Raw genomic sequence first — 72,089 nt, forward strand, 5'->3', positions numbered from 1 at the left:
ATAGGGTGTCACATTTGCAAAAGGGACTGAAGTTTGGGGCCAATATTCAATATCTAAAGGGAAAAAAAAAAAATTCAAAATTTTACAATTTTTAAAATTTCATGATTTTCTTTAGACAAAACCGCAGAAAAATCCGCAGGTTAGGACATACAGAAATCCGCAGGAAAAACCTCAGCAAATGTAAGCATTACCTGCAGAGGTTCATGCGGTGGGAAGATCCGCAGGAAACTGGTCCTTTGTAACGACGACCACAACAAGAATTCTTGCGGATCGAGAAGTTTTAGTAGTAGTATAAATTTCCAAAACACATGCAAAATAAGAAATTTTACCTCGAGTACTTAATACACCACTGCAACCAGAGGGTCTAATTAGGGTCAGTCCAATCAAATGGGAGGCCAAATTTAAGTATATGGGTCACAATTCAGGCATGACTTTTACCTATAGAAACATTAGACATTTATTTACATACTAATTAAAATGACAATAACATTTTGAATTTCAGTATTTTACCTACGGACAATAGCCATTTAGTGATGGATTTTATCCATAGATAAACATTTTTTTTTTTCAAATTTGAGTCCCCCTAACTTTGAGGTCCCCTAAGCAAACATGTGATTCCTTAGCGTTTCAAGTAAGAAAGTTATCATCTCAACACTTTCTTGAATTACCATCGCTATATCCTACTGTGACGGCGACTTGCCATTGGTATAGCCAAATATTGATGTTGGTATACCAAAGTAGAAAGGACGGAAGAATACGCCTGTTGGAATAGGTTTTTCGGGCTACACCTACGATTTTTCATCCACCTACAGAATTTCGCTATCATTATATGTCAAATTTCTTGTAGTGGGAGAATAAACTATATTTTCCTATATCTACTAGTACTACTATAGGAAAATCAATCTCCAACAAAGTTTCATAATTAACCTCGGTTAAGCTCGTAATCTTCTTAATTTTATAGGACAAATGATCATGTTGCAAATCAAAAACCCAATTTGCATAGAGAAATATACATGCATGTCTTTTACCTATAGGTACATTAGACATTTACCTTCGGACTATGTATAATTGACAACAGAATTTTGTATTTTAGTCTTTTAACTACGGAAAATAGTCATTTAATGACAAATTTTGTCCATAGATAAACTTTACTTTTTTCAAATTTGAGGGTCCCCTAAGAAAATAGGCAACTCGTTGGTGTTTCACGTAAGAGAGTTATCATCTCCACACTTTCATGAATACCATCGCTATATGCTTTTGTGACGAGGACTTGCCATTGGTATAGCCAAATATTGTTGTTGGTATAGCAAAATTAAAAGGACGGAGAAATACGCCTGTTGGAATAGGTTTTCCAAGCTACACCCAGGGTTTTCACCCTTATCTATGGAGATTTGCTGTCATTATATGTCAAATTTAAATTATTTTCCTATATCTACTAGTACTACGGAATTTCACCCTTGTAGTGGGAGAATAAACTTTTTTCCTATATCTACTAGTACTACTATAGGAAAATCAATCTGCAACAAAATTGCATAATTAAACTTGGTTAAGCTCGTAATCTTCTTAGTTTAATGGGGTAAATGATCATTTTGCAAATAAAAAAACGAATTTGCATAGAAAAACAATGTATTCTGACATAAATGATTTATGATCTCCTCTTATAATATAAATATAGCAAAATGATTTATTCTCATCTCTGATTCTCCTCTTAATTTTTTTAAATAGAAATATTACATTAATGTTCATATTTTGAAAAGTTATTAGTTTTCAAAACTTTATCATATTGACTTTCTCATATCAGTACATAAAAATTTTCTTCCGCCCTTTAAAAAATTGTTTTCACATATATAAGCAAATAATGTCTGCAACGGGCGTGATGCAAATATTAACGGATTTGTGCATATAAAAGAAAAAAAACTATTTAATACAAACATTACATTAATGTTGATGATTTTTATGTAGTATCTTTAAACATTTTACAATATTATCAATATAATATTTTTACATAATTACCACAATGTTACGCAACATATGCAAATGAAACGGGTCTTTTAATAGTTTATGCCCTAACAAATTGATTTTTTATTTGCAAAATAATTATTTGGCCTATACAATTAAGAAGATTATGAGTTTGACCGAGATTAATTTTGAAATTTTATTGAACCTTGATTTTTTGTATACTAGTAGTATATAAATATTATTATTTTGATATCTCTTATAATCATTATAAGAGATGATATACCGTTTTCTCATCAACTGTTTTAAGAGACTACAATTGAGGATAATAAACTGTTTTTTCTATATTTATGTGAAACAAATTGGCTGTTTATTTGCATAATGACTATTAGGCCCATATAAATAGTAAATATTTGGAAAATTTTGGAGTTTTCCTATGACATAATATCACTTAATTTTCTTGTACTTTCTGAAGACGAACAATGTTATTTTTTTATTTTTAATATAATTTAGTTCATAGTTTCTTTTATAATTCAGCACACCAAACTATTATCTTTTGATCCGCTCCTATCCATACTTAAGCCGAATTTTTGTCATAATTTTAGTCACTTTATTTTGTTCACCGTTTTATTTTAATCTTCACAATATCGCCTGCTCATACATTTTTATTTTTATTTTTTATCAAGTAACTTAGTGACCAGAATTTACCTTTTAAGGTGAATAAGAAAGGTATCTAAATTCGAATCTCAACCCCTGTGTACAGTTCAGTTTTTGTATTTTATTATTTTGTTTTATGGCATGCATATGTCTTGTTTTGTTTGTGGTTCAATTTTATATCCTTTGCCTCATCTTGGCAACTTGACACAAAATGCAAGAACTTGTGTATTGTGCGATTGATATTTTTTTAATAAAAAATCTAAAATCTTTCAATCAGTTCAATGTCACAAAAATCATCAGAAACTTTTGAATAGAACGATTATTTTCTCGAGAAATAATATTTGAACACTTATTTTATCGACAATTTTTTGAACAACTTTCTCTCTTATTTTTATAGTGTGTTCTTAATTTCTCTCTATTATTTTGCATTTCATGAAAATAGCTACATTTATTTGTATATTTTGCCTATCCCAGAAATCATATTATGGTTATCCTACATTTCTTTGTATGTTTTGGTTATCCCACAAGATGAAGCTACCAATACCTCCATTTCATTGTATATTTTGATTATCCCACAAGTTATCCAAAAACATAGTTGTATAAATAACATTTCTCAATTTACTCAGTTCTTTTTTTTTTTTGTCGAAATTTACTCCATCCTTGCAATGGGGCGTCTTTAGTTCTTGTGTTTTTTCTTGCTTTGTTGTTTAGTTGGTGTTGTGGTTTGTTTTTCTTGCTTTGTTCAGTTGGTGACCTTTTTTGTAATTGTTGTGCAAATTTGTACTCCATCCGGAATGATATATAACAAAAAATAATAGTTCAAAAGTTTAACGAGTACTAAATTTTTAACCACTTACATTGACCTTTCAACCATCATTTTTGCTTATATTTCATTTTGGAAGGAGTATCTCATTTTCTTCATCTTGGCAGCTTGGCACAAAATGCAAGAACTCATGTCTTCACTCGTATGATTTTTTTTTAATATAAAATGTAAAATCTTTCAATCAGTTCAATGTCACAAAATTCATTAAAAACGTTAGTAAAGTATTACTAGTGTCTTGCGAGTATCATTATTTTGTGGCTACATTTGAAATAACTTTATCTCTCTTAGTCACAGTGTGTTTTTACTTTCTCTATCTATTGCTTTGATTTTTATGTCAATACCTAAATTTCTTTGTATATTTCATTTATCGCACAAGTTCTCCCAAAAAATTGTTGTTCAAATAACATTTCTCTAATTACTTCGTCCTTGCAGTGGGGGTGTCTTGTTAATCTGTTTTTTTTACTTTGTTGTTTAGTTGGTGTTGTGGTCTGTTTTTTTTTTTTTCTTCTGCTAGATCTTTAAGTTGGTGACCTTTTTCTAACTGTTGTGAAAAATTGTACTCCTTCTGAAATGCAATATAAACAAAAATGATAGTTAAAAAGTTGATCTATGTGGACTAAATTTTAGCCACATACATTGACCTTTCAACCATCACTTTTGATTATATTTCATTCCGGGGGGGAGTATCTCCATTGCCTCATCTTGGCAGCTTCACACAAAATGCAAGAAGTCATATCTTGCACATATGATTTTTTAATACGAAATATAAATCTTTCAATCAGTTCAATCAGTTTTGAGAAAGGAAGAAAAAATAATATTTAAGTTATATGTATTTTTTTAAATAATTATATATCTTCATTTTTAGCGAGAAGGAAGACTGAATTCATCAGCTTTTGGAGAACATTAAGTTACTCTCTTATTAATGATCGAAGGCAAAAAAATGTTAATTTATCTTTTGGTTACCATAGCTGATTGCTTAGTCATTTCTCTTGTTTGAGCATTGGCTAATATTTTTCTTTTCCCTTTTAATAGAGACTAAAATTGTACGCTGAACTTTTTATAGGGAACAAAACTTGTAACTTTTTTTTTATGAGTACTAAAAACAAAATTCGATATATTTATATGGATCAAAAATTTATTTAACCTTTTTTTTATTTTTGAATCTTCACAATATCGTTTGCACTCTCATACTTATGTCCACTTGAAAGTTTTTGTTGGTCTAATCCCTCGAGCCTTGTTCGGACCAAAATGGGCGGCAAATTTGCGAGGGAAATTAGTGACGGAGAAAATGAAATTCCTCACAAATTCTTTGGTCGCAAAATTTAGTGACGGAATTAGAGAGGGATTTTACGTTTTCCCTCACTAAATTTCCCTCACTAATTTTTGTTTTTTTAGTAGTGAAACTCTTCCTAAAAGTTTTAATGTTCTTACATGCCCAAAGTCTAAATTCGAACCCAGAACGTTGGTTAAGTTAAAAGAGACTCCTATCATCTCATCTAAACGTTCTTCGGCTTCGAAGTTGAAACTAACTATGGAACGGAACACTTTGTTGAAAACGTTTATGTACGCTTTGTAGTGGGGCTCTTTTTTTCTTTTTTTTGTACGGTTCAGTTATTTTTTTATCTCCTTTGCCGGCAACTTGGCTCAAAATGCAAGAAGTCTTGCGCTTATGATTTTTTTAATAAAACATGTATAAAATATTTCCATCGGTTCAATGTCACAAAAATATTAATATTTTTTTAATAAATGTCATAAAACTCATTAAAAAGTTTGAATAGAGTATTGCTCATATCTTGCGCGTATGATTTTTTTTAGAAATAATATTTAAACATGTATCTTGTAACAATTTTTGGAATAGTTCTTTATTTGATAAAATTAATATTTATGTCATTCTCACATTCGTAAGAATATCTGCGAGACAAATATTATTGGTTATTAAGGTATTTACAAATATTTGTCAATATCAATGAGTAAAATGACTTTTTATATAAAAAATGCATTATTTTAAAATAAATAAAATTATGTAGAATTTATTCCTTAAATTTTATTATTAATAATTGTTACGTTAATGATCATTTTATAATTGTTTCATGTGAGACTTAGACAATGTTTCTTGAAGTTACAAAGTCAAGCTCTTACCTTTGAGATGACATCTCTTAAAGTTATTCATTCTATTTTGATAAGACAAAAATATTATATCACATACTTTTACTTTGACAACAAATTACTAATGAAACAAAAATCATTAATTAAGAAATCCAATTATATATTTTATTTCATGATGAGAAGATTTTTATCTACGTAATATGAGATAAATGTATAATTTTACTAATTTAATAATGAGTAGAGATTTTTACGAGTTCGAATACTTAAAATATGTTTATTTTATTCTATATGTGTTAATAATTTTACTAAATTCAGTTAATTTTATTTGTCATTTTACTAAATCCAATTAATTTGATTTATCTGTGCATCTATTAATTCACAGGTATTTAAATATTTTTTATTTTATTCTATTTGTGTGTGTCCATTAATATATTCGTTGCGTACCGGTAAGTAGTGAATTTTATTTGCGGATAACATGCATACAAAATTATGGTCAGTCGTCATTATATGTTTAACCCAGACAACGCCGGGTAACTACACTAGTGTGTTGGTGTGTGTATATATATATAGGCAAATTCTATGGTACACCCAACCATTTGAGTGTATTGGTACACAAAATCCTTAAATTAATAGTTAAATGAATTATTTTTTGTAGGAAAAAATTATTTCTATCACCTATAATTATAATAACTAAATCTTATTTACCAAAAACGTCAACGTAATAAAATTTGATTTTTCTGAATACTTATTACTCATAATAGATAATTTTTATTATTTTTTACAGTAAAATGTAAAAAAAAAAAATTAGTATGATTTTTATAAAAAATGAAATGATGTTTTTTCTTATAAAATGATTTTTTAAATATTTTCAAATTTTCTCCCACACAATTGTTGCTTTATAAATACATGTTCCACCAACCCACAATTGTCACTCACAAGTCACAACTAATATCAAAAGTATAACTTCAATACAATGGCTTTCTTTCCAACAAATCAAAACCTATTTTCTGTTGTGTTAGCCATCTTCATAACTTCATTTCTCTTGCTAGCAACAGAACTAGTGAATTCACAAAAAACAGTTTCCTTCAACATCTCCAACTTCTATAATAGTCAATCCATTATTTCCCTGCAAGGAAGTGCCGGGTTTTCTTACACAGTGGAATCTTGCTAATATCCAATCCAGCCTATGATAAATATGGTTCTGGTCGAGCCCTATATTCAACACCAGTGCCCATCTGGGATAAAACCACCGGCAACGTGGCGAGCTTTGTCACTTCCTTTACATTCCAAGTGTCGAACTTCAAAAACTTTTATCCAGGCAGTGGATTTATCTTCTTTCTGACACCAACAGATAAAGCCAATATTCCTCCGACATCATATGGTGCAAACCTTGGAGTTGTTGACGATAACAATGCTTACAATCAATTTGTTGGTGTAGAGTTTGATGCCTTTTCCGGTTAGTTTGATCCAGAGTATAAACATATTGGAATCAATGTCGGCTCTTTGATTTCTTTAAGGACAGTGAAATGGAATAGAGTGAGTGGCGCCTTGGTCGATGTAAATATCTCCTATGACAGTCTCTCTAAGACATTGAATGTGATTGTATCTTACCCAGATGGTACCTTTTCAACTATTGCTCAAGTCATTGATTTGAAAGCAGTGCTTCCGGACACAGTGAGGATTGGTTTTTCTGGTACCTCATCATCAGTCGGTACCAACTTAACACAAGTCCGTCAACTACAATACATCCATTCATGGTCTTTCAAGTCAAACTTGGCCACAACAAAAACAACTATCTCAGACAATATTGCAAGCTTTTAAGTCATTTGATTTGGTTTGATCGATTTGTGCATTCATATGCATAGAACTTATCATAACTAGTATTTCTAATTCAATAAAAACCATACTATTGCTAGCTAGCTAGCTTGGGCGAGTGAATTCCATGTCTGTATGTGTGAGTGTCTGTGTTTGTGTTTGTGTTTGTTTTTTTTCTTAAATAAAGACCATGATTGAACCGTATTTGATATTTGAAAATTGAGTTAAGATTCTAACTCACATCTAGTTTAGCATTTTTCTGTAGTCATTAAAGACTTCTTTAGTTCTATGTCATCTGATAGGTTGCAGGTAGGTGTGTTTAAATCCAAACCGTTCCAAAATAAAACCGCAAACCGATCCGAAAAACCGAAAACTGTAAAAAAATCGAATATTTTTGGATGTGTTTGGATGTTGTTTTGAAAAAACCGCTATGGTCAGATTGAATTTCGGATCACCTCTTCAAAACCAAACCGAACCGAATAGCAGAAGTAAATTTTAAGTTCTTTTTTTGAAGGAAAGATGCTTATAGCTTCTCATTAAAAATAAGATTGTCAATACAGGCGGAACTTGATATAAATGTGAACTTTGTGGAGAAAGTGCCGCGACATGCTGTAATTACATTACCGAATTTAGAAACATCATCTTTATGCGCGTAAAAAGCCAACTCTTGAATCCACTTCAAAGTCAATATTATCCAATTGCATGTCACTTAACCACTCTAATGCATGAAGGCGCTTCTCCAACGTCAACCGCATGAACAGCTGCAAAATTCATGGTTTTAGCTAGCACGAAATTTCCTTCATCGTCTCTAATGCAGAAACCGATTCCAGTTCTGTTTTGGGAGATGGAAAAACTTGCATCAATATTACATTTGAGTCAGCCACGAGAAGGCCTCTGCCACTTCATCGGAACAGGAGCAGTTGCGTGCGCACATGAGCATGAGCAGCTGAATGTTGAATTATACTCAACATGGGCTGTTCATCATGAGAAAAAGCTTGCTGGTGCATTCCTGTTATGTTGGCAGAAAGCCAATCTTCTAGCAGAACACGTGCTCTGTCTACTAAAATTGCACATGACTCAGTCCTGTTCTCCCAAATCCTAAAATTCCCGTGTTTCCACATACTCCAAAACACCGTCACAAGTCGTTGCTTAAGTTCAACCCATAACGTACGCAACAACTGAAAAACACTGTTATATGTTCTTAACTTTCTGTCTCCTCTCCTTTCCTAGAACATATTGAATACCTTCACTATCTGCTCTTTAACTTATCTGATGAATTTGGTTCTAAATTGGTTGACCTTGAAAAGGCAGCTTATACAAATGAGCCCTTCATTCCGGCATCCCAATCAAAACAAGTGTTGTATGTTCGTGATCCCTCTATCAAAAAGTGGTCAGTGGTTCTCCAAGGTAAAAACATGCATGAGAGTCAAGATTCCCTAGATATTTTCGAGACTCCTTCTTTCTCTCAAGGGATAACTACTTTTGGAGAGGAAACTATAGAGGACGACGTGTATGCCACTCGTGATGATCAATAATTTTTACTTTGATTCTTAACATGTTTTATTCATTATTTCAAATTAGTACTGACCATTATTATATTTTTATATTACAGACTCATGGGTGATCCATCAGCTCCTCCACAAAGCGATAAGATTGCTCAACTTGCCAAAAAGAGGGTCAATAGACAAATTGGTGATTCATCAGCTCCTCAACACAAAGAGAAGAATATGCAGCCTACCAAAAAGAGGGTGAATAGAGTCATTGGTGACTCATCTGCTCCTCCACAAAGTGAGATCAACACTCAGCGCAAAGTCAGTATTTTTGTGGATCATTGGGATCTTGTAAGCGAGACTGTTAAAGACCAGATTTAGGAAGATATCATGGTAATACTATTTATGATTGTCAGTTGTAACACTTAATTATATTATTTCCATGCACTAACTCTTTTATCTGCTATATAACACAGGAACAATGGGATATTCCAAATACTCATGATATTTCAAAATTGAAAGACAAATGGATATCCTATGCGTGTGAACGTTGGAGGGCATTTAAAACAAACTTGAAAAGGAGATATTTAAATGATGGGGAATGGAGTGACAAATCTCCTCTTGAAACATATAAATTTATTGATGAGGAAACATGGCAGGAGTTTATTAAGACGTGGGAGGATCCTTCCTTTCTGGTTTGTTGGAATTTAAGAATAATTAGTTTATCAATTAAATTTATTTATAGTATTTCCGTTAATTGTTGTGTGTTATTTATAACAGGAGAAAATACATAGGGGGAAATTGATTCAGGCTCGTAATAGATACCCCCACAACTTGTCTCGTGGAGGATGAGTTTCTTGAAAAAAAGATGATGCAAGAGAAAATAAAACAAAGACAAGAATCAATTGAAGACTCGGTAGTTGCACCTCCATCCCCACCAACACGCCATGAGAAGTGGATAAGAGCACGGCAAAAGTCATCAGGAGAGTGCATGTAAGAAGAAACATGTTGTATGGCAGATAAAATTGTAAGTAAAATGCAACTCTTTAGATAAATGCTAAGATGTATAACTGTTAAAGTTATTGGTATTATGTTTTTCCCCAATTTTGTTAGGTGCATGTGTTTTGTTATGGTGCATTCTGCTTCATCAATCCCTGTATGATCTGATGATCATGAAATTACATATGTAGTTAGGTACATACATCATTTTGGAATTTAGCATGAAATTATGAGTGTGACTACTTTATAATGATACATATGTTGAACATTGTATTAGCTGGTATTACCGACTCATGGGATATGGTGTGTAACTAAATATTACAATCATTTGTGTTTCTTATGTTTTTTTAAAGTTAATTTGATATTCTGTTATCCTAATTTTTTTTCTTCAGATTTTTGGAGACAAAAATCTGTTTACCGATGATGAAATGACAAATGTTCAAGAACGTTGTGCAAATTTGATTTTGAAAAGACTTTGATGTAATTTAATTATGTCAATAACTATGCTTTGAAACAATGTTTAGCTTTTGTTTAGTTTTATGATATTGTAACTTTGGATTTGTTTGATATTGTAACAATGACAGGTTTGATATGAAATCATATGATATTTAATATTAGTGGCTATGCTTATGAGATTTTTTATAATTATATTAAATTAAGTACCATAATCGTGTTTAAAAAAAATAAAAAATAGAGAGATTTTAAATGGGGTGAACCGATTTAAATTATCAGTTTTTTGACTCTTGTTAACCTTTTTTAAATGGGTTCTACCGATTTAAATTAAAGGATTTTAAATGGGGTGAACCGATTTAAATTAGCAAATTTTAAATCGGGTAAAGTGTGGAGACTTAAAATCAAAGACAAGTTTTTAAATCGGCCACCTATAAGTCGGATCATGAATGGATTTACAAAGTCATTTTCACCCCCATTTAAAAAGTGTTTTCTGTACTAGTGATGAACTTTCTTGTTTCACACATCTTTAGGGAAGGAAATGCTTGTGGAGATGCTCTTGCCAATATTAGTTTATCTATGAATGTTGATTATGTAGTTGCCAGAATACTTTGTTATTGGCATGGAAATCCACCCGAACCAGATAACTTGGTGATTGTGCTATACTTTTTACATGTTTATCACTAATGATGCTTGGGGAATAATTATTACGGACATTCTAGTGAGAAGAAATGGATCAAGAAGTGAAGAAACATAAGAGTCAGCTACTGCCTATCTTGCATTGCAAGCTATGAGCCCCACATCGCAAGATAGAACTATCAAGCAAGATGTTCACTAATGTCTACCTCGTGTCAAGGGCTTTGAGCCCTACATCGCGAATACTGAGTGACATGTCAATGGTTTCAGTTTTGTTAAACGTGCATCGTAAGTAGCAAACTCGTGTCGCGGGCAAACTTTCGTTAAATTTTAGGGAAACACACGCCTATATATACTAGACTCCTAGGTCACTGAAAAAGCACCTTTTGAGGAGAAAATGAAAGTAGAAACGCGATTTAATAGGAACTGGAGCGATCGGGGCCATTCGAAAGCCAATGAATCATCAATTAGTGATCCTTTTCTCATGCTTTCTTACTCATTCATTTGTATTTGTTTCTAAACTATGAGCAGCTAATCCTCTCTAGGTTAGGTCATGAAAGAGGAACTTCCCTGTAATATTTTGATTATGCAACTTTAAACTATTTTATGAATTTGAGTTGATTACTTTGTAACTTTATTTGATTAATATTCTTTTTAATGCTTTTTATGCATTTAATGATGTCCATACACGAGTACTAACCTTAACTTTGATGGCTTGACCTATTTTAATTATTCAAATTATTGATTAGATTTAGACATAAACTAATGATAATTGTGTACTTACTTTGACATTCTTAAACCTTTAAGGGTTTAGGACTCACCCAAGACATTGGGGAGCGGTAATCACTAAAGAGAGTTAGTGACCAAGAATTTCGTCTAAATATTTCGCTCAAATGTTTCAAAATAAAGTAATAATTCATAACTGAATTCATATTTTATAGTTACCTAAACAGTTATGAGAAGGAAATCTGATATGACCTAGTCTCTCCCTCTCCCTCTCCCTCTCTCTCTCTCACAAACCCCCCTTTTTGTTACATATAACCTAATCATAATAGTAGAATTCGAGTTTAAACTGGAAAATCCATGTGGAGACGAAGGTTTGAAAAATATTATTAGTTGTCGACACACTACTATATAACCCCACCTTTGATTCTGTATTAGAAACAAAGATACTCTTTGCAAAAGCAATGTTGAACCACAATTTACATTTTAAACTCTCCCAAGAATAAGAAAGATATTGTCTTTGAAGTTACTAAGTGAGTTATGTTTATCAGATGGACTAATCCATTCTTGTGAAGGATAAATTCTTTTATATAAAGATTAAATGTAATATATGTATTTACTTGACGAAAAAAAATATATCTTAGGATTTGATAAGATTTGACTTTCCTGCGGATTTAATAAGATAAGACTTTTGAACCATATTCGTTTTTCAGTCTTTTTTTGAGAGATCGTTTTTCATTCTTGTCTTTTCTTATATTGACACAACCAATTTATTATTTATTTATTACGAATACTATATAATATATATATATATATATATATAGATTTTCTGAAAACAGTTCTCGTAAACATAGCTCAATTGATAGGACAGAAGCATAATATACGCAAGGTCCATAAAACAACATCTATCATTATAAACTTATTTATAGAAAATAGATCACGTAGACCATATTTATGTACTTACTATCTGCCTTTTTTTGGTTGGAAAGGCGTCCTTTAATTTCCCATATCAATGATTACCTCTTTCAACAATGAATTATATATACACACCCCACCAATCTTTTAACAATGATTATATATACACACACCACCAATCTTTTAACAATGATAATATATACTAATATACTTTCTTTCTTTTTTTAAGAAATGATCTATAATATACTAACATCCCATTTTGTCTACATCAACTTAATATATTATTTTATTTTTATTTCTATATCTATCATATCATCAATTTTTACATCTATCATATTATTTTCCTTTTCTCTTTATCTTTCTCTTAAAGTATATACACCTTAATCAAGTGTACATTAAACAATTTCCTATTCTCTTTTTAGATAAGTTATTTTGCAATTAATTTTTTTTTTTTTTAAGGAAGATGTTCAGCTAACATTGTTCTTGTTTTTAATGAGAAATCGATTAACGGAAAACAATCTTTGAACACTAATACACCTCTTTGACAATTTGAGAAAGAAAGATGATGAAGTCAATAATGTGATAGGTATTATATATTGATGATATAATATAAAGGAAGAGATAAAGAGATAATTAAGTAGTATATAGGTTTGAGATTTGAGGGTATCAAAAAATAAAAATACTCATCATAGTAGTCAAACATCACATACCAACTATAAAAAGACAAAGGATAATATGGGAGAGTGATTTTCGTTTATATAATAAGTACTCCATGTGTCTTAAAATTATTATTTATTTAGCATTTTTCTCTTGTCAAAATAATTATAACTTTAGATTATTATTGCATATTTTATTTTCACTATCATACCTTTATTTATTGAATTCATCCAACTTACCTCTCCACTAATTACAATTAATAAAGATATTTCAATAAATGATATAAATTTTACTATTAAAATCAACACAATTAATCATTTTTTTAAAATTCATGCATAAACCTTAATCGACTATTATTTTGAGACATATGGAGTATAACTTAAAATAGACCCAAAATAAGCTATAACAATCTATTATAAAACTTATAATCGAGTGTTATTTTGTTTTACCTTCTCAGAGTGAAAATATTTTAGGCTTCCAACTTGATCAATATTTTGCCATTTATTATAGAGTTAGGTGTCGTTCTTATATTTTCCTATAGGTAATTTCGCTAGATGACACTTTAAAATATTGCATGGGGAAAGAACTTCAAATCATTATTTCTTTCATGGTGAATCACTTGCACAATGAAATCTTAATATTTTTGTCATAAAGTAACACGTCAAGTTAATTAGTCGATTTATCCTTTAAAAAAAAAGTTAATTAGTAGATTTTGGCATGTATTCTTGAAGTTACACGTAGGGCATTGTGTCAAAGTAAAGAAAGTAAATGGGTGATTGGGAAGGCCGATAGCCCAAGTGGTTCGAGTTAAGAGATTAAAGTAGTTAAGAAGTTAAAAGTCTAGAGTTCAAGTTCCATTAAGGAGAAAACTAACATAACAATTAAAATACTAACATTTGTCACTAAAAAAGTTTGATAGAGAATTGTTTTATTGTTTGTTGGACGTTTTTATGATTTTATGAGATGATTTTGTTTATTTTGATACAAGATTGAGCATGAAGCTTTATTTTGGTGATTATGGTATATTTTGACTTTATAATTAAGTTAAGATTTTGAATTATTGACATATTAACCTATTTCCAGCATTTTTTTGACAAAAACAAAATGATATTCATTCATTCAAATCGATAGAGTACATCATTCAACAGTGCTAAAAACGTAAAACATGAATCTGTGAACAAACTCACAACATCCGAGTTAATAACATATAACTGCATAATGCCTACAAAAATATATGATAAAATTAAAATGACCAGAATACACATGCCTCCGGATCTGCAACATTGATGCTCAGATTTTTGATTGAATAATCGATCTTTTCAATATGAATCATATGAACACTGCAACAAGGCATGAAATTAAACAACGCCGCACAAGCCGATGAACAACACACCACCACACTCGGATGACGAAGTCACGATGAAAAAACCTAGATCTATGCGCAAATCACTTATATAGATTGAAATGGACTAGAAAAAGATGAAGATGAGTGATTTCAGGTCAAAAATTGACCCCAAAACCACCCCATAACGAAGAAACTAGATGAAAAAACTTAGAGAGAAAAAACTAAGGCCGACTTATTGTTGGAGAGGGAGAGAGGCTCCATGTTATAACTTTGATTTCTATTACTAGCATTATATTATATGTATATAATAATTTTAATTTTTGGTAGACTCATACGATTTTACCAGTCGAAATTACAAGTCGACTTTACTAAAGTAAAACGGATTGATGTAAAAATTCGAGTTTGACAAACTTACACGCATGTCTGACGCCAATTATAAGTTCTTTTATTATGAGCCGGAGGCAGTTCAATATGTTTTCTTGAAAATAACAGCTTTTTTTTTTTTTTTTTTTGGGTGCATCTTGAAAATAATATCTATCAATAAACTTATATTCTCTCTTCGGTAATATATGTAATTCTAGCAAAAAATTATTCTATTTTTTGTTTGAAAATTTATTCTATTTTATATTTCATTATACAGAAAATGGTGTTTGTAATATGTACCTCTTAGAACTAAGGGTGAACCCTTACCATTTGTTAGTAAAAAATAAATTTATATTTGTTAGTAAAAAATGAATTATTATATAAAAATCGACCACTTAATTTTTTTTGAGAACAAGTATAATAGTTTATACAGTGATATATAATATGGACCCGGTCGTTTAAAGGTAGACATTAAAAATTGTATATTTCATCTTATACTAGGACCTAGGTCGATGTCTATTTTCACAAATGTAAAAAATCAAGTTGGGGTCAGGCATGTGCAGCTGCATAGCTAACAATAAATTCACGAGGAGGTCAAATATACAGAAAATAATTATTGTTTAAAATTAATATATTAAATTAACTTTCAAGAAAAATTAATATATTAGTTTTGTTTATATAAATGTAAATTAAAACAACATCAAAAAACAAAAAAAAATACAATAATTATTTAAAAGTGTCATTTGTAAGAAACTCATCGCTAACAAAACTATCTTTATAGTTTATTTAGAATAGCTAAATATATAAGCCTATATGGCTTAATTGTACTTTTTCCCCCTATCTTTTGCCAATTGTGCGATTTTGCATCCCCTCTTTTTTTTTAGCGATTTTGCACCCCATCTTTTTGCCCCCTTTCTGATTTTGCACCCCATCTTTGTGTTCAATTGTACTTTTGCCCCTTATCTTTTTACTAATTGTGCGATTTTGCACCCTCACTTATATTTTTTGAGCAATTTTGCACCCTATCTTTTGCCCCTTTTCCTCTCTTTTAATGATGATTTTGAACAAAACACAGTTGGCAAAATATTGGGTGCAAAATCGCTAAAAAAAAAAAGAGGGGGTGCAAAATCGCACAACTAACAAAAGATAGGGGGAAAAGTGCAATTAAGCCTATATATATATATATATATATATATATATATATATATATATATATATATATATATATTAGCATATACTAGCATCCGTCTCTGGACATGCGTGTATAAATACATGTGACAAACCTACAATTTTCATTCACAACTAATCAACTACATATAAAAAGTATAATCTCCAAAGTACCATGGCTTTCTTTACAACAAATCAAAACCTTTTTTCACCAAAGTACCATGGCATTCAAAGTTGTAGACTTCAAAGATTTTTCACCAGGTAGTGGACTTGTCTTCCATCTTTTACCACTAGATCAAAACTATCTTCCTAACAACTCAGATGGTGGATACCTTGGAGTTATTGACTCCAAAAATGCGTTCAATCAATTTGTTGGTATAGAGTTTGATGGTGTTAGTCCATGGGATCCCAAATACACTCATGTTGGTATAGACTGTAAAAATTTGTAATGTAGAACACCGCCGTTACCGGAGAGACAAAAAGGCTATTTGTGATAAAAAGAAAAACAATAAAAAAATGTAGTGTTTTTAGTGTGCCTATTATGTTGTGATTAGACATGCTTATTGTTCAAATCTCCTACGTAAGATAAGCTTATAGTGACATCATGTGTTTTTGTATGATATATGGTACCCTCAATTGCATATATATGATCCTGCATAAGCCACACATAAAATATTTAATAATGATTCTTAAAAATTGATGCCCCTGATGGCTTACAAAACGTTCACAGTCATTATTTAGCACTTTAAATTCTCGTTCAATGAAATGCAAACTGTGAAGTAACTTAGGACATACACTAAATTTTGATGTTGCAGCTACTGCCTGAATGTTATATATTATCCTATAAGAAGTCTATATATAGGATCTGCAACTGACAAGAGCAGCCTGCTATAATATGAAGATGATAATGCATTTTGTCATACTAATCCAACCAGCTTGATTTAATATGACATGAACAGATCCTATAATGCATTTTATCTTGTATTTCATTGTTGAATTTCTCTATTTGTCATTCTTTTGCTTGTCGAGTGGTCCTGGATTTTCCTTTCATTTCTACAGCTTTTGTAAAATTGTGTTGGTTGCCATAATTAGTGAGTTGTTGGTTTGGAACTACAAAATTCTTTGTAAAAAAGTAAGTATTTTTATACATGTCTGCTATATTCTTTCTCGTTTTCACATTTTATCTTTGTTGTATTTTATATGTCAACGAACCTGCCGATGAAAAGTTGTCTAATTTTCAAGTAACACATCACATTTTGATCACCACAATCAAGAATGTGAAATTAGAGATGTTGAGGATGATCCTTTCTTTAACACATCACATTTGCCTGAGGTTGAACTTACATATAAAATTTCCGATACGAGAAACGATCACAATGGTGGGATTTGGATCAATCAATCATTTTGGGTAAATAAAAAACTGAAAACTTTGAATCTAATTACAATGAAGGGGAAAAAGCCAATTTGCAAGTATGAAATATTAATTTTTTTTAATTCTTTTATTGTTTGAGTCTCGTTGTTATTGATTCTTAATGCCTGCATGCATGTACAGGATGATATAGATGAGGAATTTCAAGAGGAAGACGTAGATGATGAATTTCTTGAGGACGAATTTCTTGAGGACAACTTAAGTGATGAATTTCAGAAGGATGATATAGATGATGAATTTCAAGAGGATGACCTAGATGATGAATTTGAAGTGGACGATTTGGCTGATGAATTACAAGATAAACTTGAATGATCGAGTTGGATGGTGTTTTATTTTGGATTGTAGTTAAACCACTAAACTTGTCCGAACTATAGTTTTGTTATTTTGCCAGGCTTATACTTCGAAGCATTAAACTTATCAAGTAATGTTTGACATTTTGATTACTATTATGTCTTGAATTAATGTTTGAACTATTTTATTATATTACATCTTTTGTGGTTGTATTGTTATCTTGTTTGAATTATAATTGACAATTTTAATATTGCCTTTAAGCTATAGTTACATTTCTAAAATAATTGGAAAATTCTAAAATTTTACAAGGACACTCTAAAAATGTTGCCTGTAAGCTATGGGGACGTTTTTATGATTTCTTAAACATTCAAATTTAAGGCAACGATTATTAATTGAAGCAACCTATGGGAACATTTAAAAACGTCCCCTCATAATCCCCCAAAAATCGTCCCCTATTCCTAAGGTTTAGGCGACGTTTTCAAAAACTGTGCACAAAGAACATGAAAAAACGTCCCCATAGACTATAGGCGACGCTCGTATAGGAGACGCCCGGAAAACGTCCCCTATACCTTTAGGGGACGTTTTTCATAGTTCTGGCAACATTTTTCAATTGTTGTTAAAAAGGATAAATGGTGTAGTGATCTATGCATGAAGCTTATCATAACTACTATTTCTAAATAAAACACCATGCTATTGCTAGCTACGTTGTGTTTGTTAACCATGTTTGTGTGTGTGTGTCTCTGTGTTTTTTTTTTCCATCTAAATAAAGACCATGATTGAACCTGTGTTTGAGTTAAGGGTACTTCAATATTTTTATTAATCAATTTTTCAATTAGTTGGATCGATGGTTGAAAATTGAATTATGATTGTTGTTACACCCTATGTTCAAGCGTTTTCTTTCTTCCCATAAGTAGCTAGAAATTCAAATTTGGAAGGTGAATAAGTAGAGTGATTAGACTCCCACATGCATATATTATACAATATTTCTATCAATTAGTAAGCTAAACTCATAGGACTCAAGCATTTTTCTACTTTAAAATAAGATTTAAATATGTTTTTAGTCCCTATAAATATATCAACTATTCGTTTTAGTCCCTCTAAAAAATTTCTTCAAGAAGACGGATTGATTTCCTTCTATTGGAAGAATTAGATAGATATAAAATAAACAAATATAATATAATGTATTTGATGTGCATATTATAACAAGAATTAAAGAATATATGTTTCCAGAAAACAACATCTAATATTATAAACCAATTTATTTTGTCAAAAAATTATAAGGCAATTTCTTTGTACTTACTTTACACGTCACGTGGACCACATTTATGTACTTAATTACTTTCTGTCTTTTTTTATTTGGTTGGAAGGCATTTCTTTTACTTTTTTATTAATTATATAATTATATCCTATACCAATGATTATCTCTTTCAATAATGGTATATACACAAACCAATCTTTCCTCGTTTTGAGATTTATAACATATGTCGGTGTTTCTTCTCATTTGATGAATGACGCTCTTAAATTGTTCATGAAAATGACAATAAAATCGACAGATCAACAAACTATTGTGTGTTGAGAATTGTTTTATGTATGTAAACATGAATTACAATAGATGAGATATTCAGTTGAGCTGTCTACGAGGATTTCAAAGAATACTCTAAAATGATTAAGATGAAAATATAATATGTAGGCTAGAATGAATGAATCCCCCTTGCTTTCTAAGTGCAATATTTTATAAATATTACTTTTCCTATCCTGCTGCCTTCTCGCGCGCCCTGCAAAATTTCCAAAAATACCCCTGATCCGGACCAGATTGTTAGTGATATCTGGAAAACGAAATCCGGACCAGATTGTTCATATATTAATAAAATGAGTTATTTTTATGTTTGTGTCTTTTTATTTCTGTTTTTTATTTTATTTGCATTTTATTTTATGAATTGTAAAGCTTAAAATTACAAAAGTTCTGGTAAAACATTATTCCGGATTTTCAAATCTGGAAACATCTGCAAAATTCTAACAATACAATCCGGAAAACGAAATCCGGACCATGGGTAAAATTGGACAAAAAATAGGGCGCGCGAGAAAAGGCATTGGGTGGGAAAAGTAAAACTCATCTTTTATAGTCCTCACTCCCATTAGCAGAATTGGCTACTCCTTCTTTGTGCATCTCCCTCGTACAGGACACATGGAGCTGAACACTTGTAGTTCACTTCACTTGTCCGTGCAGAATGTGTGGCATACCATGAAACACTTCTTACGAGGACCACAACTTTCACTTGGATAATAGCGTGAGGAATAAGTGGAGCTCTAGTTGACCTGAAGAGTAGAGTTGAGTTGGGCATGCTGAAGGGTTGAGATGAACTGGACATACTGAAGGGTCCAGCTGAGGTGGGCATGCTGAAGGGTCGAGCTAAGCTGGGCATGCTGAAGGGTCAAGTTGAGCTGAGCATGCTGAAAGGTCGGGCTGAGCTGGGCATGCTGAAGGGTAGAGTTGAGTTGGACATGTTGAATAGTCAATGTATAGTAAAGTCCATGTGGTATGGTCCTCTATACCAGTCCACAGTCCACCAAACGTCAAGTCCGTCAAGGCGTAGACGTTTGTTCTTCACAGGGTCAACCTATACCTGTCCATAGTCCACCAAGCGTCAAACATGTCAAGACGTAGACGTTTGTTCTTCACAGGGACGACCTATACTAGTCCACAGTCAACCAACAGTCAATGTTGTCAAGGCTTAGACGTTTGTTCTTCACAAGGTGGACCTGTTCCAGTCTATAATCCACCAAGTGTCAATGATGTCAAGGCTTAGACATTTGTTCTTTACATGGTCGACCTGTTCCAGTCCAAGAATCTTGTGGCCAAATTGTTTTTTTGGTTATTTTTCTATAATAAATTGGTATCTGATCAAAGATTTAAGATGAACTATTGTGAGACCGTTAAAAATTGAACTTTGTCCACAATTAATACTATTTGCCGTAACTGAATAAGTTTTAAGATTGTGGCATCTTATCTCTTCGGTGTCTAAGATCGATGGATGAAGTGATTGATTTGTTAGATGCTTGACTTGATGCACCTAAACTTTGTACTCATTATATGGTTTCCAGTGTAGTTGATTTACTTGGTTTATCTTCTAATTGTATGTCCCTCGCAGGAATGTCTAATGCTATTGTAGTGCACAATTAATTTGGTGTATCACACATGTATTTGTTTCAATAATATAATTACAATTTACATTTCACAAACCAAACCAAGCCCTAGCATGCGTGTATAAATACATGTGACAAACCTACAATTTTCATTCACAACTAATCAACTACATATAAAAAGTATAATCTCCAAAGTACCATGGCTTTCTTTACAACAAATCAAAACCTTTTTTCTGTTGTGTTGCTCATTTTCACAACTTCCTTTCTCTTGCTAGAAACAGAACTAGTGAACTCACAAAAAACAGTTTCCTTCAACATCTCCAACTTCACTACTAGTCAATCCGATGTTTCCCTGCAAGGAAGTTCCGTGATTTTACCCGATGGAATCGTGACGATAACCAATCCAAATGACCCTACATATCTTGCTGGTCGAATCCTTCATTATACACCGGTGCCCATTTGGGATAATATCACTGCCAACGTTGCTAGTTTCATCACCACCTTCACATTCAAAGTTGTAGACTTCAAAGATTTTTCACCAGGTAGTGGACTTATCTTCCATCTTTTACCACTAGATCAAAACTATCTTCCTAACAACTCAGATGGTGGATACCTTGGAGTTATTGACTCCAAAAATGCATTCAATCAATTTATTGGTGTAGAGTTTGATGGTGTTAGTTCATGGGATCCCAAATACACTCATGTTGGAATTGATGTCAACTCATTGATTTCTTTAAAGACAGTGAAATGGAATAGAGTTAGTGGTGCCTTGGTCGATGTAAATATCTCCTATGACAATCTCTCTAAGACATTGAATGTTGTTGTATCTTACCCAGATGGTACCTTTTCAACTATTGCTCAAGTCATTGATTTGAAAGAAGTGCTTCCACACACGGTAAGGATTGGTTTTTCTGCTGCTACAACAACAGGTGCCCGTCAACTACACCACCTCCATGCATGGTCTTTCAAATCAAACTTGGACACAACAACAACGACCACCTCAGACAATATTGCTAGCTTTTAAGTCATCTGATTTGGTTTGATGGATCTATGCATGGAGCTTATCATAACTACTATTTCTAAATAAAACACCATGCTATTGCTAGCTACGTTGTGTTTGTTAACCATGTTTGTGTGTGTGTGTCTCTGTGTTTTTTTTTTTTTTCCTTCTAAATAAAGACCGTGATTGAACCTGTGTTTGAGTCAAGGGTACTTCAATATTTTTATTAATCAATTTTTCAATTAGTTGGATCGATGGTTGAAAATTGAATTATGATTGTTGTTACACCCTATGTTCAAGCGTTTTCTTTCTTCCCATAAGTAGCTAGAAATTCAAATTTGAAAGGTGAATAAGTAGAGTGATTAGACTCCCCACGTGCATATATTATACAATATTCCTATCAATTAGTAAGCTAAACTCATAGGACTCAAGCATTTTTCTACTTTAAAACAAGATTTAAATATGTTTTTAGTCCCTATAAATATATCAACTATTCATTTTAGTCCCTCTAAATAATTTCTTCAAGAAGACGGATTGATTTCCTTCTATTGGAAGAATTAGATAGATATAAAATAAACAAATATAATATAATGTATTTGATGTGCATATTATAACAAGAATTAAAGAATATATGTTTCCAGAAAACAACATCTAATATTATAAACCAATTTATTTTGTCAAAAAATTATAAGGCAATTTCTATGGTACACTCAATAAAATTGAGTGTACCGGTACATCCATATGTTAAATGAATAGTTTAATGAATTATTTTTTTTAGAAAAAATATATTTTCTATTGGTTATAATTATAATAATTATATTTTATTTCTCAAAAGTGTCGGCAAATCAAAATTCAAATTTTAAGAACATCTCATTTTACACGTCACGTGGACCACATTTATGTACTTACTTTCTGTCTTTTTTTATTTGGTTGGAAGGCATTTCTTTTACTTTTTTATTAATTATATAATTATATCATATACCAATGATTATCTCTTTCAATAATGGTATATACACAAACCAATCTTTCCTCGTTTTGAGATTTATAACATATGTCGGTGTTTCTTCTCATTTGATGAATGACGCTCTTAAATTGTTCGTGAAAATGACAATAAAATCGACATATCAACAAACTATTGTGTGTTGAGAATTGTTTCATGTATGTAAACATGAATTACAATAGATGAGGTATTCAGTTGAGCTGTCTATGAGGATTTCAAAGAATACTCTAAAATGATTAAGATGAAAATATAATATGTAGGCTAGAATGAATGAATCCCCCTTGCTTTCTAAGTGCAATATTTTATAACTATTACTTTTCCTATCCTGCTGCCTTCTCGCGCGCTCTGCAAAATTTCCAAAAATACCCCTGATCTGGACCAGATTGTTAGTGATATCCGGAAAACGAAATTCGGACCAGATGTTATGCGCTTTTTGTGTTTTTCATTGATGTGAAGGGTCTCTGTTGACCGTTATATGAACCACACACAAGCTGCAATGCTATTGCAGGGTTCATATGAACGGTCAACAATGACCATGACACCACCGACACCCCTAAAAAACTAAAAACATTTAAAGAAAATGGAAGAAAAGAAGTGAAGTGAAGAATGAAGGTATTTGTTGAAGATGGAAGCCTATTTATAGCCTAAAACAAGTCCTAGGTCATTAATACAGTCAATGAAAACGTGTTAGTGGTTGTAACCGTCCAAACCCACATTAATGGCTCTCTTTCAAAAGAATCCAATGCTGAAGCTTTTCGGATTTTACATTCCGGAATGTCCTTAGCCATACAGGAAGTGTCAACTTTTCCCTCGTTCACCATTATCGCATTAATCCAGGAAATATATTCCGGAAAACAGATGTGCATTCCGGATTTTATATTCCGAAATGCATCAGTTATGGCTGGTGGTCTGCACCACACGTTTTTGTCGTTGGTCAGGTAAAAAAAACGCTTTTTACCACGTTTTTTGACTGCATTTATGGCCTCCTAAACATTTTTCACCCACCCATCCCTATAATAGTCTTCCCAACCCCACCATTTCTCACACCATCCTCTCCCACCCTCTCCTCCTCTTCTTCCTTCTACAACCATGGTTTTTCATCGTTGGCCTTTCATAGATAATGACCTCTTTGAAAACTTTCAGGGTTTGTATGAACGGTCAATGAGGATGGAACCGCGCTCATCGAAGTGAGGTTCATCTGAGGGTCATGTGGGTCAGAGTGGTTCTTAGCTTCACCTGTCTGGACGTAAGTTTGAGCACCCCCCACCACTCTCATGGGTATTATTTTCTTCTTCCCGCCCTCCTCTTCCCTCCTCCTCCAGTTTTCCTCCAATAGGGAACCTACTGCTATGTCCTATCACATAGCAGTGGTTAGGATCTTAGGAGATTAGAATTAGGCTCTTAGGAGATTAGAAATAGATTTAGAATCTTATGTAATAAGCTTAAAAAGCTTGAAAATTATTGTAATGTATTGTTCATATATTAATAAAATGAGTTATTTTTATGTTTGTGTCTTTTTATTTCTGTTTTTCATTTTATTCGCATTTTATTTTATGAATTGTAAAGCTTAAAATTGCAAAAGTTCTAGTAAAACATTATTCCAGATTTTCAAATCCGGAAACATCTGCAAAATTCTAACAATACAATCCGGAAAACGAAATTCGGACCATGGGTAAAATTGGAGAAAAAAAATAGGGCGCGCGAGAAAAGGCATTGGGTGGGAAAAGTAAAACTCATCTTTTATAGTCATCACTCCCATTAGCATAATTGGCTACTTCTTCTTTGTGCATCTCCCTCGTACAGGACACATGGAGCTGGAGCACTTGTAGTTCACTTCACTTGTCCGTGCAGGATGCGTGGCATACCATGAAACACTTCTTACGAGGACCACAACTTTCACTTGGATAATAGCGTGAGGAATAAGTGGAGCTCTAGTTGACCTGAAGAGTAGAGCTGAGTTGGGCATGCTGAAGGGTTGAGCTAAGCTGGGCATGCTGAAGGGTCGAGCTAAGCTGGGCATGCTTAAGGATCAAGTTGAGCTGAGCATGCTGAAAGGTCGGGCTGAGCTGGGCATGCTGAAGGGTAGAGTTGAGCTGGACATGTTGAATAGTCAATGTATAGTAAAGTCCATGTGGTATGGTCCTCTATACCAGTCCACAATCCACCAAACATCAAGTCCGTCAAGGCGTAGACGTTTGTTCTTCACAGGGTCAACCTATACCTGTCCATAGTCCACCAAGTGTCAAACATGTCAAGGCGTAGACGTTTGTTCTTCACAGGGACGACCTATACTAGTCCACAGTCAACCAACAATCAATGTTGTCAAGGCTTAGACGTTTGTTCTTCACAAGGTGGACCTGTTCCAATCTATAATCCACCAAGTGTCAATGATGTCAAGGCTTAGACGTTTGTTCTTTACATGGTCGACCTGTTCCAGTCCAAGAATCTTGTGGCCAAATTGTTTTTTTGGTTATTTTTCTATAATAAATTGGTATCTGATCAAAGATTTAAGATGAATTATTGTGAGACCATTAAAAATTGAACTTTGTCCACAACTAATACTATTTGCCGTAACTGAATAAGTTTTAAGACTGTGGCATCTTATCTCTTCGGTGTCTAAGACCGATGGATAAAGTGATTGATTTGTTAGATGCTTTACTTGATGCACCTAAACTTTGTACTCATTATATGGTTTTCAGTGTAGTTGATTTACTTGGTTTATCTTCTAATTGTATGTCCCTCGCAGGAATGTCTAATGCTATTGTAGTGCACAATTAATTTGGTCTAATAGTCCTTTCGATATATGGATACAGTTTTATTTTTTCCCGTAAATAACAAAAAACCATGTTTTCTACATCAATTTAATATACCATTTTATCTTTATGTCTATTTGTATCACATAATCAATCTATACGATCATTCATATCATTTTTCTTTCAAGGTTCAGACACCCTAATGAGGTGTATATAAAACAATGAGTTTAATATATGTTCATCCTCGGTAATATTAACGGTTTTTTATCTACCCTTTATAAAAAAAATTGTTTAGATTCAACCATATAAATTGTAGCAAACCCATATATAAATACATCTTATCACAAATCTAAAATCCTCACAACTCAACATCAAAACATTACGGTACCATGGCTTTCTCCCACTCAAATCTTCCAACTCAAAAATTATTTTTATCCAAATATGTTTTAGCCATCTTCACAACTTCGATCCTTCTCTTGCTAGCAACAAAAATCAAGTAGCTTTTGGGGTGTGGAGTCCTCCCTTATTTGGGTAGGTAGCCCGTACTTTTAGTTTTCGCTTTTTTGGTGTTGGATTCTCATTACTAGAATCTCTCGAATTTCCTGCGGAATCTGGAGATATATCCGCAGAAAACCTGTTCCCTACGGATTTTGCCAAGGATTAACACTCCCATGTAATACCTTCGTGGGTAATTGTTTCCTATGGATTTTAGAAACCACAGGAATCTTTCATGTGGAAATTTCCTAAGGAAAAGTGCACAAATTGGAAAATATTATTATTAAGAGCTAAATAAATAATAAAACAAAAACATAAACAAGGTGTTAGAGAAATATTAGCCTCACAAATTTGAGTATACCGTGTCATATTCATTGTTATTAGTGGAGTTAATTATATTCATACAGAATAACCTACTACTACAAACTATAAAAAGTCACCACTAGACCCAATGAGCCCTGACAATAAATGGCCCCCAAACCATTGTAAATCAAATCTTATGTCATGTTTGTTTCTACTAAAAAAAACTACAAAAAGCATCGTTGATTGAGAAAACAAAAAACATATGAACTTGTAGTTAAAGCATCATGTTTGTAAACAAGATGTTGTGGTTATTCTGCAATTGAAAAAAAAAAAAGTTTATTCAACAAGAGACCACCATGTTTTATACCAAAATTACATGGATACAGTGGTAAAAGATTCTGCAATTTGGTCCTCTAAATTTACATAATAAAAGATAAGTCTCTACAATTTACTATAACTAATTAATCAAAAACAAAACAATACATTAATCAAAATCAATTTCAAAATCAAAACACTAAATCAATATGAACACATCAACAACACATTAATATCCCATAAATATACAATATTATTAATTTAGTTTTCAAAAAAGATTATTAATTTACTTATAGGAAACAAATATGTCTAGTAAACTATGAGTGAAGCCTCATTTTTGTGGTATTGTGGTTACTTTATGGTTCATTTTAGATCTTGTTTTCCTTTTTCTTCAGAAAAAGATCTTGTCTTTTTTTTAAAAAAATTCTATAAAGATGCAAGAATTATTTTTCATCGCATGGACTATATTTTCCATTTTTAAATATTGTCAGAAACTTAATTGTCCTTTAATTTTTAAAAGAGAGAAAACCAGTATATTGATCTTATACACACAATAAATGTGGATTTCCGACCTATTCCACACACAACATCCATGTATTTTGTCAATATTTGTGTGCCAATATTATTTCAACCAAAATATTATTTTTCAAAAATAGTTTGATGTTAAATTTGGACTAAAATCATGTTAACGATATAAGAAGAGAAAATAAAATAAGATACCCAAAATATTTCAATTTTTAAAGTTTCATGAAAAAATTAAAAAAAATTAAAAATTTATTAAATCCTCAGGAAAATCGGAAGGAAGAGTGGTCCAGAATATTTCGCAGGAAAAGCCTGACCAAAAGGTACAGTTACCTGCGGATATTATTGCGTTGACATATTCCGCTGGAAAAGTTCTCGGTGTAAACAGGTAAATCCCCAAGTATTCCTGTGGATTTATTTGCGCATGAAAATCCGCAGGACATTCGATTGTTTACTCTAATGAATCTCTTTATTTAGCCTGTCTTTGGATTTTCTATCTTGTTGTTTTAATTTAATTATTATAATGGGTAGGAGTGCCCTTATACTCATTTTTCATTTATATAACTTATTTGTCGTTAAAAAAAACCAAAAAAAACATATCAATAACATCTTTTTTTTAGGGATATCAATCAATAGAGGAATGCTAGCAACACTCTCTTTTGAGCACTCTCTCTAGCACTCACTTATTTATTGGGTGAAATCAATGTAGGACCTACACTTTGAAAATGGAACCCACACAGAGTGATGGGACATACATTGATTTCACCCAATAAATGAGTGAGTGCTAGAGAGAGTGCTCAAAAGAGAGTGTTGCTAGCATTTCTCCAATCAATAATATCTAATCTTGTTAAAGTATGGCGCATACATATATAAAACACTTCAAGGAGGCAAAGGGTCAGGGGCGGACCTAGACTAGGCCCGATGTGGCAAGTGCCACACCAGTTCAGACTCAATTTTTGTTTTTTTTTATTTTTTATTTTTAGTTAAATCAATCTATGTAAATTAATCACATATGTGTATGATGTTGACCTGGAGTACCTGACGTAAAATCCAATAGCATGTACCACTATACCTACAATTTTTTTATGAATAATTATTGTGAGAAATAATATATATATATATATACACACACACACTAAAGAAATTGTCCCCTCAAAAAATTACTCATGGCATTGATGCAAACCTGCAAAAAATTGTGCGTCATTGATTTTGTGAGGCCAGATCCACCCCTGCAAAAGGCAGAGGCAAGAAGTAATATTGTAAACTAAATCGCAACAATAGTATCATATATTACGGTAGAAAGTAAATGTATTGATTGATTCAGATGTTTAGCGATAATCTGGGTTTTGCACTAGACTATTGGTCTTTTTCCTCCAATCTACGGTAGAAAAAAAAAAATAACAAAAAGCTTTTTTTTTTTGCCAAACAGCATGCGCCGAGCACATGGGGGTGTGCGCTTGGAGCATGTGGCAGGCAATCCAGCCTTTTATGGAGGTGCAATCTGCATCGGTCATGCATCTGGGGCACATAACATCCTGGGCGAATTTTCCCGTTTTTATTCGTTTTTTGAGTGCTTTTCTTCCTTGATAGCATATTAGGTCATACAACAATAATTCAATATGAGGTATACATGAGATTCTTCATACAAGAACAAGAGTTGAACCTATATAAGAGATATTTTTTCTTCTTGATGAGTTGTGTCTCTTCATCTACATTGTCATCATAAGTGTAGTATTTATAACTCTCTTCAAAATCGGAAGTACGTAGTGGATTTCTGTTTATTCTTTAATGCATCAGCCATCCCTTGCTTTTGCCTTCTATTTATGTCATTCTTGACACCTATGTGTGGAGGATAATGGATTAAAACTGTTGGAACATATGTAGAAATTGAGTAATTGACTAAACACAAATTTCCACAATGGGTAGAACTAGTGTAGTGTGAATTAAAAAAATGGAAGTCCCACATCCATGGATCACACATTATTAGTGTTTATATAGTGGGGGTGTACCTCTAATTAATGGGGGTACATAATTATAATTATGTGAACGAAGTAAGCACTAGAGAAAAAATGTATATTGATATATATTTTATTATTTGGAAATGATAAATTAAATAATTAATTTAATCATTATTAGAAAGTGTTTTCTTAGTCCCCAAGTTTTGCTAAAAATATTTTGGAACGCAATCTAGAATATTTTCGAATACAATCTGAAATATTTTGGTAGGCAATCTAATATATTTTAGTGCATGATCTGAAATATATTTTGATAGTCAATAATATATTTCTGTAGTCAATAATATATTCATGTATTGAATAATATATTTTGAGACTCAATTTGAGATATTTTTGTACTAGATCTAATATGAGAATTACTTGCTCCCAAAGTTTCTCACTTATTAGTTGTGAACTTTCTCTATAAATAGAGAGCTCACACAGTGCTTTCCACACACCGAAATTCACAGTTGATGCTTCCTGTGATTTTCCTCTTTTCTTCCTCCTTCGACTTGTGTTGACAAGTCCTTCTCCTTTTTCTACTCCTTTCTGTCCCTTCGGAATTAAGAGTGTTCTTAAGACCATAATCCATCGTCGGTTTATTATCCTTTTGGAAATAAGAATGGTCTTAAGAGCATAGTCCCTTCAATTATTTATGTCTCTTTAGAATAAATAATATTTTAAGATCATGGTCCCTTTTTCGGTATAATAAAGATGATCTTAAATATATATTCTTCTTCAATTCTTGGAGAAGTTGGATGTTAGAATGGTAGCAATATCATATATGAGTGGTCATAGTACCATAGTTGGAGAAGTTAAAATTAGAATGGTGGTAATACCATATTTGCGTGGTCTCAACACCATAATAGAATGGTAACAATACCATATTGGTTTCAGTATTAAAGAGTGGTCTTAGTACCATATTAGAGGATGTTATTTCTCGAACGATCATATACGGTGCAGTATTTAATCGAACAGGTGAACTGGGCTGTTTTATCCTGGAGGCACACGGTTGTTAGTCTACCTTGCACAATTTCGGGTAGTGCCGTGATTTGTCTTAAAGAAAGCGACCTGGTCGTGACTCAACCCGGTAGAACTTCAAGAAGACTTAACATGGTAATATCTTCGGTGTTGATTTCGACTTTATTAAAAAGGTACGCTTCTGAACCCGAAAAACAACAATTTACAACAAAAACTAAATTAAATTTGTAGTAGCTAGTGTGGCCAAATTGTCTCGAAAAATTGTTGTACGGACTAAATATCTCTTTATTAATGTTTAAAATACACGTGGACCGTTCTTTATATGACACATGGACTGTCCCATAATCGTATTAGGAAAAAAAATTACAAAACGACTAGATTGTCCAAGTTTATTTTTGTAAGGAATTAAAGAGGTTTTTTTTTTGTCAAGGACTAATCTATCTTCCATACTTTTTGTCGGGCCCCAAAATTTATCTTCATTCTAAAAAAAATATAGTTAAGCATTTAAAATCCATTCTTTATAGTGTATTTGACAATGACACTTTATCTTACCTCCGTAAAACAAAAGAAAAAAAAATGGATGATTAAACATTTATTTTTGGGTGATACTAACTTGGATATTTAAGGCACATGTTAAAAATTTTATAAATGGTAAATATTTATTATAAAACATTAACTTTTAATCTCTAAAAGAATAAATTGACACAATTTTTTAGATAAAATTTTCACTTTAGGTTCCTTAACATGTGTCTTAAGACACAAGTTAGCATTTCTTATTATTTTTATGTAGGCTTAAATATGTATTTCATTCTTGCAATTAGGGGTCGTTTAAAAATTGGTCTCTGTAATCGCTAATCCTGACAATTTACCCTTGCATTGTTTAATCATTTAAAATTTTGTCCCCCTCCCCACTTAATCACTACCACATCACTAATTTGATGACGTGGCAATCACTGTCACATATGAAATTCCAATTTTACCCATGGGCTTCCAATTCTTTCTTCAATATTTTGTCCTCTTCTTAAGGGCAAAATTGGAATTTCACGTGTGACAGTGATTGCCACGTCATCAAATTAGTGACATGACAGTGATTAAGTTGGTCAAATGACGAAATTTTAAATGATTAATGATTGTAAGGTTAGTTTGCAAGGATTAGCGAATACAGAGACCAATTTTTAAACGACCACTAATTGTAAGGATGAAATACATATTTATGCATTTAGGCATTAACATGTTAAGGAACCTAAAGACAAAATTTTATGTATTTAGGCATTTCATATCCATTTATGTTGATGCTTGTGTACTCATTTCCAAAACTCGAAGTGTAGTAAACACCTTCGAGGAGGCTAGCATAGATGTGGAAACTCGAAGTCTTCTGCACGTTTAGAAAAGCTTCATGTTCCACTGATTTTCTTTATGTGTTCCACTTTTGGATCCTATTTTTTACAATGGTGAATATACTATGAATAGCTTTTTCTATTTGTTTTTTGGTTGAGTTTAAAACATCAAAATAGAGAGATTTATTGAATACACTTTGCAAGTATTTGCTAGAATGACTCCATATGATGAGGAAAAAGCCTCTTGTGTGTGTCAAAATGGTGGTATAAAATTCATAAGCCTGTATTTTCGTGGAATGCATGCTTGAAGGGTTGGCAAGTGAGGTCAATATGGACGTTTTGAAAATAGAACTTTTACTGCTTATAAGTCTATAATATCTTATTATGGAGCCTTTTCATGAAGCACTCTAGAGTGGTTGAAAACTATAAGATACTTCAATCAAAATATGATGGCTAGTGGCAGAAAATGGGTTTTTACAACCTAAGTTGTAATGAGCTAATAAAATAGGAGCAAATATTCTGTGTTATTGAAATATCAGCGGTAATTAATTCTCTGTGTTATTCAATAACACAGAGCAAATAATTAAATTCTGTACATCACGCCTTCATTTAGGTCCATGTTATCAGTCAAGTCCCTCACGTCTGCATCAGTCTTATTTTTCATAATACTTCCAGCTGAGGCATGTAAGAGCGTGCACGTTTGCGCCTCCAAACCTGTAGCCTGTAGGACACCTCTTGAGAAGTAGTTTGAACCTATTTCAAGCTTCCTAGAGAGATTCACCATCTTGTTGCCCAAAACTTGCAATCTCTTTCTTTCTATTAAAGTATTTAGTTAATGGAAAAAAGCGTTCGAGAAATTGTCTCTTCAGTTTGTCCCAAGTAGCAATAGCTCCATTTGGAAGTGAGTTGAGCCAATCCTTTGCGCGTGTTGTGAGCGAGTAACCAAAAAATCTTAGCCTCTTGTTTATCCAGATGCTCTAGAAGGATTTGTAGTGCCGCAAACTTCCATGAAATGTGTCAAATGTGTATTGTAGTCTTCAAAGTCTTCCCTAGAAAATTTATCGTCCCTCCAAAAAGTGAGCACATATTTTTTGATATTGAGCGTGACTGGATTCGCCAGTTGGAATCCAAAAGATACCTCCTCCAAGTTGTCGAGTCTTTCATAATTTGCCTAAGGTGGTGCGATGAATGTCTCTTATCTGTGCTTCGTTGAATGAGAAACCACTATCGTCGGGAAGTGGAACCGCCTCTACTCTTGTTGCTTCTTTCTACTCTTTGGATAACCGAGTAGCTTTTTGGATGACCTAACAGTTATTTCGATCTCTAAGTCACCTCAATTTTCACCTCGCATAAAAATAAAAAATAAAACTCAATAACCTTTCAGTAGATTAAATTTTTTGGGTATTTTTAAAAAAAAAAATTACAAAAAATAAATATATGAAAAAATAAAATAAGTTGCAATTAAAGTAAAGTGAAAATTTCTTGTTGAAGAAGATCAACAATCCGTGACAACAGAGCAAAAAACTTAATGATATTTTTGACAAGTGTACCATTTTTGACAAGTGTACCAAACGTGTCATTAAATAATATCTATAAAGATTCATTTCCATGGAGACACTACAAGAAATGAAGGTAATTCCGACCAAAAAATTTCGAGGAAACTTGATTTCTCACTAAAATAAAGATTTTCCGAGGAACAATTTCCTCGGTATGCACGTGTCAGGAATCTCTGCTCCGGCAGCTGCATAATCAGTTTAACACGGTTTTCAAGATGGCATATCAAGGAACTACCGAGGACAATGTTTCTCGGAAAACATGTTGTCACTGTATTCTCTATTACATAGTAGTGTACAATATTGAAACTTAGAAAGAAAAAGAAGAAAAAAAAAAAACTGAACGTGCTCCATCTTCTCTCTCAACTGGGACACCATGCTGTCTCTCACCTACATACACCTCACAAAACCTTCCTTTTTGAGCAATTGAAGTTTTACATTTATCTTTTTCTTCTCAAATCCTTCAATAGAAGCTAAAAAGAATCAAGATGAGTTAACATTTTCCATTTTCGTTTTTTTATTTTTTGCTGAACCCACAAAACCCTTTTTTCCCCAAAATTCCATTTTTGCCTTTTAATTGAATTCCTTTTTTCCCTATTTGATTTCGTGGTGACAAGAATCACATGTTTTGTTTGCGTTTTTGTTCTTTAGGAGAGGTTTGATCTGTGTTGTTTTGCTGGGCGAATTTTGTCCTGTTGAGATTGTATTTTTAAGCGTTTACTGTAACAGGAGGGGTTTGTGTAGTTTTGGTAGGTGTTGTTATGTTGGGGGCGTGAGGATGCTTTATTGTCCTCTGTAATTTTGAGCTCATCCCACTATCTTTGTGGAAGCTCTTTTCATATATATAATATGCTGTTAAAAAAAATAGCATGATCTCCATTGTTCATTATGTATTGCTCTTACACACCTCTTCCATTTTGTTCATTATTTGTGTTGTTGTTACAAACTTCTTTGATTTTGTTCCGATTATGTTCAATTTTGTGCATTATCTATGTTGTATTGTATTCAATCTAGAATAACCTCAATTTTTTTTATGTTTAATCATGTTTTTATTTTATTCTGGTACAAATCATGTTTTTATTTTTATGTATTGTGTAATTAATACAAAATTTGTGAAAAACTGAATAATAAGTTTCTGCAAGTGTGAAAGTAGTGAAAAATTAGTTTTTTTTAGTGTGAAAAATTAGTAAAATTATGTTGTTTGAGTGTTGAGTTATTTGAAATTTGAAAATAAAATTGGCGCTTTTTTGAAATTTGAAAATAATATCGGTGGTCTTTTATAAATTTGAAATTCAAAAGTTTTGGCACCCATGAAAATAATTATTTTTATTTTAAATTAAATACATTCCGAGGACAAAGTTCCTCGGAAATGCTAGTCACTTTGGTGACATCCTTTTCAAATGTGTCAGTTTGCGACTGTCAAATCATTATTCCGAGGACATTTTTCCTCAGAAACAAAAGTTCCTCGGTAATTGGATTGCAACCAACTATTTTTCCAGGACATGAGTTCCTCGGAAAAAATTGGCATTACGAGGAGATATGGACGATTTTCAAGGAGTTTTGTGCCTCCGAATTTCAGAGTTTTCTTGTAGTGAGATTAATATTTTTTTACTTGCCAATTGTAACAATACTTAATTAAACAAAAATAGTAAATTGAAAACGTTGCATAAGATTTGTTCTTTGTAAGAAAATAAAATAGGATTCAAACATAATAATGACAAACGATTAAGATTCTTTGAATCTCCTTTTTTTTTTTTTTGTAGTGTTACAATGTAACAAGACAAAAAGAAAAAGAAAAAAGAGGGATAGATGAAATTTAGTTTCAAGTTTATCTCTCAAGATGAGAGAATCAATGTCAGGCGGAGGGCAGTTCCTAGTTTAATTACAGCTTGAGGTTTATGTTCACAATGTTTAACAAAGTAGACATATCCCATTTACAATGTTTTTTTTGTGAAAGAACTTTTTATTAGGTTCTAAAGATGCGTCTAATAAAAGTCATTCAAAAATTTAAAAGTTTAAGGAAAATTAAACAAGTTTAAATTTAAAAGGGACTAAAACTTCATGCTAATTTTTTTTTTATAGGAACATAAACATAAAAAAAAAAATTATAAGGACTAAAAGTAAAATTTGATATACTTATAAGGATAAAAACTTATTTAATCTTTAATTTAATGATCAAATATTCAAACTTTCATATAAAAAGTTACTAAGTTTTGGTGTAGTATTATTTTTCTAATTTTATCCCCTTTTTTTACCACTTTATCCTTCCTTACCAATAAAATGAATTAATGTTTAAATAATTGAACAAAATTTTACAATTTCTAATGTTTATATTGACAAAAGCTGAAAAACAAACATGCTAGTGTTAATATTGACGTTAATCTATAAAGTATATAAAGGGAATACATCGTTTTGGGGTTGTTTTTTTACTTATAATTATACCCTTAAATAAATATACCTATAAGATTACTATATTATTGGTGTCATTCAAAAAGATAAGAAGTATATCCAACGATAGAAGTTGTCCGAAAGAATAGCGAAAGATAAATTTGCAAATGACAAAAGATATATCTGCGGAATTCACAATATGTTGTTGAATAAAAGGCTGAAGTCCATAATACAAACTTGGGTGGAATACAGTCATGACAATTTCGTGTGACCAAGCCTCCTTGTAAACAACATTTCGTTTCTTCATATTGTTGGTATCATTGAAAAAAATAGATATAATTTGTTACAATATAAAATGATAAAATATTTATACCTATAATTTTAATCAAAATCAAAATTATTTTAATCAAAATTTTATAAACATAATTATATTATTCATAATTTATACGCATTAGCGTAATAGAAAGAGCGAACACACGGACGTAGAGTGTTGGTATGAATGTTAGTATTATATAAAAGAAACAATTACACAATATCTAACTACCATTTGCATGTCTTATTCTCACAGAAGTCATATTATGGTATTTAAAAACAAGTTATCCAACTACCATTTGCTTGTCTTATACTCATGTGAAACCACCACTTGCATCTCTTATTCTCGTAGAGTCATATGCATGGGGTATTTAAAATGTTACGTAAGTACCATGAAAATGGACGTGTCTACAATTTTGTACTTCATTACATATAATGTATGAGATTCTTGTCATTAAATAATTAGATAAAAAAAAAAAAAAAAATCGCTTGGACTTTCAAATCATATTGTACTTACCATGCCTTTTTTTTCAACAACGGTTAGAAATTCACATTTTAACGAAGAATAAGTGGAGAGTCTTTTGTTCAAATCAAAACCACTGCATATATAATTTAACGTCCCTATTAATTAATCTAAGTTCACTTAAATTGTACCTATCATACCTTATTGAAAGAAAATAAGAATATACCTACCATGCTCTTCTTCTTTTCTTGGATAATTTGAGATAAAAATATATAGGTGGATTTTATATATAGTTTGAATGAAAATAAAATGGAGAGGAAAAAGTAAATTAGGTAGGTTTTATATATATAGCTTGAATGATAAATAATAACAATTATTGCATAAGGAAAACAGTACATAAATTGAGCATGTGAATGTGAACTTGCTATAATGAATCATGGATTGGATGAATACTTGAATCCTTACTAAAGGAAAAACAATAGATTGCGACAACTGTAAGTAGAAATACAGGGTTGAGGCGACCATCCTAGGCCTAAAAGTATGTAGTATAAAATTGGACCCCAAAAATAATAAAAATAATGATACACACGCCCATTTTCGCACACTTGTTTTGTTTTTCTTCACTGTTCCCCCCTTTTATTCTATTATTGAAAATTCATATGTTTCTCCTCCAATTCATAATTAAGTGTTTGTTACTTTGAACTTATCAACTAAGAATCCTCTTAATGATCGATCAAACACAACTCCAAGATTGATTTGCCGAGTTTGAAATATTTTTGAATCTAACAGTACCTATATTTGAAAATGTATAATATATGTACATGATGTTTTTTTTCCATAAAAAACTTTATTTTTGTTATTAAATCTTAACCCCTGCAGATCACCAAAAAGTTTGAGTCCACCCATAGTTATAAGAATAAACTCTAATCACTGAACTAGCACATCATAAAATTTAATATAGTGTAAAACCAATTTACATATTCTCATTAAATTTACAGTAAAAAAATGTATATGCTCATTAAATTCACGGTTACTGCATGCATATCACCTCATTGTGTGGAAAGCTCAAATAAATTAAAAGTGGGAAATAACATGTCGGTTACCCATACATGTAGTATTTCAATGAACTTATTTAACTTCTTAAAAAATAAAAATCGTGTGCTCAAAATTTTGTGACCACTCAAATATTTTCCTCTTTCATTTTTTTTACATTGATATTTTTTTATGAAGACAAATTCAATTTTTTTTTTTTTGTGGTGTTGTAAATTCATTTGTTTGTTTACACGACCATAAGTTTGACTGGATATAAATATGATTTATGCCAGAACACAGCAACGCGTATGTTTCTGCTTACGTGACAGCACATAGTGCACCAACTTTATACTCTACTCTTAATACTACTCCTTTTAATAATTTAATAAAAAAAACTTGTTCAGACTAGTGCAGCATAGCATAGTTTGGAAGGGAAGAAGCAAATAATGTTTCTTCTCACTACACTTTGTCGTGGGAAATGATTCGAAAAAAAACTCAATAATTATAATAAGACAAGTTCTAGGTAGCTGTCAAAGAAAAAAGACAAGTTCTAGGTAGCTGTCAAAGAAAAAAGACAAGTTCTAGGGTTTAGTTTTATAATAAAACTGAACTGTTTAATTTTTTTTCTTCATAAAATGGTAGAAACTTTATTTTTTTTAAAGAAAATTAAGGATAGATTTGGCAAGTAACCTAGTGGCTGGACCTCACACATTTAAATGTGAAAAAATGGGAAGTCTGTGGTTCGAACGTCTACCCCAGTATAATATTGTCCATTTGAAATTTGAAGTTCTTCTTAACATTTTGGTCAAATGCATCTAAAGGTCCTTTAAGTTTTTCGTTTTTCCCAAAGTCGTCCTTTAAGTTTCAAAAGTCCCAAACAAGTCCTTTAAATTTCAAAAGTTCCAAAAAAGTCCTTTTAATTTTTGAACCGTTTCAAACAGATCATTTTATAGGATGATGGTGATGATTTAAATAATAGCAACAAAGAGCATTATCCACCATTTGTCATGCCTAAAAAGATGACTAATTTTAAGTGGGTGTTAGGAGTCAGATTTGGTACCAAAGATGAGTTCAAGGAAGCAATTACCAACTATGCTATCTACAATAGGACTTGTTTGAAACGATTCAAAAACTAAAAGGACTTGTTTGAGACTTTTGAAACTTAAAGGATGACTTTGGGAAAAACGAAAAACTTAAAGGACCTTTAGATGTATTTAACCTAACATTTTATGCACAAATTTTTCACTTTCAAAGTAGTATATTTTTTTAATCAAGTAATTGCACATGAGTGGTTAACAAGCTTCTCCAAATACAATCGTTCGAAGTGACTGGTATTAACAATTTTTAGTTACACTTTGCTTACCTATTGACCCAACTTCATATCACCGGACTCCTTTCCTTTGTGAACCGAAACTTTAAAACAAATATATTTTTTTTGTTTCAAATTGACGTAATTAACCTTCATATCCTCCTATAAATTGGGGTAACCAAGAAAGTAAGTGGCAAGAAGCCAAGAAGTCCTTCGAAGAAGTCTTAATTTCTTTGGTTCACTTTCATTACTTAAGTAAGTCATTTTTATAATTAGTTATTCTTTCTGATTATTTCAAGCTTTAATCAATATTTCCCCTGCCTTAATATATGTTAATTAGTAATGCTGGCTATATATGGAATTAATATAGACCTTGTTCCTCAATTGATTACAGATATGGATTATATGACTAGTGCTATGCTCTTTTCGGTGACATGCATTGTCACCATCTTCATTGGTTCATTGCATGCAAGAAGCAGAAAATCAAACTACAAGCTTCCACCTGGACCTTCCTTTTTCACTATCATGTCAAATGTTGTTGAATTGTACAACAAGCCACAACAAACACTTGCAGAATTTGCTAAGTTATATGGTCCTATTATGCGCATTAAGCTATGCACAGAAACTACCATAATCATCTCATCATCACATATGGCCAAAGAGATTCTTTTTACAAATGATTCATTGTTCACTGATAGATCTGTTCCTGATAACACAACAACTCACAATCACAACAATTTTAGCTTAGTTTTCCTCCCATTTTCACCTCTTTGGCAACATCTTAGGAAAATATGTCATAATAATTTATTTTCTACCAAGACTCTTGATGGAAGTCAAGAACTTAGACGCATGAAATTAAAAGATCTTCTAAATGATATGCATAAAAGCAGCATAACTGGTGAAGCTGTTGATGTTGGAAGAGCTGCTTTCAAGGCTTGCATTAATTTTTTGTCATATACTTTTGTGTCTCAAGATTTTGTTGAGAATTTAGATGATGAATATAAAAATATAGTGTCTACTCTATTAAGTGCTGTTGGAACACCAAATATTGCTGATCATTTCCCAGTGTTGAAGATTTTTGATCCACAAGGCATTAGAAGACACACTACTCTTTATGTTTCAAAAGTGTTCTATGCTTTGGATATCATAATTGACCAACGAATGAAAATGAGACAAAGTGAACAGTATATCTCCAAAAATGACATGCTAGACGCCTTGTTGGACATTTCCAAGGAAGATAGCCAAAAGATGGATAAAAGGCAGATTAAGCATCTACTACTTGTATGTTCTTTCATCTTTCTCTAACTATTTCTTTTTTATAAAGAAAAATACATTTCACTAATGAAACATAACACAATTTCATACACAAGACGAATAATTTTATATAAAAAAAAAAAGATTCGAACACATCTTTTGGACCAAATATATAATAATTTAATATGTATTTTTATGACGTGTGTGACCAAATATATAATGTGTCCACACAAGAATTACTCGCTTGAGATCTTTACTTAACATGTTATTGTTGTATTTTTAATAGGATCTGCTTGTGGCGGGAACGGAAACATCGGCATATGGATTAGAAAGGGCAATGAGTGAAGTAGTACGGCATCCAGAGGTTATGTCAAAAGCAAAGAAGGAATTAGAGGAAACCATTGGATTAGGCAAACCAATTGAGGAATCAGATATTGATAGGCTTCCATACTTGAATGCAGTGATAAAAGAGAGTTTACGTTTACACCCTCCAGCTCCAATGTTACTTCCTAGGAAAGCAAGGGTAGATGTGGAAATAGCAGGTTACACAATTCCAAAAGGTGCACAAGTTCTGATCAATGAATGGGCTATTGGTAGAACAGACATATGGGATGATGCTCATTTGTTTTCACCAGAAAGATTTTTGGGTTCTGAAATTGATGTCAAAGGTCGACATTTTAAGCTTACACCGTTCGGTAGTGGAAGACGTATATGTCCTGGCTCACCACTTGCTGTTAGGATGTTGCATTTGATGTTGGGATCATTGATCAACTCCTTTGATTGGAAACTTGAAAATAATATGGAACCAAAGGACATGAACTTGGACAAACAACTAAGAGCTATTCCAGTTGCACTAAACAAAGTATATTAAGTAATTAAATTGATGAATAATCTCTTTGTGTAACACCTCTACCTTATGGGGTGCATTTATCTTTCGTGTTTTAATTTGCTCTAGTTCCTGTTGTATTAAACAATATTAAGTATTAAATAACCAGATCAATGTATTATCTTAAACTTAATAAATATTTGGTTTGATGAGCCTGGTTTTAAGGGAGTGTATTTTATCTTGCTTTTTGTATTTATAATTTTATATTATAGTTGAGTCGGTTTGAATGTCTTGTACCCTTTCAAGTTTACATGGAGATGTATTAAAAACTGATATAATCAAATTTCCTAGTTTGAGTACTTAATTGTTTTCTTTCAACTTTTTCGTTGTTTGATGTGAATACTTTATAGAGTTTCAATTTGTTGTTTCTTCTATTTATTTTTCAGAACTTCAAGTTATTAGTTTTCATTTATGTATTTATTTTCAAATGCCATTTGACTTGTTACGATGATGAGATATATAGATTGTGTGTCGGCATGTGTTTCCACTTTTCCACTATATTTTTTAGGTTTTACAAATATATAGTATTTATTATTTATTCTAACATTAATATGTACACCATTGTGTTTTCCGGCGAACATGAAAATAAAGGGTTGAGAGAAATGAGAGGTGATTTTCGGTGAAGCTTGTGTTTTCCGGCGAACACTCCGGTGATGGATTTGGGGGCGCTTTTTTCACGTGTTCTTTTGGGGTTTCTTCACCGTTTTTCTCCCTGAGTTCAATCCTTCACTTTATTTCACTTCTTTTTCGTGTTTTGTTGAGTTTCATGTTCAAATCGTTTTGTTGATGAAGTTTGAATCTGCGAATTGGGTTTTGTTCCTCTAACCTAGATTTCTCTTTGCTATTCGTTTTTGATGTTCGGTTTCTCTTAGATCCCCGTTTTGAGGTTGGGTACTGTTTGATTTCATCTCTGTGTTCATTATTCCTCTTCGACGGCGCCGTCGCTGTTTTTCCGGTGCAGTGGGTTTGAAGTTGGTTTCGTCTCTGGGTACTTCTGCGACGGAATCCCATCTAGGCTCTATCTCCACACCGGAATCACCACCTACTTCTGGTGACTTGGGTTTACCGGCGTTGCTCTCAGCTGGGTTTGTTCCTCTGATTTTTTCTTCAGCTTTCATTTGGTTCTTTGTACATGTTATTGGTCTTGGCTTGGTGCTTCGCAATTGATTGTGGTTCTCTGAATTGTCAATTGATCATTTGAAGTTTCCCTGGGTTTGATTTTTCTGTTTGGAGGTTTCATGTTTTCACTGTTATTATGTCCTGGTGTTTCGATATTTCATTGATTGCTTTCAGAGATGCAGTCTGGCTCATAAGCATTGGGTTTGTTGATGTTTTTCGTGTCCTCTTAAGTTGGTCCTGGGATTGTTAGCTTCTATTCGTTACTTTCTCTGATACAGATTGTTGGTTCTATTTGCTTCATTGTTGCGATTCTGGCTGTGTTTCGGCTCGGTTCTGCGTGGATTATTTCTCTGAAGCTATCTGTCTTTACTGGGTTGTTTTTTTGAAGTTTTTCGGCTCGTGTTTGGGTCTCTGCTCTGAGCTGCTGAGTTTGTTTGCCTTCTGTGGCGTGCTATTTTGTTGGTTTTGCTTTTTGGTTACTTCTGGCTGTTTGGTTTTGCGTTGTTTGGCAGGTTGTAACACCCCATTCCTAAATATAAATTATTTAATAAAATAAACACACATCAGAGTAATATTTTCAAATGGGCATGTCGCACTTCATTTTTAAAACTTCTTAAATAGAAATGTAAAACTATTTTAATAACTTTCAGCAATTAATATCATTAATCTGCAGCGGAATAATTGAATTCAAGCAACAACATTAACTGTTTTAAACTTCCAAACAAAACATCTTGGCATAAAAGCCTCATCCAGAATAATCCGACAATTATAGGGCTACAACAGCATTATCCAAAATTTGATACATAGGAATGAAAGAAAACAATAAAAATTCCATCCCACGTATCAGAGCCCTAGACACTTTTAGCCACCACCTACTACTCAGGATCACCTGCAAGTTACCCATAGAAAGGGCAACGTTTTCAAGCAGAAGGGGTGAGATTCTCAATCAATAAAAATAATATATAATAACATCAATTGAAAATCTAGCACCTTACAACATCAATGATTATTCAATAAGTATAGGTATTTCATAATCGACAACAATCATTCAAATATAGAATTCAATCAACAATTCAACTCATGATATGACATGACACCCCCCTTTAATACTCCTCAATAAATGCAACTATGCATGTGATACCATAATTCAGGGTCATGACCCACACCATTGTCGAATGGTTAAAGCATTCTCAGCATGACCTAAGTCCTCACCGCTCCACACCGCTTTGAACGACTAGTGTTCCACCGCTTTGAACGACAAGGCGTTCCAGAGCCGAAGCTCTCCCACTTTGATGTTTATGCAACTACCCCACCTGTGTATATCTACATACAACTCGACCACTACATATGTATCATATGACTTACTACTCCACAACTCAAACAATCCAGACTTACACAATTATTTAATAATTATGCACATACATCAATCATCTCCGACATTCACTAACACCAATCAATCCAATCACTGGCTAGTTTAAATAGGATTTGGTCACCTACACCAGGGTTATATTAGTTAAAGAGGAAGTTAAAGAACGCTCAAGAAGTCCCCTCATGCACTAAGCAACAGTTCAGAAAAGGCTGATTAAGGTTCACTTCGCTTAAGCGACGGCTAGTTCGCTTAAGCGACCAGCTTACAGTAGGTTCTGGGTTCAGTTCGCTTACGGGTCGCTCACGGTTCGCTTGAGCGAACTTTGGACAGAATGAAAAATGGTTTTTCGCTCACAGGGTCGCTTACATTCGCTTAAGCGAAATCTTGGCAGAACCAAACTTAATTTTCGCTCACCAGTTCGCTCACGGTTCGCTTAAGCGAACGGGTAAAATCGCGTTCTGGGCAGCTTGCTTGAATGCTCGCTTAAGCGACGGATGCTTCACTTAAGCAACCACTCATCTGGGCAGTGCAAAACCTACGGTTTCAGACCTCTTCTCACTCCAAAAACCCCATTTTAATCCCCTGATCACCCAAAATGTTTTCCAACAGATGTTTACAGGTCCTATATACAACTAGGCATTACAAAGAAACACAATTCAGCCATCAACAACAACAATTATATAATCATTCTACCATCACACAATATTTCATCAATTCATACAATTCATCCAAAATTCAATCAATTCATGGATTACAGCAACAACATGGATTAAGATTTCGTTCTTAACATTAAATTCCAAGAAACTAACACCGTCTTTACTCATTCCATCAGAATCATCATCAAACCCTAACTTTCATCTTATTTTTCAAAACTATTCAATTAGGTCAATTTCAGAAATTATAGATTATGATTATTGAGAGATAGTCTCACCCTTACCTTAGTTTTGCAGAAAATTAGACAGCAAGGATCGATTTCTAGGCTCTCCTCTCTAGCTCTTGCTCTTCTTCTCCCTTTTCCCAAAACTTGTTTGTTGTACGTGAAACTGTTTTCAGACTATTCCTTTTCCTAACTCCCCAAAACTATAACTCCCCCTATTACATTAAACTCCCTTAATTTTTATTAAATTCTAATTAACTCCCTAATTTCTAAAATAATATTAATTTCCACTTATTTTAATTATTATTATATTAAACTATATAATAAAATGCACACACCACATAAATCACCAAAAATCATATAAAATCACATTTGAGACTCCACATAATTCAAAATAAAATAAAATAATACTAGGGCGTTACAGGTGGGTGTCGACACTTGTTCATTGTGGGTGGACATGGTCTGTCTGTGGCCTTTCTTGGCATCCTTTGATGCTCCAGTGGCCAAGCCGGTGGCCACTCCGGAGGTGGAGAATTCGTTTGCCCAAGTCTTAACCGGCCCCGACGAGTTTCAACTTGCCAACCCTCCTCCGAAGGTTGTGATGGGAAAAACTATGTGTTTCCACATCAACCAATCTGAATATGAATCAGGATTAAAAGATTGTCGAAGCAACATACATGGCCGGTTGATTTTTCGTAAAGGTGACTCGCCCCTTACCACTCAAGCTCTCAAGTTGAATTTATGTAAGCTTTGGCCTTCTATTCTTAATTGGGAATTGACTCCGCTTGGCTGAGGTTTCTTTGAGTTCCATTTCAACACAATGGAGGATATACGGAAAATTTGGGCTATGGGGACGGTGAATTTGAAGCCTGGATTGATGAGCTTTTTTTGTTGGTCGAGAGACTTTGATACTCAAACACAGGTTCAAACTCACGCTCAGATTTGGGTACGGCTTTTACGCTTGCCTCGGGAATATTGGCGCAAGACAACTCTTTTGGAAATTGCTTCTGGTCTTGGAACGCCTCTGATTATAGATGATGCTACTATGCACAGACGCTTTGGACTCTTTGCACGTGTTTTGATTGATGTGGACTTATCCGAGCAACTGTTTGAAACTATTATTGTGGAACGCGAGGGACACGCCTTGTCAATTTCGATACAATACGAACAACAACCCTCTTTTGCACTCATTGTAAAATGTTAGGACATGATGTCCACTCTTGCTTTAAGCTGCAGTCCGGCAATTTGCAGGAAGGTATTTCCAAACCTGTGCACCAGGCTTCTACTGGTTCTCAAACTCAGTCTAGAAACATCAGGAAGGGTAATGCACTTGTTAGGCATGCTGGGACTTCTGCCCAACAAGGTCAAGGCTATATGCCTTCTTCTTCTTCGTCTCATATTTCTAAGACTTCTCAACAGGAACATGTTTTTATTGATGCCACCAACTCTAAACAATCTTCTACCCTGGTGGACAATAATGTCGGGCAGGGTAAGAGGCATGTTACGTTCCAAGAGGCTCAATATCCTTCTACTTCTAAATCTGCTACCTCAAGTCATATGTCTCAGAAAGAGGACGTGCTCAATAAGGAATGAGGTAATGTGGATGTGCCTGAGATTGCAACAATCCAGAAGAGTCTTAACTCTCCAACATTATCTCTTCACAATTCTTTTGACTTATTATACGAAGAAAGTGAACTTCCTTCAGGGGAGGCCGAGTTAGTAGACAAGGATCCTAATCAAATTTCTAATATCACTTTGGTTGATAGTGCTGAAATTGTTGATAAGGTATCCGAGGAGATTGTTAGTTTGAGTCAAGTTGCACACTCTAAGGATTCTGATACTTTGCAAAATGTTTCTGATGAGTCTGTATTTTTGACACCAAACAATAATAAGTTGGTGACTGATGATGGGTTACCCACACCAGCTCCAACACCTCCTATGCAGTGCAGCAAGGCTGAGAGGCTGTTATTCCTTGGCGCTGACATTGCGTCTGCTAGCTTGGCTATGGATCCTATTCTTGTTATGCAATCTACTCCACCTGCAAAAGCTACTTTTGGTGACTTTCTTTCACCTATTACCACCACTGATGAGAATCTTAGACCGGATAAAGGTAAAACTGTACAATCTTCTAATGTTGTTAATAACTCAAAAGCTTGCAGGAAAAGTGAGAAAATTCTGAGCAAATTTTAGGCAGATGGTTTGGACACTGATCAGGCATCTGATAACACCTTGGAGCCTGACACTTTTACTGAGCAGGAACATGCTATGTTAGAGGCTCATCTTGAAGTGCACAAATTCTTATCACACACTACTGACACTGCTAAAAAGGGCAAGAGAGGGAGACCTAGAAAGCCCAAGAGTCCCATAGCACTATCTGGTACCAAATCAAAACACAAAACCTCTGCAGATCTTTCTGAGATCGGCTCTGATACTGTGAATACAAGATCCAAATATGGTGTTATCAAAAGTAATCCCAAATATGGTGATTAGAGGATTAGGAAATTTTGATATTCAACTTTTTTGTTTTACAGATGCTATATCTGATTAGAATTCTTTAGGGACATGTGCAGCCTACACTTAGTTGGCAGGCTACACTTCCATATGCTTTCTTGGCAGGCTACACTTAGTTTTGTTGCTATAGGATAGCCTTTGGCTTCCTTCCCTCTTTTGTAAACAGGTTCAGACCTTATCCTGGTTTGCATTCTATTTTGATTGCTTTATCCAAAAAAAAAAAAGTACACCATTGTCCCTCAAAAAAAATATTATGTACACCATTGTTTACCAATTAGTGAAACTCCATCCTCTAAAATAGTTGGGTCAAGAGCAAAAGTTATTCACGCCGTGCAACGACTACTACATATATAACTTCCAATCAAGTAACTACTACTAATATAATTTGCTGTTGCCACTAGAAGTTTTGGTCAAAAAAATACAATTCCCACTAGAATTTTTTTTAAGAAGCAAAATAGGCATACAAGGTCAACCAAATACAAACAACTTATATAATTCGAATAAAACTTAAATTTTGTCTCTAATTTATCACCATGTTCTATGTTCAGTCTCTAATATATATGAAACTCTTCAATTTAATTTCTAATTTGTATATAAATTTGTCAATTTAGTTCTAACATTGTAACAAGAGAGACTAAGTTAATAGATTTTAAATATTTTAAAGACTAATTATATTTATACATATATATTTTGGAGACTCACTTGAAGTTAATGTGAAACATTTAGACTCTTCCCAGCTCCAGAAGTGTCAGAAAAAGACTAGGGAAATAGTTTGTCACATCAACATTCTAGGAAGCCGAACAAAAAAGTAAAGAGTAAATAGTCAATTTCCCCCCTGAAATTGTAAGTTTCATCAATTACCTTTCTGAAGTTAACAAAACTTCAATTACGTAGTTTAAATGGTTTGAGCAAATTGTTGAAGGAGTTGGAGGAGTTAAAAGACTAAGATGGTGAAGGAGAAAAAATAAATTTAAATCTGATTATTAATTTGTTTATAAACCTCTAAAAATAATAATCTGTCTATTAGAAATAACCATTATTGTCATTTTAAAAATACACATTTTTCCCTATTTTGATGTATATATGTATGTAGTTTTTCCAAACTCCAAAATTAATAGTTAGCTTTAATATTTAACTATTAATTGTTTGTTTTTAAGAAAAAAATAATATAAATTTTTAAGTTTGGGGGGCATTTTGCACATAAGTGCAAAACTTCAGGGGGGTATTTGCAAAATGTCATGTTCACTAACAGAAAAATTTGACGGAGGGGGTAAATTGACCAACGTTGTGAAATTTCGGGGGGTAATTGAGGTTTTGTTAATTTCAGGGGGGTAATTGATGAAACTTACAATTTCAGGGGGAAAATTGACTATTTACTCAAAAGTAAAAGACAAAGCTCGCTAAAAAAACTACTCACAAACATAAAAGGGGATTAGCCCCCACATATGATAAGTGAAAGCAAAATTAATATGATCCTCTTTCAGCCATTAAAAAGATTGAAGCTTTATTTTTCCATGAAGATATTAAATAGTATCCTCCTTTGTTGGAAAACTCAAGCATTTCTTTTACGTCAAATTACTCAGACACAAGTTAGCAAAATCATGTGAAGAATTGAACGGAAAGATTTTGAGAAACCACCCAATGATCCAGATTGTAGAAGATGATCTAAAGCACATACCGGATGAAACATAGTAATGTCTACCCAATTATAATTCGAGTCCACTAGAAATAAAATAAAGTTAGAGTGTCCAAATAAGAATTCAAAATTAGGTTATTGAAATCAAGATGGAGTTCAAAGTATGATAGAGTTCTAGAGTAGTCAATTAATTAGAATTAGCATATTGATAGATGGCATGTCTATATAGGGAAGACTTCATTTTTTAGTTTATAAGATGATGTACACGTACCATAAATCAAACTAGAGTATGGTTGGCTATAGCTGGTAAGTAACGACAGAACTATCTTAGTGTTTTTACAGCAACTAGCATTATTTTTATTTTTGATGGGCCAAAACGAAAGACTAAATCAATATCTTTTTAAAAAAAAAAAAAAAGTTAATATAACGTAAATCATCAAATATTATAATAACATAACATTCGGAATGACTTTTGTTTCAAACAATGGTTTAAAGAAGAGTTAAAATTCTATAAATAAGATGAGTAGCATTTGTTAAAAATTTCACGTGTAAATCTAACATTGGTTGAAGCCATAGTTGAAGCGTTAACTTTGATTAATGTGAAGTTGGAATAATTTTATATTGGCTTAAAATAATCAAAAAGATGTGCACAATAATTTTATATTGGCTTAAAATAATCAAAAAGATGTGCACAATATTTAGAAATGCAACATTGATGCCGCGTTCTCTTCCTCCCTCAACCGCACTGGTATTGGTATTTGTGTCCGTGATTCTTCAGGTACCTTTGTTTTAGCTAAAGTTGTGTCACTACCGCGTACTGTTTCGACTGATGTAGGCGAAGCGTTTGGGTTGCACGCTGCTCTCCAATGGTTGAGCGACATGCAGTTTGATAGCGTCGATTTCGAAACAGATTCTAAGTTGTTTGCTGATGCTTTTCTCTCTGACAGGAACGACACATCCGAATTTGGCTGCATTATTTCTTCTTGTCGTTCGTTGTTTACTGCTTTATTTTCCAACTCTCGGGTGGAGTTTGTTAGGCGACAAGCCAATGAGGTTGCTCATGCTCTTGCAAGAGAAGCCACGTTACTAGCTAGTCCCACCGTTTATTTTGAGATACCCAATTGTATTCAAACTATTATTATCAATGAAATGCTATAAGCATGTTTTCTTCAAAAAAAAATTAGAAAATTGACAATTGTTTGTTATGAGAGAGAAAGTGTGGAAAAAAAATAGGAATTTGTTGAAGAAAAAGATAATAAGTGACGTTTGTTTGTTACGAGAGAAAGATAACATATTAAATTTATTGGAAAGATAAAGTGTGTGCAAAAAAATAAAAATTTATTGGTGGATTAAAATGAGGGTATAATAGAAAAAAAAAATGCAAAAATACACATCGCTAGTTTGGTGTTAATTTTCTAAAAAGACACTTAAAAAAGAATGGAGGGAGTATAACTTAAGGCACTGAGAAAAGGGAAAAATACAATAGACAATTAGGAAAGTTGAGCTCCACAATTCTTGGTCAAATTAATTAATAATTGACTTAGTAACCTTTTGATTGTAAGTTATTTTTGAAAAACTATATGATTATTGTAGATACTTGGAAATGTTAAATCAAAGACTTAATGGCAGTTTTGGTATCTTTATTTACCAACTAATCATTTTGATCATATAATTTAATAATGTGACAGTAAATTAAAAAAAAACAATGTATTTTCATGTCGTCAAATTGGATAATCAAAAATATGAGTTGATCAAAATTGGTAAAATAGAATACCAAAATTGCACAAATGAAAATGGGAGACTAAAACTACATTTGACCAAAATAAAAGACCAAATATTTAAACATAAATAACATCAACCCAGCTGCCGTTGTCCAAAATGGACTAATGCACTTGTTTCACTAGTTATAGGAGACTAACAAAACCAACATAACGAATAATACGAGTGCTCTGATCCACAAGCAACAACAACTGATCTCTATGACCCATATATATTTTGCATAAAGTTAAGTGTTAACAAAACACAACTCAATAGATCGGGCCAAGAGTTATTTAGCAATTTTTTTTTATCTACAAATTTATACATAGCAAGTTGGTGTCAATAATTTCCTTTTACAAAATTGTATATTGTCATTAATTATACTATATTCGATTGGATACAATAATATGAGCTATCCTTTAATAATTTATTTATTTAGAAAATTATATTTCTTCCTAACAATTACATTTTCACTAGAACATATATTTTCTTGTTTCTAATTAAAAAAATCGCTACAGTTAATCCTATTTGAGACGTGTCACAAAAGAAATGTGGATACATTTGTTGGTTAGAATTCAAACTTTTCTTTTTATTCAGTTCTTTTTTTTTTTTTTTTTTTTTTTGAAGGAAGCTCTTTTATATATTGGTTTTTATCAACATCAATTAAACATATCTGTATAACTAACGTGAGTTTGTCCTAGTAGTGAATGATCAGATTCATTTTCTTTTAAGTGAACCCTATTTTAGATCCCCATGCAAAGACTTGAAACTCTAGGAGGCACTTAAGCCGACTCAAGAAACAAACTAAATAGGCTTAGAGCAGTTTAAATCAAGAAAGATAAATGCACCCCATAAAGTAGAGGTATTACCAGTAGAGAGTACATACATCAAGTTAATTATTTAAGGAAATTATTTTTGTACACAAGATTATTTAATATACTTTGTTTATAGTGCAACTGGAATAGCTCTTAGGGGAATGTCCAAGTTCATGTCCTTTGGTTCCATATCATTTTCAAGTTTCCAATCAAAGGAGTTGATCAATGATCCCAACATCAAATGTAACATCCTAACAGCAAGTGGTGAGCCAGGACATATACGTCTTCCACTACCGAACGGTGTAAGCTTAAAATGTCGACCTTTGACATCAATTTCAGAACCCAAAAATCTTTCTGGTGAAAACAAATGTGCATCATCCCATATGTCTGTTCTACCAATAGCCCATTCATTGATCAGAACTTGTGCACCTTTTGGAATTGTGTAACCTGCTATTTCCACATCTACCCTTGCTTTCCTAGGAAGTAACATTGGAGCTGGAGGGTGTAAACGTAAACTCTCTTTTATCACTGCATTCAAGTATGGAAGCCTATCAATATCTGATTCCTCAATTGGTTTGCCTAATCCAATGGTTTCCTCTAATTCCTTCTTTGCTTTTGACATAACCTCTGGATGGCGTACTACTTCGCTCATTGCCCTTTCTAATCCATATGCTGTTGTATCTGTTCCCGCTACAAGCAAATCCTATTTGAAGTTCAACAAAGATCTTGTGTAAGATTAATAGAACTTAGAAAAATATCCTATTTGAAATCCTATAGACAAAATTTAGTGGTGTAAAGGAATGTCGCGAATCATAGTAGAAGATTAATAGAACTTAGAAAATTAATGTGAAATAAAACAAAAAGGTGATAGAAAGAAGAAAATACATACAAGTAATAGATGTTTAATTTGTTTTTTATCCATCTTTTGGCTATCTTCTTTGGAAATGTCCAACAAGGTGTCTAACATATCATTGTTAGAGACATAATGTTCACTTTGTCTTAGCTTAATTCGTTGGTCGATTACAATATCTAAAGCATGAAACACCTTTGAAACATAATTATAAGTGTGCCTTCTAATGCCTTGTGGGTCAACAATTTTCAAAACAGGGAAATGATCAGCCAAATTTGGTGTTCCAATAGCTTTCAAGATAGTGGACAATATATCTTTATATTCATCATCCAAAGATTCAACAAAATCTTGAGACACAAAAGTATATGACAAAAAATTAATGCAAGCCTTGAAAGCAGCTCTTCCAATATCAACAGCTTCACCGGTTAAGCTGCTTTTATGCATATCATTGAGAAAGTCTTTTAATTTCATACGTCTAAGTTCTTGACTTGCATCAAGAGTCTTGTTGGAGAATAAATGGTTATGGCATATTTTTCTAAGGTGTTGCCAGAGAGGTGAAAATGGGAGGAAGACTAAGCTAAAATTGTTGTGATTATGAGTTGTTGTGTTATCAGGAACAGATCTATCAATGAACAATGAATCATGAGTATGAAGAATCTCTTTGGCCATATCTGATGAAGAGATTATTATTGTAGTTTCTGTCCATAATTTAATACTCATAACAGGACCATAAAACCTAGCAAATTTTGCAAGTGTTTGTTGTGGCTTGTTGTACAATTCAACAACATGTGACATGATAATGAAAAAGGAAGGCCCTGGTGGAAGCATGCAATTTGATTTTCTGATTTTTGCATGTAGTGAACCAAAAAAGTACGTGACAATGCATGTCAGCAAAAAGAGAAGTGCACTAGTAGCAGAATCCATGTCTGAGATAAACAGGAAAAATAGAAAATGTGTTAGCACTCAGAGGACAGGATCTGTTATTTTGTTGCATTAGTTAATAGGAAATATGCTTGATACTATTGAATAATTTTTTAAACAGTAAATCAAAGAATTCTATTCAAAAAGCAAGGAACAAAATGATAATATTGATAGCGAGTGCATGACTTTTCACAAAAAAAATAATTCAAATATATATACACTAATAGAAAAAGCAAAATTAGCGAGGGAAATTAGTGATGGAAAAAATGAAATTCCTCACAAATTTCTTGGTCGCAAAATTTAGTGACGGAATTAGAGAGGGATTTTACGTTTTCCCTCACTAAATTTAGTTTTTTTAGTAGTGATAGTAGGATTAATTAATTACATGTACTACATTGTAACATTATAAATTAATGGCATTGGAAACACTATCATCAGAAAATAAAAAGAGTGATGAGAGCTAATAATGTAAGAACTTACATTTCTGAAGCACTAGGTATCAATCAAGATTCAAGACGAATGACAACCTCCGAAAAGGACTTCTCATATTATATAGTGTAAGAATTAATTAAGCTAAGAAAATATATTAAATAGAACCACATAGGAAGGGATAAGCTTTACACAGCTTAGTTGCATATTTTGACTACCAAGATTTTAGGGCACCGCCATTAATTTATTTCTACAGCTTTGTGGTTTGTGTCTTACTTTATTTTATTTTTGCAAGGTAAGTTTGTATCTTAGATTAATAAAATTTTGAAGTTCAAACCAATGTATACCATCATGGAAGTGGAACATATTCTTTTTAATCAATTTTAAGGATACATGTTCAAACTTGGCGTTTGTTTCAGATTATCACAGGACAAGTACCAACCCATCCTTACACAGCATGGACAACACACCATTCAAGAGGGTGAAGCATATGTCCACAACTCAGACTTTTCTCAATTTACCGTTGAATCTACTAGCAAAGTTATAGGTAATGCGATCGAGATTTTGAGAGTAGTGTGCAAATGAGTTGTGTTCTATTATGAAAAAATGTAAATATATCATCTATTCATGCTGATTATCATCTTGTTTTTGTGCATAGGCAAGTTAATAGGGTAACTCAGAGCTAAGCGGGAGCATCGTTATTAAATCCTAGCTCCATATGTGTTTATTTCTCTATTCCTGGTTGTATTTTTTCTCTCATTTTTTAAGAAATGATATAATTCCATCTTTAATTCTCTACCGATAAAAGTGAATGACAAGCAAAAGTTCATTACTCCTTCCGTCTCTAAATAATAGTTGTTTAAGGTTTATGCACATTTATTAATTAGGAAATGATTAATTGTGTTGATTTTGATGGTAAAATTAGCATAATTTACTAAAATACCCTTATTAATTGTAGTTAGTGGAGTAGTTTGATGAAATTTAATAAATTATAAGGGTATAATAATGAAAAAAAATAATAAATGTTGTATTGATATTTTAAAGTGACAATTATTTTGAGAAAAAAAAAATGAATAAAAAGACTATTATTGTGAGACAGATGGAGAATTATCCTTTCTTAAAATTTTGACACATCATATGTTTGGCAGAGGAGAAAAAGAAGAGAAAGAAGTTGAAGAGAGAGAGTTAGGAGAGAAGATGAGCATTTCTCTTGTTTGGTTGTGGTGAGAAAAGGGGAGAGAGAGTTTAGACATGTAGGTCCCACGGTTTTTAGGCTCTCCCCACAATTGCGAAGAAAGATGGAAAAATTGCAACTTTTTTGCAGTTTTACATTTTTATCCTTTCATTGCATCATAAAAGACAAAAAAATGCTACACTTTGTTAATAGGCTGATGGGAGAAAAAGTTGTGAAAAGCTTTTTTGTTTTTATGAAATGGGAGAATAGGAGTTCAAATTCAGTAAAGAAGTTAAACATGTAATTTTTTGTTTTAGGGATTAAAACATGTAATTGTTGAATGTTTAATTAATTTAAAAATGAAAAATCAAATGAATTAATTTATCTTTTTGACACAATCAAAATTATTTTGCTATATGACACCATAAAGTTATTAACAACGTTAAACAAATATAAAATTTGAATAATTTAATCATTATAAAATTAATTTAAATAATTTAATTAATTAATTAAGATAAATTTAAAGTATCAAGTAAATTTTAGTACAATATTTTTATTGTAGGGGTAATTTAGTAGTTTTACAAATGACCAACACTTCTCTCTCTTCTATTTCTCTCATCTCTCTTATACCAAACAATACAACAAATCTACTCTATTTCTCACCTATTTTTCTCTTCCTTCACTCTTTCTCACTTATTTCTTTTTTCTTAACTTCTTCTCACAACCAAACACACCCTAAAAGTGAGGATTAATTTGTATTATTACAAGCATATTCCCTCCCTTTCTTCTATCAATTAAATTTTAATTATATTTGTAAGAGTTATGATTGATAGACAGCTAATGGCTTCCCCTCATCTACATCCCTTAGCTAGTAACATTTTTTACTCAAAAGTCAAAATAACAATAAAAAAAAACAGAAAAAAACAAATGAAACAACCAACCAAACACACTTTCTTTGTTCCTCTTCCATGAAACAACCACTTTCTCTCTCCCATATGTGATGTTCCTTTTCCTCCTTGCAATCATCGTAACATCGAAGAAAAGAAGAAGATAACAGTTTGTTTTAGCTTTGTGATGCCACTCTGTTTGAATGTTTTTGTTGGTCACTATGTTTGGATTTTCGTCTTTCAATATGGGTTTTGTGAACATAAAATTGAAATGAATGAGGAAATGGATGGATTGAATTTCAAGTTCTGAAGAGACCAGTTCCCGCTCACTAGCACGGTGGTGATAATATGAGATGATGTTGAAGTAAAGATTTGGTGGATGACAAGGGAGAGAGTGTTGTGAGAGTGAGAGAAACGATCGTCAATGAGAGGCTAACGGCCAAATCCACATTGTTGAAGCCAGCGAGAGGAGCGACGGTTAGTGGTTGGATAGAAATAGAGAGGGTGAAGGAGAGAGTAGCGTCGATACAGTGAATACGAGGAGGAGGGAGCAGCAAGTAAAGGCGGAGGAAAAAAGGTAGAGGCTAGCTAAGACCAGCGGAGAGTAGTACATATGCATACACCATGCACTTTTTTTTTAAGGATACACCATGTAGTTGTCACTAATTTATTAGTTAAAATTGAATTATTTTATTTTGATGTTTTCATTTTTAAAATTAACATGAACAATTGTTCCAATCTTTTTATTTCTAATGTCATATTTTTTATTAATTTGTTCATAGTCTAAATATTTTAAAAAAAATCTATTATCTAACTATTAAAATCAATGACTAACAAAAATTCATTCTTACCCTTTCTTTAATTTTTGACACATTACTAAAAGTGAAGGTTAATGTAATTTGTATTATTTAAAGTATATTCCTCCCTTTCTTCTATCATATAAATTTCAAATCCTATTTTTAAATAGATGTCACTTTTTCTCGGTTTCTCTCATTCATTATTTCCTTTCTCTTTCTTCAACTTCAACCATTCATTTCTAAAACATGCCATAATCTCATCTTTCCCACCCTCCTTCCAAACCAACAATCATCTTTTCTATTATCCAGTTTCATTTACTTCTTTCTTTTTTTTCCATTATTTCAAATCATTCACCCTTTTTTCTGATATCCTTCTTTCCTTTTCTTTTTCTCTCATTTTACATTCGTTAAAGAGCTTTTATTTCAAATTTTTCATTTTCGGTTATATTGTCTCTTGCGGTTACCATCGGTTATGTTCTTTTTGAAATAATATAAACAAATATAATATGACAGAAAGAATGGAGAAAGAAACATCTTACAGATGAAGTCTCTAAAAGATGGTTGGAATGTAATACCAAATGAAGTAATTTGTAAATATAAGTTTTGAAACACGGGAAAAACATTTTTTATTGATAAATGTTAAAAGGAAATATGGTACACATATATTTCATATTTCAATGTTTTCAACTTATTTTTCTAGAAATGAGCATACATATTCATACACGAGGCAACAAATAGACCCTAATTAATTAGTTTTTTTTTTTTGAAGAAAAATAGACCCTAATTAATTAGTTAGATTGTACTCTTTCCTTTTAATGTTATCTTTTTAAAATTTAACATGAAGAATTGTTTCGATCTTTTTATTTTTAATATCATGTTTTTCATTAATTTGTTCATAACCTAAATACAAAAATATGGAACAAACTTTTATCACTAATAGATATAAACAAATAAAATAAATACGGGAATAATATGCACTTCTAAATGTAAATTAAAATACAAGAAAAATATTTGTCATTTAGTTACTATATACAAAAAACACATGGAATATATATATATATATATATATATATATCATTGGTATTTTTTTTTGTCAAAATATATCATTGGTATATTAAAAAAATGGAAAAACATTGTTCATTTTGTATATAAAATAGTTGTTACAGAGAAAATATATGAATTTCAAATAGTATTTTAACTCTATTTCAACCGGTGGAACATCACTTATATTCATTCTTGTTTGGATACTAAGACACTTGGGGTTTATCAAGTTAATCATTATTGTAATTAACTTTATTTATATATGGTTTACTAAGACACTTGGTTAATCACTTTGTTCATTTTGCATGACATGAGAAAAAGAAATGCAAATGGTAGTTAGCTAGCATGTGATCCCTCCTTTTTATTTGTTTATATACATGACCGTAAATGTGAACCATCCATGTTGTACATTATTAGGATATTCTTGTATTCACATCTCAAAAGTTTGATCTTTTGGATGAAGACAAAATATTTATATTATATTTTGTATTGTCTCGTGTAAGAGTAAAAAATTTGAATAGATATGTTTAAATATTACTTCTTTTTTTTGACAAAATGTTTAAAATATTACTTATTAATTGGGTAAACTCGCATATTTTCTTTATCTTGGTATTGGTACAAAATTCTTACCGTCGTTTAAAGTGACTAATCATCAATGGAGAATTTATGAGGCACATAAGATGAGTTCTCCATTCTTAACCGGATTTTTCCATACGCATTCAAGAATCGAATCTCTAACCACATGTTTAAGGTGCTCAAATCTTTTACCAATTGAACCAATCTATGGTTGGTACTTGCACATACTTTATTTATTTTATTTTACATACTTTTTTATTTAGACAAAAGGTAAATCGCATACTTTTTTTTTATTTGATTTTAAACTCATATACTTAAGTAGTTATATAATGTTGTATCTCTAAAATTATATTACCCGGTATTGAATTTTTCTACTTAAAAAGTTTATGGGTTTAAAGAAAATGCACCACCATTATCAATTAGTTTTATTCAAACATTTAATAAAAAAAATCATTATTTTGTTACATCACTATTATCAATTATAGTTTTATACTAACTCATTTCAATTGGCCTGGTGATGTTAGTTTGGACCTTGGATTGTGTTACTTTCAAGATCTTAGATTTGATTCTCCTCAATGTCAATTTCGGTGGATTAATTTGACTTCTACAATATATATATATATATATATATATATATATATATATATATATATATATATATCTGTGTGTGTGTGTGGATTTTCCTGCTCAAGACGAACAGAGACCGATGATTCAGAGAATACAAACTAAAGGCATCGTATATAGGTAGAACACCCGAAAATAAACATTATAAAAGACACCCCTACACACAACACATAGCCATACCCTACCTTCAACACCCAAGAGGACAACACCTACAAAATACATATCACCACCTAAAACAGACGCATTCACGAAAACAAACCACTGTAAAACGATATCCATCACCACCCATCGTCACTACTCACCCCTCTAAATGAAACTCTCAGTCCTCATCACCAAAGTTGATCCACATCTGAAAAGCTCCTATCCAAAAGATCGTTCAGCTTCCAGCACCTCTCAACCTCCAATCCACCGAAACATTTTGCTACATCACTTATTTTATAAATGGATAATACGTCACAAAGCAGATAAAATGTTTTTTTGGTATATACAAATAGAGTGTTTCTATCAAATATTAGTGTAAAATTAATTTACAAAGTATATATACTCAATAAACTTTTTTTTTTTGACAAATTGTATATATGCTCATTAAATTTAAATTTTGAATATAAACGGTTGTTAGGAGGATTCAAAGAGTCCAACTTGTACCAATATAAAAAATAAGATTTCAAAATAATTGTCCAGAATTATTGCAACTATGTAGGACATACTCTTTTTTTTATTCTGTAAAGAGAAATACTCTTTTGATATCATTGTTTAACTTAAAAATAAAATGAAAGAGTAAATTTAGAACATCAATATACAAAATTAATAACTTCATTGGTTTGGTCGAGTCATGTAAAGATATACCTTAAATACACATATTGCAGGTTTATACCCTTCTAGAGAGAGATGAATGTAAATTTATTTGTCTGGTCCTCTCTGATATAAGAAACAGACGCCATTATCTCAACATACTTTTTTTTTTTTTGTCAAAATATTTTTATAAAAAATGCAAAATAATAAATTTAATACATTATCTAATTTTTTGAAAAGTATAATCATCCAAATTGGAATCTCACATGGGCATGCCCAGTTTCAGTCTGTTATTTGTTTATTTACGTACATGACCAAACTCTTACTATATATATATAATATGATTTGATTCATTTTAGTACACAGCAACGTGTATGTTGATTTGTTACCTGACATCCCCTTATGCTCTATTTTTAATACATGTTCATACTAGTTCAACATAACACCTAGTTTGGAAGGGAAGAACTCAAGATGCTTCTCCTCACTACACTTGTCATTGGAAAAAGATACGAAAAGAACATAATAATTACAATAAGATTTATATTCAACAATAATCCATTTAATATTGTGTGGTTCTTTAAAATATTTTATGCACACGTTTCTCACTTTCAATTGACGTATTTTTTATTTGAATGAAATGAAGGTAATTAACCTTCATCCTCCTATAAAATGGGGTGACCAAGAAAGTAAGTGGCAAGAACAAGAAGTCTTTCAAAGAAGTCTTGATATCTTTGGTTCACTTTTAGTACTTAAGTAAGTCCTTTTTTTAATTATCTATTTTTTCCTATTATTTCAAGCTTTAATTTAGAATCAATATTTCCTATGCCTTTGTATATGTTAATTAATAATGCTGGTTGTTTATGTATGATTATTAATATAGAACTTGTTCCACAATTAATTACAGATATGGATTATATGACTAGTGCAATGCTCTTTTTGGTGACATGCATTGTCACCATCTTCATTGATTCATTGCATGCAAGCAGAAAATCAAACTACAAGCTTCCACCTGGACCTTCCTTTTTCACTATCATGTCAAATGTTGTTGAATTGTACAACAAGCCACAACAAACACTTGCAGAATTTGCTAAGTTATATGGTCCTATTATGCGCATTAAGCTATGCACAGAAACTACCATAATCATCTCATCATCACATATGGCCAAAGAGATTCTTTTTACAAATGATTCATTGTTCACTGATAGATCTGTTCCTGATAACACAACAACTCACAATCACAACAATTTTAGCTTAGTTTTCCTCCCATTTTCACCTCTTTGGCAACATCTTAGGAAAATATGTCATAATAATTTATTTTCTACCAAGACTCTTGATGGAAGTCAAGAACTTAGACGCATGAAATTAAAAGATCTTCTAAATGATATGCATAAAAGCAGCATAACTGGTGAAGCTGTTGATGTTGGAAGAGCTGCTTTCAAGGCTTGCATTAATTTTTTGTCATATACTTTTGTGTCTCAAGATTTTGTTGAGAATTTAGATGATGAATATAAAAATATAGTGTCTACTCTATTAAGTGCTGTTGGAACACCAAATATTGCTGATCATTTCCCAGTGTTGAAGATTTTTGATCCACAAGGCATTAGAAGACACACTACTCTTTATGTTTCAAAAGTGTTCTATGCTTTGGATATCATAATTGACCAACGAATGAAAATGAGACAAAGTGAACAGTATATCTCCAAAAATGACATGCTAGACGCCTTGTTGGACATTTCCAAGGAAGATAACCAAAAGATGGATAAAAGACAGATTAAGCATCTACTACTTGTAAGTTCTTTCATCTCTCTATAACTATTTCTTTTTTATTAAGAAAAATACTTTTCACTAATGAAACATGTCACAATTTCACACAGCCGATTTTCAACATTTTTTTCCCTATATTTGTGTGATCATACATGAGATTAATAATTTTTAGGGTCATGGTAGTAAAAAAAAAAACAAGTTTTCAGTTGAAGACAACGTTTTTTACACTTTTGAGGAATTGATTACACAAGTTCCAATATAATACTATTATATTTGCTTCCTTAATCAAGGATCCGGTAGCATTTCCGTAATTTTTATATGGACACAAAGATTTAAACACATCTTTTAGACACATTCCCAAAATAGAAAGAAAAAATTAATAATAATATGTATTTTTATGACGTGTGTGACTAAATATATAATGTGTCCACATAAGAATTGCTCGTTTTAGATCTTTACTTAACATGTGATTGTTATTTTTAATAGGATTTGCTTGTGGCGGGAACGGAAACATCGGCATATGGATTAGAAAGGGCAATGAGTGAAGTAGTACGGCATCCAGAGGTTATGTCAAAAGCAAAGAAGGAATTAGAGGAAACCATTGGATTAGGCAAACCAATTGAGGAATCAGATATTGATAGGCTTCCATACTTGAATGCAGTGATAAAAGAGAGTTTACGTTTACACCCTCCAGCTCCAATGTTACTTCCTAGGAAAGCAAGGGTAGATGTGGAAATAGCAGGTTACACAATTCCAAAAGGTGCACAAGTTCTGATCAATGAATGGGCTATTGGTAGAACAGACATATGGGATGATGCTCATTTGTTTTCACCAGAAAGATTTTTGGGTTCTGAAATTGATGTCAAAGGTCGACATTTTAAGCTTACACCGTTCGGCAGTGGAAGACGTATATGTCCTGGCTCACCACTTGCTGTTAGGATGTTACATTTGATGTTGGGATCATTGATCAACTCCTTTGATTGGAAACTTGAAAATAATATGGAACCAAAGGACATGAACTTGGACAAACAACTAAGAGCTATTCCAGTTGCCCTAAACAATATGAAGTATTGATTAACCAGATCAATGTATTATCTTAAGCTTAGTGAAGATTGGTTTGATGGATCTGGTATTAAGTGAGTATATTGTATCTTTATCTACCTTTGTATTTTATAATTTTAATATTATAGTTTGAGTTCGTTTGAATGTACTTTAGCGTTTCATCTTTCATGTCTATATGGAGATGTGTGCTTAAAAAATATTGTAATCATATATTGGTTTAAATAAATTTCCTACTTTGTGTACTTATTGTTGTTTAACTTTTTCTTAGTTTCATTGCCAATATTATTTAGAATTTCATTATGTAGTTTCTTGGATTGACGTATTTTTTTAGCTTATGTAAATAAAAAAGTTTTTATGTATTATTCATAAGCTTCTCTAGGTGGTTTATGTCAAAACAACTTATGAAGATACAATTTTCATTAGTGCAAACTTAAGAATTAACATAAAATCTTATTTATTAGAATAAGTTATTTTTCATAAGCTCGAAAATAAGCCAATCCAAAAAAGCCCTTATTCTACGGAGTTTAGATTATTAGATTTTATTTGAGTGCTCATTTAAAATGTAATTTTACTTGTTAAGCTGCTGATCATTGGTCAAACAAACATTATAATACATGAAATGGGTTTTTTTTAACCAGCATTGTAAGTCCAAAGGCCACTACTAGAAATTTGCTCTTTACCCGTGGATTTTCTTGCGAAAATAAATCTGAAGGAATTCCTGTTTTCACTGCAAAGAAATTCCCCGACGATTTTTTTGGACGGAAAAATATTCGCAGGTCGCAGCGACCATTGGTTTTAGCTGAGGAATTTCCTGCAGAAGTAGATTTCGTAACTTACCTGCGGATTTTTTTTAGGAATTTTTATAAAGAAAAATGCTAAATCCAACGAACAAAACATTCACGATTACATGTGATTTATCACAACTAGTGGGGTGAATTCCTCCAATTCTGGTATTTAGTTGAAAAACGTGATCAGCATTTTGCTTTTTAACTCGTAAAACAACACTCGTGAAATTTTTCGAAAAAAAAAAATTGCTATATAGTGTTGTTGTAATAATAAAAAATAAAAAGAATAATTATATTACAATGACTCGTTCTCATCGGTAAACCTCATTTTCGCAAACCTTTGATGCTCTTTCTCCGATCACGACCTCACACTCTAGTGGTCAATCTCACTCTCTGATCGCAACCTTACTCTACAATCATCATCTCCAAATCACATGAACCGTAGTGAACGAGGTAAATCGCAAATCGTTTGGAATCCTAAACATTGTTTCTTAATTTCTCTCTCAATTGCATAAACCCTAAGATGGTAAATCTCAAATCGTAGGAACCCTAACGAACAAGGTAAATCACAAATTGCTCGGAACCCTATCAAGTGTGTCTACATATTGAAGAAGTGTGTGAAAGTCGATCTCTATCTTTACTATATGTGGATGATATCTTGTTGCCAAGTTCTAATAATGGTAGGATCATAAAGCTTGAAGAAAAGTTAAATGGTTAGTTTGAGATGAAGGATCTTGATCCGACAGAAAGAGTTCTTGAAATTGATATCACAAGGACTCGTGGAAAAGGTGAACTATTCTTGTCTCAAATTAGTTACTACGAATAAAGCGGTGGAGCGATTTAGGATGAGCAATTCTAAAATTGTCGGCTCTCCTTTGGATCGTCGCACAAAATTGTCGAATTAAACAATATCCTCAATTTGAGGATGACATGAAAATGATGGAGGATACTCGAGTGTTCAGACTAAATGCCAATCTCTATGTCTAGAGAATAAATGGCAACCTCTCTTTCCTTTCATATCCAAGTGATATGTGGTTAAATGAAAATCAATGGCTCAGATTTAAATTTATTTTACATATTAATAAATAATTAATAAAAGAAAATGAAGATATCTGTAGGAAAAATATGTGTAGAGTTTCGAGAAAAGTAACTCTTCATCGGTGTAGAAAAGTAACTTTACTGGTGTGTTTGGTGTACGAGAGAAATTGTGAAGAGAGAAATAAGTGAGAGAGAGTTTGAGAAGAGAGAAATAAGTGAGAAATAAGATGGATTTGATGGGTTGTTTGGTATAAGAGAGAAAGAAGAGAAATATAGGAGAGAGAAATATATTACTTTTTGGATTGACAAATAAGCCCCTAACTTCAAAATATATGTACTTTACTTAAAATTTATTTTTCCATTAAAATTTGTTTTTTTGTGTCATAACAACTTGTCATTGCTAACGACACCGTGAGTCCTTTTTCATGAAGAAAAAAACAAGAAAATCATTTTTCTTTTCTAAACAAATATTTAAATTGTGTTTATTTGGTACAATTAATCATAAAATAATTTGTTTTTTCAGACGTAAAAAATAATGCTATTCGTATTAATTAATTAACAATTGTGAAGTATATGAATTTCCTTCAAAAAATAAAAACTGTGAAGTATATGAATTAATTTGCTACTAGTATAGATTAAAATGTATTACTTGACAAATTGGTGCACTGTTAATAGCGTAACAAAATTCCCTAAAAAAAATAGCGTAACAACACAAACGAAAAAATAAAACTTAAAGCCAGGTTAAATATGTAATTTTAATGATTAGTCAGTGTTCTCTCCCCATTTCTTCTCAGTCCAGCGGAGAAAGCAAAAAGTGGAAATTTGGTCTCTCTTATTTCTCTCTCTTTAACCTCTCTTCTTCACCAAATACAAGAAAACTCCAATCTCTTCTCTAATTCTCTTCTTCTGAAGTTTCAAGTGCCTCTAAAGTAATGACGTCATCAGAAGCAGAAGTCCATCAGAAGCAGAAGTCCATCAGAAGCAAGATTTCATCAGAAGCTATATCATCACCAGAAGCTACAGTTGATCAGTAAATTTAAACTGAAGTTTCAAATGAGCTGTTTTTCGTTTTAATCTCGTCTAAGAAAACGAAGAATTGAAAGGGAGGTATCAACGGTCATTTGAAAAGCATTGGGTGCTTGTCCTTCTTTGAAGAGTTGACAAAGTACAAGTGTACAACCACTACCTCTACTACTCTGTTTTTGTCTACGCTACAAGACAAGACAACAGCTCTGCCTGCAGAACTGTTCCTTCAAAATGGGAATGAATTTGAAGTTGATCCTTCATAGGACTACACCCAAATCAGGCAAAAGATTACTGGTGGATGATCAAAGGAACTCAATGACTCTTTAGACATGCTTTAAAATCTCAACGTCTCTCTACTCACCACTATATAAAGGAGTGAAGACTTGAAGATTGGCAAGAGACATCAACACAAGTTAAAAGCGCCAAAACTCTGCCAAATTTGATTCTATAAAGCACTTTGAATTTCTGCACTGATTTGATATATCTTAGAAATTCTTAAGTCTAGAGTCTTTATTGCATTGTATTGTGAACACCACTGATTGTATATCAAGAGTTCAAAGTCAAACAATTTTCTGTGTAATTTATGTTTGATTAGAAGTCTCTCGCCTGCGTGCTTGAGCATTAGAAGACTCTTGTTTTAGTGCTTGAGCATTGGAAGTCCCTCGCCTGCGTGCTTGAGCATTTGAGAAGTCTCATACTAGAGAGTATTGAGCATTTGTAATCTGTGTGATTATTAGTGGAAATCTCCTTGGAAGTACAAGGGGGACTGGACTACTTCCGGTTTGTGGAAGGAACCAGGATAATTGCTTGTGTCTCTCTTTCTTTTCTCTGCTCTGTTTTATTCCGCTGCATATCTGATTCTGAACATTACATCAGAAGTACTCCCAACTAGCTTCTGAAGTAATACCAGAAGAAGATTTATTTAAGAGAAAAAGAAAACACAATTCAACCCCCCCCCCCCCCTTCTTGTGTTTTTCTCACCTTCACAGTGTACATGTTTTAATCTTTGTTTTCATTGTCTATTTAGTAGTTACAATTGATTTTTTTTTCTTCTTCAATGTTTTTGTATATATTAGCTATAGTTCTTCCGTTTTATTTGATAGATATGAAGTCATTGTCTTTTCTTTGTTAGAAAACGTGAACAAATCCTTGTTTGCATTAGCCAAAGATGTAGGAAATTTGGTGAACAATATCCAAAAAGATATTGTGGAACATGGTCCAGAGAATATTGTTAATTATATACCCTAGTTAAAAATGGAAATTGAATCTGAGATAGCATCATATGATTTTTGGTGAGGTTTAGCATGGGAAAGGCTAGTTTTTTTTTAAACTTTTTTCTGACCTAACTAAAGAACATAATTTTATCATGGACACTCAATACAAGATTTTTTTTCACTCCTTCATGCCTCTCTCACCCACCACTTGCGGCATATAGGAAAAAGCATAAAATTCAATGAAACACTATGCCCATTTCATACACGCATTTTATCAAACATGTAACATGCAAGACACACAAATAGAATAAAATAGAGGTTATACAAATTAAACAGAACAAAGCTGAATCACAATATACAAAATCAAAATTGATAGATATTCCATACAAAATCAAGGGAAAAATCATGATAAAAATCAAAGGAAAAATCAACATTCAATTCCAGCAACCCATGAATCAAAGCAAAATCAGTGCAAAAACTTTTGTTGAAACTCTTGTTTCTTGTAGTTTCACTTTCAAAGACACAGATAACCTCTTGTTTGAAATTCATTAAAAAAGAATAATTAAAATTGAACATATGAACCGATTCCATCAAATTTTTGGGTTTTCCATTCATCTCCTCTCTGGGGACGTCTCTGAGTTTTTTTCTATTTTAGTTTTTCTGTTCATATATTACTTTGAAGATTTTAAACTGCATTTTAAACTGATTGTTGACCCTTTGATGATTTTTCCTTTTCCTTCCATGAGAATATAGCTCGAATGGCTTTGGTAAAGAAATGGGAATTCAAGATGAGTGAGAAAATTGGGATTCATGGGTTGAAGATGATATGAAAGAGAAAATAATATAATGCAGACAGACCATGGTAAAATTAATACTCCTCTTTAATCTAATGGTCAGAAAAAAAACTTTCCCATGGTGGGAAAAACTAGCATTTCTCATGCTAAACCTCACCATGATTTTTATAACGAGTACATCAAGAAAATCGGGTTTGATATTCGTCGGAAATATGGAAATAAAAGCAAAAAAGATAGAATTCCGACTTCAATAAGATTTGTATGCTCCAAAGAGGGTAATCGAGGTGTTGACAAGCTAAATTCCTTGACCAAAGAGCTTAGAGCATAAACAAGAATAGGGTGTGCAGCACCTATGTGAATTTTACTTGATCAGAAGATTGAAAAATACATGGTGGTTGACTTTATTCCTGAGCATAATCACTCTTTTCAAATATTATATTTAAATCCCTCAATTTTACTATTTATGCATTTACTAGTCACTCATACATAAGATATTTAAATCCCTCAACTTCAAATATTCCCCATTTATTTCCCGTTAAAATTTAAATATGAGATTTAAATCCCTAAACTTTACCATTTATGCATTTACTAGTCACTCATACATATTTTAACCAATTTTGGTCCCAAAAAAAACGTTGGCATGGCTACTTGTAATGATGTGGCATCTCCAAGACCAAACGTTGAAATTAACATTTTTGTTGAGTTTTGACTCAAAATTTGATGTTTCTGTTTTAGCAAAATCGTGACACCGTTTTGGTTCAGAGAATGAAAATTTGGTTCGACAAAAATCGGGCCACGATTTGTAGAACTCGGGGAACGATTTTGGATAACGTTCAGTTGTACTATATACGAACTGGAAAATCGGAGCACGATTTTGGGAAATCGAGGCACGATTTGACAAGATCTGAAACACTATTTAAGCGCTGCTTGACCCATTTGTTGAATAAGCTTGGTTAATCTCATGGAAACCAAAGGAGGGAAATTTTAATGTATTTAGATACTAAAGGTTGAGGGTCTTTGGGTGAGGTTCAAACCTTCAAGATGTGGATCTTGGAGAACCAAAAGAGGAAGATTTTGGGAGAGGGTTGGTGCCTTTTAGGGAGAGATTCATGGGGTTGGGAAACACATCAAAGGAGAGTCTTTGTGAGAAACTTGGGTGAGTCTTAGGAAACCAAAAGAGAAGATCATTTGGAAATTAAAGGCTAAGGATTGGTTCTCTTTTGGGGGTTAGATTCTAGAGTTGAGAAACATTTGAAAAACACCTTGGGTGAGGGAAATCATTGAGTCTCTTGTTCCTGTGAGGAGAATAGAAAAAGGGTAGAAATTAGATTTGTTCTTGAAGAACTTTTTGAAGTTAATTTCTTGTAAACCTTTTGTATCTATTTGTAAAGAACTCGTTGATACTGAAGCAGAGAGATCTCTCTCCCTCAGAGTAGGTCATTGTTCGACTTAATTGGGTAAACATTTTTTTTGTGTTGTTCTTTTTCTCTACTCTCTTTATCTTGTTATTCTTTGATTCAGTTGTGATTTTGCTTTACACTTGCTAGATTAGATCTATACATGTTGTTGTTACTTGTGGTTATTTTGGTTATTGGTTGTCAATAATACTTTCCCCACGAATCTAAATTTCATTGATGTGAGATTTGGAGTTACCGAATTTACAACAATTGGCTCCCACCGTGGAGCAAGGGAAAAGTTTGTCAAGTGTACACCATTGTACCAAAGTTGATATCTTGGAGATGGAAGAAGCATGGTTCAATGGAAGTGTACGCAAGCATTGAAGAGTAACGTTGTGATGTCGTGAAACCTAGCATGTAACACCCCGATTTTTAATATTAGTTTATTAGTATTATTATTTGATATTATTAATATTAATATTATTAATAGTATTGATTTATTTGATATTATTAATTTAATTATTCTCGTTTATTGAGAGAATAGGTAAGTGGAAAGTAGAAGGATTGGTTAGTCGGTTAAAGAGTGAGAGAAAATAATATTTAGGAAGAAAATAGAGTTTTTACTTTTTATAGAATAAGAAAGTAGAGCGCGAAAAGAGGTGGATTAGTAAAAGTGGATAGAAAAGATGTGTAATTAGTTAAATGAATAGTGCTTTAATGATTTAAGCGGAGGGGAGTGTGAATAGCAAGACAGTGTGGTTAGAGAAAGAATAGTAACAAATTCGAGAGCTGCCGATAGTAATCTAAAAAATATTAGTAACAAACTTAGCTTACAGATTGGTAACAAACTTAGTTGATTATTATAAATAGATGAAGGGTTGTATACTCATGTGGGTAGTGAATGGTTGTTAATTTTCATTGTTTTCTCAATCTTTGATGAATCTATGATTAAATTTGTGTTCCTATGTTATTGTGATTGATATTTGATTAATTTTCTAAATCGTATATGAACCGTATTAGAATCGCTGCCATGATCTAGGAATCCGAATGTGTTTTACGATAATTGCTACAAAAATATATTTTGATTAGATTTTTTTTTTCTTTTTGTATTTTTGTTTATAAGCTGCGATTCCTTGTTCCTTATCGGTTCATGAACTGAAGTTGTGTATGTATTATTCTTTCTAATTATTGACATGATACGTGTTTAATTCTTGTCTTATTTGAATTGGAAGTAACAAGATCATCGATCCAGTATATCTTGATTTCATGCGTTACTACATTTCTTTAGTGCTAAGAGGTTTAAGATTCATGAAGTTAGTTAAAGTGGCATTCAATCTCTATTATATTAGTCTATCCCATTATATGACTAGATATGAAGTAATTAATTAGTTTAGCACCCATATGAATTATTAACGTGTATCAATGATCATGATAGGAAAAATCAACTATGATCTTAAGTGATCCTAAATATCTACTTGTGAAATTATGCCTCCTTTCTTTCAGATCCTTTTGGCCAAACATGCTATGTTCATAAGGTTAAGTCTTGCCACTAGATAGATATTTTTTTTTTTTTGGGAATATTTCAGTGATACAATTTTTCTCTTGGGTTGTCTCTAACAGCAAGTAAAGAATAGCTAGAATGAGAGGAAGTAAAGTTATTAATTCTGCGTGGCATTGGTTCTTAACCTTGATTGTAGGACCTTTGATATCCAATTATCTCTTAAATATTTAGGAGTGAGAAAAGAGTAAAGTTATTAATCAGTGGTTAGAAATGAGGGAGTATAATGGTAGAAAAAGTATTTGATATTTTAAATGCTGAATTGAATTGATTAGATATTAATTGATGAGTAAAAATGAATTATTTGATGATGTGAAATTGATGTGATTTAATGATGTGGTTTATATAGATGTGTTATTTGAAGTTGTGTGATTTAAAGATGTGTTATACAAAGATGTGCTATTTGAATATGTGTGATTTAAATATGTGTTTTATTAAGATGTGATATTTGATGATGAGGCTATTTAAATATGTGTATTTGTCGAGTCATATAAAGATGTGCATTTGTTGAGTCATTATTTTGTGTTCATGCATTCATGGTCAGTCCGATTTAAAGATGTGTTTAAAGATGGGGGATAAATCAGTAACATAACTCTGATATCCAAAACTGGTACCACATGCATATAGAGTCAAGTTAAGGACATTGCATTCATTGTCAACCATATTTGAAGATGTGGTGAATTTGATTATATATTTAAAGAAGTATAATTTGAAAATTATTTGTTTATGTGTCATTTGACGATGTGTAATTGATGTACTGTTTGAAGATGTAGAATTAATAGACGTGTTATTTGAAAAAGTGTGATTATTTTAAGATGTGATATTTAATGATGTGCTTCTATATGATTATGTGTGAATGATTTGTATTTTGCTAAATGGTTACTTGATATTCTTAAAAGTTCTCGATGCTTATATGTTATTATAAAATGTTGGTTGATGCCTATTTGATTTTTATTAAATTAAACTTTATATTTAAATATGAATATTGTCTGACTATGATGCATACATGTTTAAATGTAATTGTTGTGTTCTTTTCTTTTATCTCGATCTATACATCTGATTATGCATCTCTTGTGTTGGATTATATTCTCACCCTCTAGTGGCGGGTTGGGCGCCTACACCCTTGTGGTGTAGAATTGCAGGAAGAAGAAGTTTAGTAGCAGTGAGTCTTTGAGGATGGCTTTGGAGCCTACACGTTTACTTATCGCTTTTTGGGAGTCTTTATCGAGTCCAAACTCTGATCTGTGACACTAGGGATTGAGATTTATTATATTTTAGATTAGGTTTTATAATTCCTTTAATTCAATTTTGATGTTGATACAAATGATGTGAAAGTTACTTTGATGTTTTGAAAAATGTAGTCTGCTGCTACATTTTTAATTTAAATGAAGTATTTTTGAATTGAAGAAGATGTGTGACACCCATGCATGTTTAATTCATTCTTGTATTTTTATTATAAAATAATATATGGGGTTTAGGGTGTTACATAGCACACTCGAAGAAGGTAAAATATGAAGAGAGAAGGTCATGATGGTGATGTTATGGAGGTGATGTGTGTGTTCCAATGGTGAAGTTCAGTCTGGAGAGGTGGACGTAACAATACTCATGTTCAGCCTTAGAGGTGGTTATGACAAGGTGAAAGACATAGTGGGTGTATCCGTTTGGAAGATGAGATGGAGAAATCTCAGATTGAGGGGAAGTCTTCCACTACTCAGACTAGGAGTAGACAAGTTAAAGACACTAGAATGGTACAACTATGGAGACCTTGCGTGTTATGCTCTAACTGTGAGCAAGAGAATTCTTCAAGAGGACGAAAGGCATTCTAGGGTATGAAGAATGTAGGGCACGACTTATGGTAAAAGGAGATATTGTGAAATTATAATTGTGAAAAGGAGATATTGTGATATGAAAATTTACATTCTCCTTAATTTAAATGCAGAATATGTGGTTAATTATGAAACTCAATTCTTGATAATATCTACCATTAATAAATTATATATTCATGGGATTCTATACTATCATTGAGTTACCACTTGTGTTAATAATTCTGCTATATTCATGTGCAAAATATGTGGTTGATTTCATGAAATTTTATTAGTTAAAATTATATAATTAACCACTTATGTTTCTTGCACTAGCAATTAAGCATCCCACCGTTGAATATTACATTATTATAATATTTTATATCAGTGATCACTAATGAGAATCCCACTTACTCTTGTTTATATATATGTGGGATCAGTGGGAGTGTGTACACAACACTATGTATTATGAGCTCAAATAAGAAATCTCACACTTGTTTATACATATGTGAGATCAAGAGAAATGTGTACACAATATTATTCTCATCGTTGTCATATACTCTTGTGCACACTATAAAAAATGGCATAGCCTAAGAGACTTTAAACATAG

At 32.3% G+C, this 72,089-nt stretch overlaps 4 protein-coding genes, 1 long non-coding RNA gene and 1 pseudogene across 6 annotated transcripts; 5 read left to right on the top strand and 1 right to left on the bottom strand.

The window, feature by feature from the left end:
• The first annotated feature begins 6,490 nt into the window (after nt 1-6,490).
• LOC25484873 (putative bark agglutinin LECRPA3) lies at nt 6,491-7,480 on the top strand (annotated as a pseudogene).
• An 8,753-nt stretch (nt 7,481-16,233) lies between these two features.
• Nucleotides 16,234-18,037, top strand: LOC11424689 (uncharacterized). The gene is made up of 2 exons (XR_003010079.2): nt 16,234-17,572; nt 17,655-18,037. It is a non-coding gene; the product is annotated as an uncharacterized lncRNA (long non-coding RNA).
• Nucleotides 18,038-21,108: 3,071 nt separating this feature from the next.
• On the top strand, nt 21,109-22,239 carry LOC25484875 (putative bark agglutinin LECRPA3). The gene has a single exon (XM_013613886.3). It carries the CDS (start codon nt 21,166-21,168, stop codon nt 21,988-21,990), a length of 825 nt encoding a protein of 274 aa, XP_013469340.2. The 5' UTR covers nt 21,109-21,165; the 3' UTR covers nt 21,991-22,239.
• A 16,612-nt stretch (nt 22,240-38,851) lies between these two features.
• On the top strand, nt 38,852-40,905 carry LOC25484877 (geraniol 8-hydroxylase). 2 transcript variants are annotated; one of them, XM_039829848.1, is made up of 3 exons: nt 38,852-38,978; nt 39,118-40,004; nt 40,264-40,848. In XM_039829848.1, exons 2-3 carry the CDS (start codon nt 39,120-39,122, stop codon nt 40,846-40,848), a joined length of 1,470 nt encoding a protein of 489 aa, XP_039685782.1. In that variant the 5' UTR covers nt 38,852-38,978; nt 39,118-39,119. The 2 variants fall into 2 exon arrangements, with proteins under 2 accessions (XP_039685782.1, XP_013469342.2); XM_013613888.3 differs by lacking the exon at nt 38,852-38,978 and having other exon boundaries at nt 39,120-40,004; nt 40,264-40,905.
• Nucleotides 40,906-51,078: 10,173 nt separating this feature from the next.
• LOC25484880 (geraniol 8-hydroxylase) lies at nt 51,079-52,722 on the bottom strand. The gene is made up of 2 exons (XM_013613891.1): nt 51,838-52,722; nt 51,079-51,651 (listed from the first exon to the last, which is right to left on the bottom strand). The coding sequence occupies exons 1-2, from the start codon at nt 52,720-52,722 to the stop codon at nt 51,079-51,081; spliced, it is 1,458 nt and encodes a 485-aa protein (XP_013469345.1).
• Nucleotides 52,723-59,943: 7,221 nt separating this feature from the next.
• LOC25484881 (geraniol 8-hydroxylase) lies at nt 59,944-62,107 on the top strand. Its single transcript, XM_013613892.3, has 2 exons — nt 59,944-60,827; nt 61,290-62,107. Exons 1-2 carry the CDS (start codon nt 59,946-59,948, stop codon nt 61,875-61,877), a joined length of 1,470 nt encoding a protein of 489 aa, XP_013469346.2. The 5' UTR covers nt 59,944-59,945; the 3' UTR covers nt 61,878-62,107.
• The last annotated feature ends 9,982 nt before the right edge of the window (nt 62,108-72,089 follow it).

Source organism: Medicago truncatula, chromosome 1, assembly GCF_003473485.1.
Source record: "Medicago truncatula cultivar Jemalong A17 chromosome 1, MtrunA17r5.0-ANR, whole genome shotgun sequence".
Taxonomy (NCBI): Eukaryota; Viridiplantae; Streptophyta; class Magnoliopsida; order Fabales; family Fabaceae; genus Medicago; species Medicago truncatula.

What these genes read in the sequence shown, in the direction of transcription:
- LOC25484875 (XM_013613886.3), top strand. Translation starts at nt 21,166, where the DNA reads ATGGCTTTCTTTACAACAAATCAAAACCTTTTTTCTGTTGTGTTGCTC.
- LOC25484877 (XM_039829848.1), top strand. Translation starts at nt 39,120, where the DNA reads ATGGATTATATGACTAGTGCTATGCTCTTTTCGGTGACATGCATTGTC. An exon ending in AGATTAAGCATCTACTACTT is followed by an intron (nt 40,005 to 40,263) that starts GTATGTTCTTTC and finishes TATTTTTAATAG; the next exon opens with GATCTGCTTGTGGCGGGAAC.
- LOC25484880 (XM_013613891.1), bottom strand. Translation starts at nt 52,722, where the DNA reads ATGGATTCTGCTACTAGTGCACTTCTCTTTTTGCTGACATGCATTGTC. An exon ending in AAATTAAACATCTATTACTT is followed by an intron (nt 51,652 to 51,837) that starts GTATGTATTTTC and finishes AACTTCAAATAG; the next exon opens with GATTTGCTTGTAGCGGGAAC.
- LOC25484881 (XM_013613892.3), top strand. Translation starts at nt 59,946, where the DNA reads ATGGATTATATGACTAGTGCAATGCTCTTTTTGGTGACATGCATTGTC. An exon ending in AGATTAAGCATCTACTACTT is followed by an intron (nt 60,828 to 61,289) that starts GTAAGTTCTTTC and finishes TATTTTTAATAG; the next exon opens with GATTTGCTTGTGGCGGGAAC.